This window comes from Brachyhypopomus gauderio, chromosome 10, assembly GCF_052324685.1.
Source record: "Brachyhypopomus gauderio isolate BG-103 chromosome 10, BGAUD_0.2, whole genome shotgun sequence".
NCBI classification, from domain to species: Eukaryota; Metazoa; Chordata; class Actinopteri; order Gymnotiformes; family Hypopomidae; genus Brachyhypopomus; species Brachyhypopomus gauderio.
In genome coordinates, this window is record NC_135220.1 from 17,912,590 (window position 1) to 17,984,678 (window position 72,089).

Below are 72,089 nucleotides of genomic sequence, written 5' to 3' on the forward strand. Positions count from 1 at the left end.
CAGCACACAACACGTCAATAAGAGCTGCTAAGTTTCAAAAAGCAGACATTCAAGAATCCTACAGATCATATTGTCCTTTGGCTGCTCCCATATCTGGGAAGTGAGGGAGCATGAGAATAGCCCTTCTCCCCCTCTCCCCCTCTCCCCCCCTCTCTCTCCCTCTCCCCCTCTCTCCCTCTCCCTCTCTCCCCCCCCCCCCTCTCTCTCTCTCCGGGGTTTTAAACCACAGGGTCCTGCTGGGAGTGGCAGAACCTCCAGGCAACAGTGCTGTTGTTCCAGCTGCTGGTGAATGAGTAACCACAGGCACGAGAGGACCGGTAGGTCCTGACTCAGACCGCGTGGGCGGCTGTGAGCTCCCCGGGACGTTTCTTACCCCCTGCTGAGAACCTGCGGCCAACGTCTTGATGCAGAAAAGCTGGGAGAGTCACTACAAGCACGCTGTCTTTTCATTCGTTTCACCCAACGGGCTTTGCTAGCTCAGATGCTTTAGGTGCACACACACACACACACACACACACACACACACACACACACACACACACATGCCATTGCACACACACACACACACACACACTCACCCTGAGGCTCGGTGCTGTGGTGTAACCTGTAGTATTGGGTGGTTCTACTGGTTTGGATGACTGCCATGTTTAAGGCAGGCAGTCCCAGAGCGGGAAAGAGCTGGGACACACACGAGAACGGTGAGGAAGAGGAGGAGGCGTGGTCGTCTCTCACCAAAGAGGCACCCTGCTTATGCTACTGGGCTGAGACTCACACTATGCACAAAGTACACAGAAGCCACAGGAAAAAGATAAGTTTTAAGTACCTTTTAAAATAGCTCCAAATTAGGTGTGGTTTTATTGGGTCAGGTGGAGCAGACTATATCACACTCCCTCACCCAGTTTTGCAGGTAGGCTGTAGTGTAAGACCTCGCCCAGTCTCTGAGATCAGGAGCAGCCAAACGGGAGTGTGTGTAGACGTCCTGACGGAGCAGGTGAAAAGGTGTGTGGAGAGCCGGACGTGTCTGAACACAGCGTAGGACTCTCAGAGACGTAACGGGGGCAACACCCCTCTTGTGGTGTGTCGCAGCTTTAAGCACGATAAACTTCCTGCGTATTCCATGATGACAGAAGATGACACGCCTTCCCGCAGCCTGGGCCTGGCTGCTTCCGGCGTCACTGAGCATGCTCGCGTGCAAAGGGCGGGAATCACAGCGACGCGTTTGATTGGCAGGCTGGCAGAGGCGAGGAGCCGCAGGGAGTGAAGCGTTCGCATTCACGACTCTGGAATCACGCCTGCTCACCACAGCCCAGCCCAGCTGCAGGCTGACTGCCTCTCCGACGCGCTCGGACATGCACACGCACTAATGACTGGAAGCGCTGGGCTCTTCTTTAACATGCCGTTCCGACGCGTCTCGCGAGCTGTCACCTGTCGCCTCGTGCGCGTCTCTGAGAGGTGTCAGCTGCAAACGCATGGGTGAGGCTTTCGGGAAGTTCGTACTGCTGGAATAAATGAGATTCAGTACTCAAACACTGAGTCAGTCTTCAATACTGGGCCCAGACCACTGCTGGACACCCTCCATGTTTTCAAACCTGTGACATTCATATTTACACACATGATGATGTGCTGGTCCCTTAAGGCCTCTTTGTAGATTTTAATGGAATCACCTGAGCAATCAGAGGTTCAAATGTGTGTGTGTGTGTGTGTGTGTGTGTGTGTGTGTGTGTGTGTGTGTGTGTGTGTGGACAAAATCGAACAGATGACTTTGCTCTCTTATCTCTCCTCTTCACAGCCCCACAGATGTGATTAGAGAGACAGAAGGGGAATGAAAAGCTGTAATAAGGATCAGATAAAGAAAAGGAGGAGCGGTAGAGGGAGCAAACTCACAAAAGAAGGGAGAGAAAGAAAAAGGTGTCTGTCTCTCTCGCTCTCACTCTCTCTCTCTCTTTCTCTCTCTCTCGCTCTCTCTCTCTCTCCCCCTCTCCGAGCGGTGAGGTTTGCAGTGTTCTTTGTGCTACTGATTGACATGGTTTATTCATTTAGACCACAGTTCTTCTGGTGCCTCTGGAATTACATTCCCACAACTCCACACATCTCCGCACAATTCTACACAACTCCACACAACTCCCCACAACTCCACACAACTCCCCACAACTCCACACAGCTCCACACAATTCTACACAACTCCACACATCTCCGCACAATTCTACACAACTCCACACAACTCCCCACAACTCCACACATCTCCACACAACTCCCCACATCTCCACACAATTCTACACAACTCCCCACAACTCCCCACATCTCCACACAATTCTACACAACTCCACACAACTCCCCACAACTCCACACATCTCCGCACAACTCCACACAACTCCGCACAGCTCCGCACAACTCCGCACAGCTCCGCACAATTCTACACAACTCCGCACAATTCTACACAACTCCACACAACTCCCCACAACTCCACACAGCTCCACACAATTCTACACAACTCCATACAACTCCACACAATTCTACACAGCTCCGCGCAGCTCCGCACAACTCCGCACAACTCCATCCAACTCCACACAACTCCACAGCCAAAGCCAGGCAGTGTGGAGCACAACCCCACATATCCCCACACATCCCCCTCACACATGAATGTACACATGCACACAAACACACGAAGCGTGTATGCACACATGCAGACATAAGCACACAAGCGTTTATGCACCCACGCATGGTCACACCCACACATGCAGACCTACACACATTCATAAAAGTAGTGAATTGTAGTGCATTCTGTCTCCCAGGTAATACCTCCTTTTTCATATTCTATGTTATATAAGCTTGTAGATTGGTGTAGATTGGCATAGTTTGTGCATGGTTTTGTGTGTGTGTGTGTGTGGTGTGTGTGTGTGTGTGTGTGTGCGTGCGCATGTCCGTTGATAGAACAATCTTTCAGCTCCCTTCTCACACCTGTGTCGGGGAAACTTAATCTTATCTTCTGTCATCTCATCATGAGCAAACTTCACTATAAAGAAAGAAGTCAGTGAGGTGAGCACACACACACACACACACACACACACACACACACACACACACACACACACACACACTATATATATATATATATAGACACACACATTGTTATTCACTTTTTCTCTGTTTCTCTCATTCACTTATGAACATAATACACACATATATATATACACACACACACAGACACACACACATTATTCGCATTCTCTCTCACGCACACACTTTCGCCAGTCCTCCCCCCCCACCTTGACAGGTTTGATAACGTCAGCAGGACCGGTGGAGCAAGTGTTCATGGTGAATAATAAATAGGCACCAGGGCTAACAATAGAGCAGGAGTCAACTCTGAGACCTCCTACCCAAACACACACACACACACACACACACACACACACACACACACACACACACACACACACACACACACACACACACACACACACACACACACTCGAGCTTCCACCACAGACACACAATTCCATTGCAATCTTCAAAGCATACACACACACACTGGCGTGCACACACTGACGTGCCCAGCACACACCCACACACCGAGCCAGCACGAACCAAAGGCAGGTATAGCAAGGCCTCTCAATTAGGATGGCATCCGATGTGTGTGGAGCGTGCGGACGCCACGGGCATGCCCACGTCACCGCAGACACAGCTCCCGAGACAAAGCCAGACGGGCAGACAGGCTCCTGGTGGCATATACATTAAGGCAGATCCCCCAGCAGACAGGCAGGTGCGGGCGGACCCCAGCAGGTGCGGGCGGACCCCAGCAGGTGCACTTCTTCACCTTCTCTGCCTGCAGCAAGGTCACCTCAGGCAGCCGGCAGACAGAAGCCACCTGCACTGAAGCGTGCATATTTACTTCAGGTGGGGGTGGGGGTGGGTGGGGGGGGGGGGATGGTTGTCACCTGCTGGACCAAAGGCATGGAGACACAGCCACACTGAAGGAGAGCAACAGAGCATTATTCACGAGTCGCAGAAGGGCTAACTATGAGGGATCACAAAAGGTCCAGGCCAAACACTTCTGGAAGCTTCCGTCAACATCATCTGACGTCATGTGACATCATGCAATGGGTCTTTGTGCAGGGCAAGCAGCCTTTCAAATGCAGCTGACTCCACGTTGCAGGTCTGGATAGCCAGCAGTGCAGAGGGAGAGAAGGATGGTGAGTGTGTCTGCTGAGTTAGGGCAGACCGCTCGCCCAGGATGGTGAGGACAAGCTACTTTTCCTGATCAGTGACAAGGACATGGTATCATTACGATACAGACTGTTAACAGACAAAACAAACTTTTACAAATTCAGTAAAGACATGTGGGTAGATTCCATGTTAACTACATCCATTTGTCTATATGGACAAATGCTATATGCACACCATACTGTAACCCATTTTATTTTTATGTTTTTATTTAATTAATGTAGTTACCATTTTATTTTTTCACGTTAGATAAAAGGTTATGGCCTGATCAGCTGTGTGTCTATGATCGCTGTGTGCAGACATTTGACAATATGACTTCACCAAAATGCAAATCAGAATGTAGCATATCTGAGGAATTTAATGACTAATGAATGTAAATGGAAAATTATTTAATAAGGTCAGAGCAAGGGAAGATTGCATATCTAGCAAATCTGAATTAATGTCGTTCAGACGATAATATGCATAAGATGTCGACATTCTTCTAACACTGAACAGGTGAGCTGAAGACAGTTTGACATATAACCCTCTGGGGGATTAATTCGTTTGTCTGCATCTCTCAGAACCTGATGAATTCATTATCATTATTCTGTAAGAAATAACTGAGATGCATTTACTTCTGTCCAGTAAACCTGACAAGCTGACAACAATGCTCTAAACAGTCCTATACATAGTAATGAGGATCCATTATGGTATTATAATTGATGATAGTTAGGGCCAAATGTGAAGCAGGGGGACTATGAGAAGAAAAGGTCCTTATATCTCCTGCTATTAATGAGATATTTAATACATGAGGAAAGATGGAGGTTCATGGATGAGATGAGATGCTGAGGTCTGTTGTAGCTTTGGAGAGGGAGAGGAAGAGGGAGAGAGAGAGAGAGAGAGAGAGAGAGAGAGAGAGAGAAGAGAGAGAGAGAGAGAGAGAGAGAAAACAAGGGCTATAATGTAAGGGTTCTGTCCATTGGTCTCAGGGAGTTTGTCATTAAACAGGGATCTAGCTTGTGTGCTTTAGACCTCATGTGTCTCAGTTTACACCAACGCCCTCCAAGTACTAGAAGCAAATGAAGCCCAACTGTGGAGAACAAGAGACTCTCTGAGAAGACTTTCTACACTGTACAAAAGATGTGGGGGTTGACATATCAATATGCCCAAGATGCACCATACATCACATCAATTCCCAAATTAACATGCAAATAAATTCAAAGACCTTTGAATCGATTGGCTGGTGTGTGAATGAGGCCTATTGCCTGATATCAGTCAATCTACATGTAAATGGAAGCAGATTATTACACAACATATCTGTCAGGTTAAGAAGATCCTTGCTCTACATACTGATGGCTTACAATTGACACAGAGGATTAAAGAACGTGTGGCAGATCATTCTAGAATCAGGGAATCTCAACAGCAGTTTGTGGAGGCAGCAGTTAATACTGTGATAATACTCATACACTACTCCGTCTTCCTCCGTGTGTGTGTGTGTGTGTGTACGCACACAGCCGCTGTCCCAGTTTGGAGAGCAGCAGGAAAACATGAGACGTCAGCTGGTTTTTAGGTAGAGATGGCAAGATTGCCCTTCTGAAAAGGCAACATACATGAACCGCAATATGAGCTCCTAGTTCCAGTGTGATAAGGGTCTCAACGTCGCTGATACGGGAGTGGTGAAAAAGCACCATGTCCACACTACGTCTGACACGCACACAACCACTTCCGTGAGGGCACAGGTACGCAGGGCAGATTATCGACAGCGATTGCGATATTTTGTCAACTGAATTCAGGACCAAGCAGTAAGCCACGCTGTCATATCCGAGAAATTCCAAGAACTTCCACGTTGGGTAAGTGAGGGAGATGAAGTAACATTACTCTCCTCACCAGCGTGGGAAAGAGGCGGTGAAAAAATACTGTATACCAGGAATTAAAACAACAGACAACTAAAATACATTCTTTTACAATCTCCAAAGCACTCATGGATGTACCACAGGTATGTGTATATGCAGGTGTTTCTGTGTGTGTGTGTCCAACTGTTGTTCCTCTTTTGTCTAAGTGCAAGGCGTTCCCTGTTCTGCAAGGGAACACACCTAGTATCATCACACATGACACCTTTCTAATGCTCGCACGTATGTACATTCATGCACTCTCTCTCTCTCTCTCTCTCTCTCTCTCTCTCTCTCTCTCTCTCTCTCTCTCTCTCTCTGTCTCTCACACACACATACAAGTGATAATACAAATGATTATACAAAGACACTACACTGAGTATATCATTGATGTGTCCAGCATTGGAATCACATGGGAACAAGATAAATGACTCTGGAGACCAGGAAAGATATGGTTGACTTAGGGGTGTCTGAAATTGAATGACAAATTTCTTCCAAACAAGAATATGTGTGTGTGGGGGGGGGGGGATGGTTAGGTATAGTCCCATAACACATTAAGACATCTGAACACTAGTACATTTACATTTATGGCATTTGGCGGCCCCCCATTATCCAGAGCGACTTACATTTTTATCTCATTTTTTATACAAGTGAGCAATTGAGGGTTAAGGGGCTTGCTCAAGGGAACCTCAGTCATGGCCTCAGGTCTGGGAATTGAACCCGGGACCCTCCGGTCACAAGACCAGTTCCCTAACCACCAGGCCATGACTGCCTAGTAGCAGCAGCTAAGCTACATTAGAACGTTTGTGGATGAGAGTGGGCCATGTAAAACTGTGAAACACAGCCTTTAAGGATGGTAATGAGTTTCATTTTGAACATCTAACACAGAGTACCACTCCTATGCTGAGGTAGCAATCTTCTAAAACACACTGGGTTGATGGTGCAAATGTTAGCCACCCACAGGAGATCCTGTTATAATCTAACCGAGAGCCACAGGAGCAACCAACCCAGGGCCCAGAGAACATTGTGTGTTGGTTCCGTTATCTGCAGGACGAGCGCGGCATGGCTGAACCTTGCCTGCGACCTCTTGGCTTGGGATCCGATTCCCCCAACCCAGATGGTTGGATCTGTAGCATCTGTTAGCATCGCTGGGGTTACTGTGGCCAGAGGGAGGAATGCTAGCAGGACACACAGTCCTTCACATATGGGAAGGGAAGCTACTTGCTGTGTGGGATGTGTTCTGATGAATCGCCTCAGGTCATGGGCTGATCCAAAACTGTGAGGGTCGTAGTATTACAGGCATGTTGTGTCCATGTGTGCGTGTTCACTGGCCCAGGCACAGACACACGGGGAGCCACCACGTTCACGCCGAGGTCCACACAGGAACAGAAGCTTGCCAAGAACATGCGCATGTGGAGCAGAGCGTTCGTCCTCCGCACCAGCACATGCTCAGTGTTCCTGAACACTTCAGTTCACATCAGTGTCAAGCGGACAACTCACTGCATCACGTTAATAACCCTGGCAAAAAAAATCTATTCTGAATCGTAAATCATTCCAGCAGAGGAAATCAGCATGACGTATTTCCCCCAAATCTTCTCCAACTATTCTTTTATGTCTTCCTTGCAAATCTGCAACATTCTCTCTCATATATATGTATGTATATATATAGGAACAAGGAACACTAAGGCAAAAGTGGTTCCCATAATAATCAGAGCACTAGGGGCTGTGACCCCTGAACAGGGTGAATGGCTCCAGCAGATCCCGGGAACAACATCAGAGATCTCCATCCAGAAGAATGCAGTCCTGGGAACAGCTAAGATACTGCAGGACCTTCGAGCTCCCAGATGTCTGGTAGAGGATCTGAGCTTGAAGGAAAAAGACCACATAGAGGATGGTGAGGGGAATTTCATATGTCAGTAACTCAGTATATATCTATATCAAATTTCCATTTTCATGAAATTACTTTCCAGATCATCTAGTGGCTCTGATGACATAAGAGGACAATCTCTCTTTTTCTCTCCATCTCTCTCTCTCTCTCTCTCTCTGAATGTGAATCATGTATTTTCAGGTCAAAGCTGAAATATACAACAGTCCATTACAGACACAGACACAGATACACACACACACACAGACACACACACACACACCATGGCAGTCACTCTTCTTTTCTCTCACACACAACTGGAGAGGCAACCCACACAGACACAGACAAACACATACACAGACAAAGACAGACACACAAACATACCCACACATCCACACACCCACACCCACCCCCACGCAAACAATGATTTAGTGTTCAGGAGCAGAAAGTGGGTGTGTGGCGGAGGACTGGGCTGGCAGAACACGGCTGTGAGGATTAAGACATTAGAAGGTAAAATATTCTCTCAGCCAGACTGAAGTCTCATCCTTGCAGACAGGGGGAAAGTAATCTACCCACACACACAGGAGGGTGGAGCAGAAGAAGACACACACACACACACACACACACACACACACACACACACACACACACACACACACACACACACACACACACACACACACACACACACACACACACACACACACACACACACACAAGCCCTTCACAGCCTGAAGCCTGCCACAGTTTTACTGGCCTTCTCACTAAAGTTCAGACCTTGTCTCATTCAGGATGAGCAAACAGACAATTGGTTTCAAAACATTTGGATTTCTGAAATCCCCCTCAAATCCGTTCGGAGGTGTGGCCCTGAGTGGCCGGTCCCTGTGCTAAAGAGCATCCGACACAAAACAGACCTACATTCTACAGCTATGGCAGTTTCCTAAAATACATGGTCATGGCCTCCTAATCGTTTATTAAAATTCTGTAAAGGCAGACAGTCCTAAAAATAGGCCTTACAGCACACATACAGAAGAGCAAGACTAGCTTCATCCCTGTGGAAAACCGCAAAAATCAAGGCCAGGCACAGCCACACTGTGTAGCTCAAACAGACACCCAAAATCCCAGAGCTCTTATCTGAACTCCTCTCTCTCCCCCTCACAGGCGAACACACAGGAAGACTGTGAATTATTCAGACTGAAGATATACACAAACCAAAGTCCCAAGAATGAACTAAAGCTGCTGTGTTCCTACAATCCAGATGAAGTCCACCAGATGCTTCTGTGTTTTTCTTCAAACCTAATGAGTTGGGAACTTGGAAAGAACTCTGGACCCAGGTGGGTCCCAACAACAGGGTTGAGAAACATTGTATTAAATGAACAAAAAGCAGTGCAGTAACTAACACACACACACACACACGCGCACACCTCTCTGTGCGGTCCGCTTAGTTCAGCATTTCGATGGATTGCTCAAAAAGCAGGGGGCAGACGCAAATATGTATGGTACAGCTGAGAATATACACAACTTCCAGACAGTACGCCAAAAATCAAATCTACACAATGGCAGAGAGCATGTGATATATTTACTACAGAATACTCAAAGCATTCCCTCCAAATCCATCTCTATCAAAGAGCTCTTGATAAAACAAACACACAGAACCTACACACTTAAACCACAGAGCCCTAATTCCTCCAGTCTGCTCTTCTTTGCCAACATGCCACCATTCCAATTACAAGCTCTAATCACTGCCCAGGTCTGTCGAGCCGCGAGACAGACGTGACTCCCACCAGGACGTGATAATGGAAAGCAATTACAGAAATAACTTCTGCGCCCAGCTGGAGTTCAGACATAGTCGGCCAGAGAGCCGTCGGGCCCTGCCAGAGAGCCACCCAGCACCACCTTGATAATGAATAACACACACACACACACACACACACACACACACATGCGCGACCACCCCAGCCAGGATTAAGAATGATCTTAATTTATTGCCATTGTCACACCAGAGGCAAGAGACCCGGCAATGCAACGGGGTGTGGGTCGCAGCACCCGAAACGAAAGTGCAGAAAAGTGGGAGAACGAGGGACATGAAGCGGGAGCCCCAACGGGGTGGGTGGGGGTGGGGGTGGGTGTAGAAGAAAATTGGGGGGCAGTCTTGTGTGGAAGTGGGGGGGGGGGGTGGAGCTCAAAACCCCTGACAAGACATAATGCTCCTCTCCAAAAGATGAGCTACATACTGCTACACACCAAAATGGAAGGTTTGTCAGAAAGATAGGCGTACACAAACACATCCACAGCAGATCAGCTATCAAAGGCCTGTTTTTACCTCAGTCAGATGTGTAAGACAGGGGCTGGATTTAAACTCTGGAGGGTGATAGATATACAGGAGCAGGTTTGATCTCCTCTAACCTAAACCCCTAAAACATTGTGAAGACTTTGAAAACTGCAGGAGCTCTTGATTTTTAAAAGAGGGCCCCCCTCAGACAAGGCCTTGAAACAGGGGCACTCACGTGAACCACCCAAGTTAGCTTCCATCCAAGATGGATCCGTCTGTGTCTCAGCAGGGCAGGATATGTTCCTGTTAGCTCTTCCATCTCACAGCTGGCCCTTCGTTTGGACGCTGCAGTCAAAGCAGGAGATTTAAATAACTGCTTTTCAAATCTGCGGCTTTGAGGGCCACTGGTCTGTCAGTCTCACAGGATATGAATGGAGAAGCATTACTGAGAGACGCACTGTGAATGAGACAGGCTCGCTGACAGCTCCACACAAGCACACTCTCAACCCATTATCTGAAAGGGCTTCCTTCAAAATTCCACTTCCTGTTGAACTATGGAAGGAATGCCCTGCAATGTCAAAGTCTCATAGTCACACACATTTGGCAAGTGCACTTGGAATCTCTGTGGCGGTTTACAGCTGGGCCGGGGGGTACGGTGGCTCTCTCTAAACTAAAGAGGGCATGTTCTGTGGAGATCCTCTTGGCAGAAGGACTCCCTGTCACAGTGCAGAACACACTGACCACAAACAGATTTGAGTTTCCCTTTCTTTGTTTTTAGCCTTTATTCAACCAGTTTCCATCAAATAGCTCTGACTCATACTGCAACAGCTAAACTTTTAAGTCTTTTATAACTTTATGTTTACTACTTAGGACAGTGAGCTGGAATGTTTGGAGATCTTATTTCTACAAATGTAACTAAGAGCTATTGATTATCATGGCTGGTTCACTGAGTGATTGGTGGGCAGAGGTCAGATTGCACTAAGGTTCAGTTCCTGTCTGGATGCCAGCCAAATCTCTTTAGGATCAAAGGTCAAATTCTGTAGTTACCGAGGTGAACCACTGACCCTAAGAGGAGTTCAGTAGTTTAATAAGAAACTACAAATTGGTCTCTTTTGATGTCATGCTAAAATTAATAAACTTTAAAAAATTCAAATAAATATAAAAATTTTATTTTAGGTGAAAATTAACAGACATCTACATTATTGCACAATGCTTATACGTATTTAAAATAAACACTAGTCAGGTCCCATCTGGACTTTTTTGTCTTCCTTTAATGTACAGACCACCATAATCTATTTAAAAAAGCAGATAGCACCAGACATCACCACTTTCATCTTCAGTAAACATGACTAAGACAAACTCATACATTAAATATGAGAGATGAACCTCTGATACATGACAAGCTCACCACTCAGTGGTATTATCAATAAATGTCAAACTTCTTAGACAGAGTCGGTACTCAGCCTAGGCCCATCCGTGTCATTCTCTTCCACATAAACACTGGACAGAGAGACAGAGAGAGGAGTGGAAGGAAGGAGGGAGTGGGGGAGGAGTTTGAGGTCTGTGTAAATGCACAGCCTTCCTCCCAGTATGTGAGCCCCGTGTGCTATAAACAGGCAGCTGAGAGAGGACTCCTCAGGCAGTAAAGGTTTCATGCCAACTCAGGCCAGACCGAACTCACTCCATTAATTCGGAGCTCCCCGGCTAGACTATGCACATGCCGAGGGTGAAAGGTCGGGTCAGGAGGAGCCAGTGGTTTGTAGGAAGGCACTGACCAATCCCTGTCTGACCAATCCCTGTTGTGGCCATGCATGGCATCTAACCCTGTGACCCAGACATCTAACATTGGTCCAAAAATATCTCCAGACTACAAAAAGAGGGTTTTGTGAAATGAGGACTGGAAATGCCACACCTTCTAATGCAACGCAGGGACAGGAATTCTAACCCAGACAAACTATTACGGCATATTTGACCCGCTCAAGTCAGATTCCTGCCTCTGCTCCTCTCCTCACTGTGTAGCATCTAGATCAGGAACAGATTAGCTAACTTTGCTATTTCAGACCACCTCTGTGGTTTCTTTGAGACACTGGGTTAAACACAGTCCTTGACAATTGATATGACCCGATGTAATCAACTTTTTTTGAAGCGCAGTGGAGCGTTAAGCTCCGCCTTGAACCTCCCACCTCCCTCCAAACCCCCTGCATTGCTCCAGAAGAGCAGGCTGGGCTGACAAAAAAAAAAAACATACAAACCTCTTCTGACTGACTAGAGGGGATTTCTATGAAATATGGGCGATTCTTTTGTTCTAAATCAGGACGCCCCACTAGAGGGCGCTCTCTGTGCTCGTAAGGGTTAGGCAGCTTTACGCTCAGCTTTTTGTGCTCAGGCAGCTAGTTAGAACAAAGAAATAGACAAGCAGTGGGAGATCCGCACACGTTTTACACCTGAAGCATTTAACCTTCGTTTTGATATCAGTATTTGATCAGAAGGAACAGTTATGTTCATATACTATAGTCAGTACTGACTGTACCCTTCGTTTTGATATCAGTATTTGCATGGTCAGGAGTAAGTTAGGTCCATATACTGTTTTCAGTACTGACTGTACCCTCAACACTGACTCAGCGTCACCTCCATCAGTATTTACTGTGAAAGCTGTGGTGAAGCGATGGAACGATTTAGCCACAAGTGCAAAGAAGCTTGTGTATAAAACACTGGAGAGATGAGAACTCTGATGTGCAAACCTCTGAGATGCAGCTCCCCTCTGCTCAGTGGCTAAGACAGGTGTGCGCACGCAGCAGACGGAAAGAACAGTTCAAGGCTGCATGGACTGCTTAACAAGCTGGTCCTGGGTTCAGGTAACCAGGTAACCCAGTTTGCACTGTGTTCAGCTACTAAAAATTCTTTAAAAACTTGGATGAAGTTCTGCGTTTCATGAGGATGTAGTCAACTGTGGCTTGTGGCATCCATTGAATATTTCCTATATTATTTATGGCCAGACTTTCTGAGGTTATTTATATGAGCTTTTTGAATCATCATGCTTCACTGACTGCACATACCTCTGGAAGTTCATTCCTGCAACTCTAAGTAAAAACATTATATAACTAACCTCTATGTCTATATAAATCTGAAGATTCCAGGGACGTGGATAATAACTTGTTACATCTTTAATTACACCTCTTTTCTGGACCTCAAACATCAAGGGACCCATCAAGTTCTTCATTTAAAGTATTGTATGGATTGGATGACAATCAAGTGTTGCAGGTTGCTGTCTCTGTGGACTTATGGATACACCCCCCCCCCCCCCAAAAAAAAAAAAAACCATGATTTCTTCACATGGTAACCTACCCAATTACAAAGGAGGGGTCCTGGAGAAGGCAGCACTAGGGAACGGTCCTGGAGTATTTCAGAAGGCACAGCAGACACGGAAGTTTAATAACACGATCACGTTTAAAGTCAGACGCCAAAAACATAGCTGCCCACTTAGTCATATTCATAGGCAGAAGGAAATGCTGATGCCAAAGGCTAGCTATTCCTTAATGCAAGGCGATTACGCCATGAAAAGTAAACAAGAATGATAAAAAAAATAAAACGGCACAAGGTACAGACCATATGTAGCTTAGCTTCAGGGAAAATAAATGGGTGACAAGCGAGATTATTCCTCCTTACAAGTCTGAAGCACGCAGGCATTCGAAGTGCCTACAATAAACTTCCCATAAGAGATATGGACCTGAAATTAGTTATCCTTTTCAATTTAACTTTATTACTTTTTCCATATAAAAATGTTGACTTATTTTTATAGCAACTTGAAATTGTCTTGTTTATGAAAATGTGCTACATGAATACACTTCGCCTTTCAAAGACCTAACGAAAGCTTACCAAACCTAGGTAACAAATTTAAGTGCGAGATCACCACCTAGTGGTGTGACCAGGTAATTACAAAACTCCCACAAATCGGCGTCCTACACATCCCCTGCTCCCCTTAATGACATTCAGCTCAAAAGCAATTACTTGTCATCAGAAAGTAAAGCCAGCTTTTAACAGTAACTATTAACAAAAGGCATTGTTTACTGAAAGCGTATCCAAATCAAACATTCCAACCAAACGGTAATCAGCAAACGTTTATTGCAAAACTGGTGACATTCAAGAGTAACCATGCTTTAAGTCTGCTGCTACGGACTTCCAAATTTACCATGAAAGAAAATGAACCAATTTACAGATATAATATTTGCAAAAACAGACTTACACAACTGTGGCAAGTACGTTACTTATTCTATAAGTAGGTAAAAAACGTATAAGTGCTAGCTGAGGCACCTGCACTGATCACTCCACCAGGTGGCTCCAGTGCAGGCAAGTGAGTGGCATGGTGGTCATGCCCATTGCGGCCACGCCCCCTTGAATCCACGCCCACTTCACTCGGTGATGCCTATAACACCACACGCCAGACGCCCCCCTGCGTTGCCCGTTTTCAGACTTTCTTCATTGCCACCTTTTCCCAAGTCGTCTTGCTTCTCATGAACCTAAAATCACACACACACACACACACTGAATAGAGTGGCAAGGAGCCACACACAGCTGACAGTGTGTGGAGACGAGTCTGCGCAGGTTCCTACACACTGCACGTCCAGGTTTCCCTCTCGCTCACGCAGGCCTTCGTTATGTTATGATCATTATCAAGGCAGTTGGGAAAACACGTGCAATGCAGCACATTAATAACCGAGTAAACACCAGGGTCATGCATGCTGGCCAGTGCGGCCCGGCGGATCAACACTGGTATGGCTGCCTCACCACCACGGTCCTCCCAATGATCGAGTTGGACCCCGTCAGTGACACCAGTTTGTCCTCAATGTCGACTTTGGCAACTCCATCAGGACCAGCGGTGACGTTTCCCAGATCACCCACATGCCTGTAAGAGAACAGCACTAATAAGAGGCCTGGTGCTCGTCAGAAACAGCACATACAAACACAGGCCCGGATAACAAAAGCAGAATTATGTCCAATGGTTCCGGGTTCAGTTCAATTCCCTTTTTTTTGGTTGTGTTTGAGAATGGGTTTTTTTTTAATAAGGTCATCACTAACCCATGAAATTCAGTCATAATCAAGATTCCAGCAGTTTGTTAAATAGATCACATGACACTGAGCAAGTGCACAGGAAGTGCGTGGATAAGCAGGATTTACTGCCACCCGGGTCAGACAGAAAGAGTCATGCATGTGCAAATCCCTGCCAGTTCCTTTAAGTACAAGTAGTCTCAAATCAGTAAAAAAAAAAAAAAAAAAAAAAAGAATTTTTTAAAAGTTATGTAGTTACGTGATTGCAAGCAACAATTTCTTTTTTTATGAGAAACTGAATTCAGCACCAAATATGCATACCTGACATCATCATTAGGTCCACCGTGGTTCTTCTTATAGGGGTTGAAATGTGGCCCTGCACTGATGCAGCCTAACAGCAAAACAGCATGAGAACAATGCTTCATTCACGAAGCAGCATAAATCGAAGCACATTTCAGAAACAAAACGGTCATATGTTTATTCATTTAAAGCTTTGTGGTACATTTTGGTCATTAGGATTAACATGACAAAACATCTGAAGACAAAATAATGAATAAAACAAATACATCACCATTCGTGTTGTCTCCAAAAGCATGCACGTGAAAGCCATGCAGGCCAGGGGTCAGACCACTGAGCTCTCCTGAAATCTTCACAGGCGCATCTCCTCCCTGCAAGACGTTTGAATCACTCAAGTCGTCCGACTGGGAACTCATTCACCGCTCTTTGAGTTATTCTAAACCCAAGACTATTCCCCTACAAGATGAGTGCAGTCTGGTCTACACGGTATCACCATGTTCTTGGTGACATCAATTGTAAATTTTACGCAACGTCATTACGCAACGTTGTGCATGACTCAGCAAAAATCAATCGCCTGGTCACCAAGTTCATTTCATGTCTGACAATTATTCATTAACATAGCTAGCGAGCTTGGATATCTATCTGTATAGCTGTTGTTTTGCAATATTAATCGATACGCTAAATTAATGGTTATTGCTATATCTAACTATTGCCAAATTATAAATTATCAAGCATTTATAAGGTTAAGAATGACTGCAGGGGTGTATCAGAGATAAATGTGATATCCAGCGTGTTTGCCAGTTATCTTGGTAACTTTAAGTAATCAGTTAGTTACATACGTAACTAAGCGTAGCTAGCAAAGCTAGCTAGCTACCCTACACGAATGTTCCTCAGCTAACCAGAGGAGTGTAGCTGCACAGATACTAGATGAAGGTACAGTAGAGGGTGAGATAGCTAACTAAGGTTAGCTCCACTCTTACCGCAAGTTAGCCAACTAAGTAGCAACTAACAGTGATTAGTTGTTACCAAGTGATTTCAAAAAGCTCTTCGCCTACCTGCTGCTCAAAGTAAACTGTACCCGTCACTTCTCCAGTCCCTTTGAGAACACAAACGGCTTTCGATGCCATGTCGTTTAACTGCGCAGACTGTGAACGAGGTGATCTGAGGTGATCTAGCGGCAGTGTTCGACAGCTCCAGTCTCCCACTTACGATCATGAAAGGACGCAGCTGATTGGTGCAGAGGTCAGGCGTAGCGCGACTACGTCATAACCGCCGCGGACGGTCTGTGGTCACCGATCAGGTCTCACCGGAAACTGTCACGGCAAACAGCTTCAGCTTTCCTGTTCAAGTTGCCATAACAATACTATACGGACTCGGAAGATGAGCTTCCTTACATTAGCCTCAAAACACCCTAAGGACATTCATGCTCCATAATGTGCATAAACATCTCAGCATATGTTGCTCCGTCCTTCAACAGCCTTAATTAAATCATGAAATGGGTCAAATATACTCATTTTCAAACTAATTAAGCTAATTATTCGAATTAAACTAATTATTGTTTGGCGTTAAAAACCTCAGGTTCGCGCTAAAATCTGGAGCCCAGCCCATAATTAACCACTAGAAAAGAAAAAAAGTTAGTATTTGTTCACATTCATTTTTTTCATATGTTGTTTAGTTTAAGCACGTTGTAGAAAACAGCATTTTCTTAATTCCATATTCTACAACACAAAAAGGGTTATTCGTTTTTGCATTTTAGGATTAATGGGAACCCAATTAACGGTAGATAGACGGACAAATCCTGAGAAGGACTCCGGGTCTACTGAGAGCTGACAGTATGTGTGAAGTCGGTTCTTTCATTTTGGTATGAAAATAGTTTATTAAAACCAAATCCCCATTGCTGAAATATTAAATGAGTTCACATCTCCACAAACTTAAAAAGTATAGAAACATCTCATTTCTGGTACAATGTAAACATTGTAAGTTAAAAACATTACAGCAAAAAGGGTCTTTATCTTGTTTTAGTCAAGGTTTCTATCTTTGACACTCAAGGGAAATACTTCAAAAACACCTTTCTCTCCAAATCTACAAATATCATTTGAATGGTGTACGCATATTTACAGCAGTTATTTACTATATCTTGTCTTTTTTTTAAGTCAGTTTTTCCCAATCCTACTTTGGAATACCTCTGCACTGCTGCTTACCAATTTTACACAATTAGGGCAGGGAAACCACCAATATGTGCAGTGCAGGGTCATAAAACACTGGTTCAGACAGACACTGAAGCTCGAGGGGTTTTGTGATTCACAGGGCTATGCCCCACGGTAGCTAGAAACCTGATAAAGTCAATTACAGTATATAATGAAATAAAAACAAGGGGAACCAAGCATAGAATCAGACCGTAGTCCATTTCTATGGAACCAAAAAACTGTGCATCTGGCAAAAGCATGTAGTTTCTGGGTCATACGCTGCGTGTTAAGACAGTGGTGTCCTCAAGAAGGGCATGTAGACAGACAAGGAGCAAGCTGATCCAAGATCAGATCATTTTTTGTTTGTCCGTATTCATTACTCAAGTATCTGATCCTTCCCTTCAGGTCTAAACCCTTTTGCAAAATAATATTTTCATTAACGGTCAAGCCAATATTCATTTGTACATCAGCAAGTGATCACACAAACACACCATCAGGTAAAAAAAAAAAAAGAAAAGGGACAAACGTCTTCTGAGTGTCTTCCTGCTCCACAGCTAACCAACGCCTACGACTCTGTCGACTCGCTTTGCTCTGCCGCTTGGCTCTGGACTTCCTGTGTCTCCGAGCTTGTTTCAGCAGGATGGGATGGGGCGTCTGCCGTGCTTTGGGGCAGTTCTTTGGCAGAGTCCGCCAAACGCTCAGAGCTGCTCGAGTCTCTGAGCATCTCGTGTCCATTGGGTGCCCCGCCCATATTGGCCAACCTGTCCAGTCTGTCGTCCTTGTCCCAGCGGGTGCTCCTCTCCCTGTCCCTGCTGCGTTTGACGCGCTCCTCGCCCTCCCGTTCCCTGTCTCGCTCTCGCTCCCTGTCTGGTTCGGGGCTCCGCCTCCAGTCTCTCCGATCCCGCCCCCTATCCCGTCCCGCCCTCTGCTCCGCCTCCTCGTGCCAGCTCCCGAAGCGGTCGCGCCCTTCTGGCCTCTCGGCACTGCGCCCCTCACCAAACGGCCGCCTTCCGCTGTACCAGTCCTGGTCCCGCTCACGGCCAGGTGCAGCCCGGTCGCTCCGGAAGTGCCGGCCCTCGTGGTCCTCCGGAGGCCCTTCTGGCCCTCTCGGCCTCATGAACGGAGGGCCCGGTGGAGGAAAGGGGCCCCTCATGGGGTGTGGAGGGGGAGGCATTCCAAAGCCCCCAGGTGGAGGTTCACAATGCACCATCTGAGGTGGGCCCCTGGGTGGCACCATCTGCGGAGGCATTGGTGGCATGCCCGGCCGAGGAGGTGGCATGGCGAAACGCTGTAGATGTGGAGGAGGCATCCCCGGGGGGCGCTGTAGAGGCATCACACCTGGTCTTGAGCCTAAAAGCCCTGGTGGATTTTGCATGCTCATTCCTGGCAGACCACCTGGTGGAACCTGGTTGCCTATGGAGATCGAAACAGGAACTGATTCATATAATACACAAATGGGTGAAAATAGATACCAAGCATAGTTCAGAATCTGCATTTACAAAACATGGATTTATTTTTGTGGGGAAACTCAAAATGAAGCATGTGAACTGGAACAAAGCCCATTCCTCGCTGGTGTAAAATGGCTGCCAGTAACCATCACCCACCTGGAACAGGGCTGAATGCATCAGCTGCGTCCCTACTGACCCTGGAGCCCATACCTGCTGGATCACCTGGCACGTCCTCCACTGAGCCACTAACTATGGTAGTGAAACACAACCACAGTTATACCACTGTCAGTTAGCTTCACACTAGAAGCAAAGGCCTAAATGAGCTTTGTGAGGCTTAGAAGGACAAGAGCGAGTAGGTGCTGGTCTGACCTGGTGGCAGGCCAATGGCCGACGTGGGTGGCGGGGGTCCAGCCGAGCCGATAGGAGGCATGGCACCAGGAGGAAGGAATCCTGAATGTGGGCGGAGACAAATAACAGATAAATACTACTGTAATTACATTCCTGAAATGTTATACATACACACACAGAAAAAGTGTGTGTGTGTATATATATATATATATATATACATGCTTATATACACGCTTTTTTGTGGGGCCCTCCTGCCATAGCGTTTTATTTCATTTAAATGTCAATGGTCGATGGATAGTTTGTGCTGAAGCTGATGCACGCTGAGCCTGCAGGACAGCTTGAGTTTCTTCGGAGCTCAATTGGTGCTGCTTGATTGGGGGTGCTTATCCACCATTCAGACTACCCTGTGCTGCAACCTTTCATCAATTTTTCTCTTCCGTACACATCCATGGAGATTAGCTACAGTGCCGTGGGTTGTAAACTTCTTGATGATGTTGTGCACAGTACACAAAGGAGCATCAGGCTCTCTGGAGAGGCACTTGTAACCATGAGATTGCTGATACAGCGTTGCTTCTGAGGTCCTCAAGACAATACTCTTCTCCTCTTTCTGGTCCCCATGCTTAGTGCAGCACACACACACACAATGCAAAGACTGAGGCAGCTTCTCTCCTCTTTATCTGGTTTCAGGTGTGATTGTTTTTATCGACCACAGTTGCAACAGGTTTAAACGAGCACCATATGCTTGATACAGTTATTAACCCACAATTTTGAAAAGGTGAGTTTAAACGAGCACCATATGCTTGATACAGTTATTAACCCACAATTTTGAAAAGGTGCAAAAAATTTTGTCCTGCCCTTTTTTTGGAGTTTTGTGTGAAATTATGTCAAATTTGCATTTTTTCTCTGTTTTTTTCTGTTTTTCCAATACACACTCAGGAAATAAACATGTGTACAACAAAACATTTGTAATTGCAGTAATTCTCTGCGAGAAATGCTTTCAGGGGTAGGTGAACACCATAGGAGTTAGGAGTTACGCCCTCCGAGGGCGTGCTGAGCATGTTTTCTCTGACACATGACTACAACCAGAAAACATATTTACGCTGCATCACTCAGGAATCAACTAATGGTTATTAATGCACATGCAAGAAGTTTTAAGTGACACCACATCTATGGTACCTGGTGGCATCTGCATTGGGTTAAATCCAGGTCTCATGAAGGGTCCAGGAGGAGGAGGAACCCCGGGTGGGAATGAGGGCGGTGGGATGGTCATGGGACCAGGGAACCCCGGAGGCGGAACCCCCACTGTTCCCGCAGCCCCTGTTGGCTGGACAGGAACCTGGGTGAAAACATAAACAAGGTAAAAAACAAAAACAACAATCTAGAAAAAAACAACCATTACATAATGTTTTCACTAATATTACATAATTTTTTTATGTAACATTTTATTTCACGCTGCATCACAAATGAGCACTACAAATGCATTTTACACGCAACACACTGGCACAATATTTCACAACTCCAGTACTAGTGTTACAAGAAACACCACAATCTGTTTCTCTGCCACTGACCCTGGTCCCTGTAGGTCTTCTGCAGCACTGGGAACACACTTCTGTTATTAATTACGAGGAAAGTGATGAGAAGCCAAAACAATCAACCTCTCTTGAAAAGCACACTTCTCTTGCAAAGTTGCTTTTCGTGATGTGCAATGTAATGCAATCAAACCGAGGCAGGACTGCACTGTGAAACCTGAAACAAACATGTTTACCGGCATCCACAAAGCCTGCCAGCGGTCTGCAGCATACGTGCTGTACCCACTAAAAAGACTGAATTGTTACAATGAGACGTGATGGTTTAGATATCCAGAAAAATAAATGCTCCCTCTAAATGAGCAAAAATAAGTGGTTTGAACATTAATAATCTAATATCAACAAAAAAGGAGGTTGGAACAACAGGAACAAATTCCTGTGTCCACGTGTGTCAGGGTCATATTCACTCACAGTACACTAAAGATACTGCACGTGTGTGTTTATCCCATGGTGAGTGGGTTTATCTCATATATATTGGCTGGTTTAGCAGTTTAAGTGTAGCATTATACCGCCAAACCTGCCAATATATATTCACAGCAAGCAAAATCCCAAGACATGTAACAGCATAACAGACGTTATGCAAATGCTCAAATTTCAAAGTCTATTACAATCCTCAAGCTTGTAAGTTATGACAAATACCATCACTTAAGATATTATGCAATACTTTTGTTACAAAGACTTATTATTACACAATCCAGCTGTTCAGAGCTCTCTGAACTAACAGACTGTTACCATAGGCAACCCTTCCTTGAAATGAAGTTCAGTATATTTTTCTCAGTGAATGCTCGCAACTGCATACTAAAATAAACTGAAACCTGTATTTAGCATCCGGCTACTGAGTCCTTCACTAAGCAGCATTGGTAACAAGCACTATAAAACACAGGCGGCCAGTGATGACTACAGACGGGCTGGTGAGCACTACCTGTGCAGGAGGCATAGCTGGGTCGTCAGTCTGGCCCACGTCGGCCCTGCCATTCTGGGACGTCTCGTCTGGCATCTGCAGCACCGGCTGGAGCCCTCGCCACTCTGGACAGATGACATCAAGCAAACCATGAGGGGCGTTGAGACCCAGATCGGCCTGCTCGAACGTTACTGCGCTGGGGAACCTTTATGGAGTGGAAGTCTAAAAGGAGGTGCTATGGAGAAAAATTAACCCATGGACAGGAAGGTGCATCTCGCTGTCTGCTGAGAGAGGAAATGATGGAACTTAACGAAAGAAAGACTCTGACAACACTGTAGTGGGGAAGGTCACCACCGTCACCTACGCACGCTGCACCATGTCAACGCAGTCACAGACGATTACTGTGCCTGTCGATAAATCGCCGTGTGCCCTCGCAGCGACTGCTCAGGTAGCGTGCACAGTCCTGCAGTCCCATTACAAGCACTCCCACAAGCTTGTAAGTGCCGCAAGCACTCGCACGCTTGTGAGTGGATGGTGTACACTTTTGTAAGTCGCTCTGGATAAGAGCGTCTGCTAAATGCCATAAATGTAAATGTAAATGTGTAAAATCTTAGTGTGACCAGCACGAGCGGCGATCAGCTAACGAGAACGACTAGTGTCACTGCTACGGTCAAATACAACTATCCTGACGACCTGCGTCTGAGACTTGTGTGTGAAATAGGAAAGGGCTACAAGGAACTGCCTAATGGCAAAAACGGACTCTCTGCGTGTGCGTTTCATTGTTTGAGCGCTTCCAGTTAACACAAAATACATCCCGATACTGTTAGCACACTTCTCCGTCAGAACACAGATATTCTGAGCTTTTAACATTCATGCAGTGTCCATTAGGTTTAATGAACCAAGCGTAATTTCTGCTTGGTGTCTTTTGAGGTGCACTGGCTTGCAGCTAAAAAGCGTGAGTGCCAGTAGGCTAAAGCCAAGGACGTTACCTGGGGAAAGTGTATCTGTGTCCAGCATGCCACCCTCTCTGAAAACCTCTAGGTCCTCAGTCTTCAGCTTGGACCAGGGGATGTAGGTGACCCCCAGATCTACAACCCAGTACTGCTTAAACTCGGACTTGATACCTTTGTTTAGAGCCCAGGCGATCTGGGAAAACAGGAGAAGGGGATTGGACGACACTGGCATAGTATAGTGCACGTAGTAGTGTCACGATACTAAGAATTACAACTTCGATACGATACTTTAAAAAGTATCTTACTTTTTACTCTAGTATCGGTATACCGTGCAACACTAAGTGCACGTGAAGAGAATGCGCGTGAAGTGATGGCACGTCTCCAGTACCTTAATGGCTTTTTGGTTGACTTTGTACGTTCCTCTGCTAAGTTTCTGCAGAGCTCGAAATGCATCTTGTCGATGGACCATGACAATGTAGGCACAGCCACGAGGAGGAATCATCTAGGGAGGAAACGCAACGCAGAACAATGCACACAACACCCACGCAGACATCAATTATCCTGCATAATAGCAGTAGATGCTACAATCTGTAGTCAGGATGCCTAATCACTAGGAAGGAAGTGATGTAACGTCTTACGTTGATGGATTCTATCTGGCCGAACTCCTCCAGGAGACAGGCCACGTCCTGCTGCTGCGTCCTCTTGTCCAGCTGTCCCACCCACAGAGTAGTGCTGCACACTGAGACAGGGGGAAGGAGGGAGGGAGAGAGAGAAGAGGTGAGGGGTGGTGGGGGAGAGAGAGAGACAGAGAGATAATCAGCTTCTGCATGAAACAGCACAAGGAACTGAGGGTTTTGGGAAGTATGCCTGCTGAATTTTGAGAACAACATTATACTGTTATTACATTGCAGTTACAACACGATATATTGTGAACGTCACACAGCATAATGCTTGGAAGCTCTTAATGTGATACAGTTGTATACTGACCTACACACACACACACACACACACACACACACACATATATTTAGACCAAACCGTTTGTCAGCTCATGTGAATTCACCTCTCACAGAACACTCCTCTGGACCGCCTGAGACTCAACAGGGTGCTCATAGCCCACACACACCCCCACCTACCAGAGCCCATTTGCGCACTGCAACCTTAGCAGTGGGCCAAATGCAAATACCACGACAGCGGTTAATAAACACTACAATGGCCAAACCTTACGAGATAAACAACCCTGCCCTTTCTGTGCACCTTAGACGCTAAAACGCTCCCTTTGCTGGCCAGAAGGGGGCGGCAGCTCACCGCTTAGCGTGTCGGGCTTGATGGGCGGCAGGCCGGCCTGCCTGCGCTCCCTCTCACGTTCCCGACGCTCCTGGGAGCGCGAGCGAGGCGAGTGGCGTCGGCGTTCCCTGGAGCGAGACCGGGAATGGCGGTGTCGTGCGCGGCGGGACCGGGAGTCTGAGCGCGAGCGTCTCCGCTTCGGCGATCTGAGGAAGCGGGAGCAGGAATTACCATCACTGTGGTGACCACCAGACCGATATCACGACTGAAGCGTGTGACGTATGTGTTGACTGCAGTGTCCTGCAATGATCATGTTTTAGCGTGCTAGTCTCATAACTTCCCACCTTGATCCTGAGCGGGACCGAGACCGTCTGCTGTCTGGCTGATGTCTTGTAGACGTGTCTAAATCCACAGAGGCCTCCTGCATTCAGCACACCAGAAAGGATCAAATGTGGAAAATACTTGCATTTATCATAGCAGTGTATTCATCAAACATGCAAAATCATCAATCAAAACTATGAGTTAAAACCTAATTAAAGCTCCGTATAAAGTGCCGGGCGATCTCTGGATTTCTCCGTCACCAGGGATGAAGGTGTTCACCATTCACGCTCCTCACCTGACGACGCTGACCAGCCAGCAGCTGAGAGAAGACGTCGTTCTGAGGAGGGAAGGACCCGGGGAAGCCGGCGGGCCCCGCACTCGGGGGCTGCCCCATCGGGGGCAAGAGGCCGGGGTAGGGCTGAACGGGCATCCGGCCGAAACCCTGGACCTGCCCGTTCGGAGGTAGAACCTGGAGAGGTACATGGCATCAAGTGAGGGTCAAACAGAGGCCTGGTGTGTGGGGTCAAACAGAGGCCTGGTGCGTGGGGTCAAACAAGAGGCCTGGTGCGTGGGGTCAAACAGAGGCCTGGTGCGTGGGGTCAAACAGAGGCCTGGTGCGTGGGGTCAAACAGAGGCCTGGTGCGTGGGGTCAAACAGAGGCCTGGTGCGTGGGGTCAAACAGAGGCCTGGTGCGTGGGGTCAAACAGAGGCCTGGTGTGTGGGGTCAAACAGAGGCCTGGTGTGTGGGGTCAAACAGAGGCCTAGTGTGTGGGGTCAAACATAGGCCTAGTGTGTGGGGTCAAACATAGGCCTAGTGCGTGGGGTCAAACAGAGGCCTGGTGCGTGGGGTCAAACAGAGGCCTGGTGCGTGGGGTCAAACAGAGGCCTGGTGCGTGGGGTCAAACAGAGGCCTGGTGCGTGGGGTCAAACAGAGGCCTGGTGCATGGGGTCAAACAGAGGCCTGGTGCGTGGGGTCAAACAGAGGCCTGGTGTGTGGGGTCAAACAGAGGCCTGGTGTGTGGGGTCAAACAGAGGCCTGGTGTGTGGGGTCAAACAGAGGCCTGGTGTGTGGGGTCAAGCAGGTTCTGCGGATGCAGTCATACGGGTCTAAAGGTAAATCTCTGTGTAAATTTTACATCATAGGCGGGGCTTAAGGAGCCAAGCATACCTGTTGGTCCTGAGTCATGCTCATCAGGTGCTGCTGGAAATGCTGCATCTGATTGGTTGGCTGAGGGAAGGCTGCTGAAGCCTGCTGGGGTTGTTGTGCTCCTTCAGGAAAGCCACTGTGAACACACAGAGCGGCCGTTTACAACCATACAGCTCACACCGCATCACTGCCGTTTCAGGTAGAGAACAACGTCTCGTCGGAGGCTTTGGGAGACTATAAAGCACAAAGGGACTCAAGACATCTGAGCCATGACTTACAAAACAGACTGGACGGAAGGCGTCTCATCCTTCTTGCTCTCATCTCCACCGTCTGGCTCGTCGTCATAATCAAAGCGATCGAGAATTTTCTAAAATACACAACAGGGCATGTGAAGCAAATTTGACCTTGAAAAAAAAGACCAAAAAAAAAAAAAACCAAAACAGTAGCCCAGTGACTCAAAACTCAGACTTTCAAGATTCAAGATTCAATACTTTATTGCCATGCAACTTGTGCTAGTTGCTGGGGATTTGTTTCAGTGTGCTCATTGACAAGATACATAAAAACACAGTAAAATACTTTTTTAGTCTAGCAAGGTCTGAAGGAAGTGTGTTGGCGTTGAAGGCCTCTTGAAGGCGTGTTGAAGTGCACGGACCTTGTCGAAGGTGGCTTTCCTCTCCACGGGCTGCGAGGCGTGCGGGATGCACGGGGCCAGCCCAGGGGACGGCTGCACGGACACCGGCGGGACCTGGATGGGCGCCGTGGCGATGTTCTCCACCACTGGAGACTGGGGCTTGCTGGGCTGCTGGAACGTCTGCAGCATCTGCTGGAGCTGCTGGGAGAAGGTATACGAGAACGTGCAGGAAGTGAAACCATGTGGCAAGAATAGGGGAGGGGGGGGGGGGGGGGGGGGGGGAACTATCCAGGGACTAAGAGAGACCAAGCAACTCCATGAAGGAGGAGTTTGGGTCAGAGCAGCGCGTCAGATGGGGCGTGGTACCTGCTGCCCTTGTGAGGACTGGAAGAGCTGTGCGACAGCGGCTAAGGCGTCAGAGTTCTGCAGCGAGGGCACGGACACCGGCAGGGAGTTCACCGACACGGCGGGGTGGTTCTCCACCTCCCGTGCTGGAGAGGGGGGAGACGCACCTGCAGGGGGATCAGCCACGAGCGTTAGTGGATTTACTTCACTTCAGTCCTGACTCAAATCTGCATGTCTGAAGGGCTCAAAATAAATATGCATACACACACACACACACCATATAGACATGTTCATGTCTTTAAACTGACTGTAGCATGAACCAAGAAGGCCATTTGTGAGGCTGTTGGCCAGGATGCTGACTGAACATACATGCTAAAGGGCTAAATGGCTTTTCGCAAAAGCCACGAAAAATCACTAGTGTGTGTGTGTGTGTGTGTTCTAAATGCACACATGGGTAAAAAGCGGAGAACAAATTTCGATTGCAGTGACAAATCACAATTGACAAATATAGCACATTACATTTATATGCAACAGATGCTCAGAGTGCTTACAGTAGCACTAAACCAACCTAAAACAGAAAAGGTTTGCTGTTTGACTAATTAATTGCAAGATGACATTGCTGCATTAACATGCTCTCAGAAGCCTGACTGTTAATGGATAGTGCGTACTGAATCAGAACAAGACTGCAGCAAAAGGCATTCAGGAGGTCATTGGCTAGCTGACTAACTCACCCCCATCTGGGCCGTTGTCCATTGGTGGGAGCCCAGCTGAACTGCCAGATCCAGCAGCCATGTCCAGGAGGGGCTGGATCACTTCGATCTTAAACACACCGTTCTTCTGCCACAGGTTCAACACCCGCACAATCTTACTCTGCAAGCACAGAGAGGGGTTGGGCAAATGGGTCAGAAGAGAGAGCAAAGACAGACAGACAGACAGACAGAAAGATGCTTTTGCTGTGTGTCTTTGTAATTTATCAGTTTCAAAACCACACCATAAAATATAAAAAAACAACCACAATTTTGTAGCTTACTTCAATTTTGTAGCAATAAAGGTATAAATTGTTCATTGTGTCACTCAGTCACTTACACTGGAAAGACAGACAGAAAGAGGTAGAGAGACAGAGAGAGAGTCTTACCCTGTCCTCTGTGGGACACAAGCAGAGGTTTTCAAAAGTCCCAGTGATATTCTTGGTGAACCTTGGACCAAACACATCTTTGTCCGCACCAAACTGATGGCGGGACTGTCGTACGATGGAGTCCACCACGTAGAGGCCTGGGACTTTGTATTCAGGCTTGCACTGTTGAGAAAAAGTGAACCTTTTCAATGCCATCTAACAGAGACAGGAGGGAATAGAGGCCATACAGAACATTAAGAAGAACAAAAACCTTTACCTTCTTGATAAATTTCTCAACAATTTGGACCACATGCTTGTATAACTGGAAAAGAGAAATAAACAGTAACAATTTCTGTCAAACATTTTTGTTTTCCATGCCTTCTATGTCATCATTACTCAATCATTACAAATCATACTCATTCATAATTATAGGAAAGTCACTAAACTTACTTTAATGGCCTTTATGGCAGACTTCGTAATGGAGATCATCTTCGCCCTTGAGATGGGAGGTTTGGACTCCATCAGGGAGAACAGCTGTAACATAAGCCCATGGCAGCAGGTGTTTGAGTCAGTGGAGCTGAAGGCACACTGAAGCACTAACACCGTAAGGTTCTTACCGCAGGGTAAGAAACCGTCTCCAAACAGGACCGGCATCACAGTTATGTGCAGAACAATCAGAAGCTTTTGACATTTTCACTCAAAATGGATCTAACAGCAGAATTAAGTTGACAACAGCCACTCAATCTACACTTCCTGGTTTCCACATATTCTCCTATTTCCTACCACAAAACATTTAGTGAGCTACCAGCCCTGCAGAATGACAGAAACAAAGAGTGGAACCAGCAGGGGGTGTGAAAGCGAAAGTGCAAGATACTCCAAAGGCAAAAAGAAAAAAATCACTAAGGTTGCGAGTTACATGAAAGTGGTCTGGATATCTGAAGCACTGAAGATAAGATTTTAGGAACGGAATGTCGTTAGCAGCATAAATCTTTTCCATCATATGAACAGGTTTCATCCCAGTTTCTACACCATCATTATGAAAATTGGGGCCCATGTTAGTCGATCCAAAATGTTTTTAAATATTATAAAATTTATAAAACTGCATTTCATATTATAGTTACATGTAAGTGGGCCAGGGCCTTTGCCACTTGTTTACATTTTTTGCCTTGGTTTAAGCACTGCAAACACTTGAGATGTGTGCTGCCCTGCTGAAAGTATCTGTGATAGTCACAGGTTTTCAGTTCATTGACCTTATTTTAGCAGCGTACAAGGCATGCTGTAATGTTAGTTAAGGCAAACAAAACGCACACCTGCACAGTTAAAAATTCTTATTTCATTATTCTGGGTTAGCATTATAAAGGTAACTGGACACTCTGGTCTTCAAAGAGTAAACATAATGAAACAATATACTGTAAAAATGATCAATATAGATAAACTGTGATCATATTTTGACCATATCGACAACACCTAGCTGCAACAATAGCAGAACTCTATTGATAAGCTAGATTAGTGAAATGTTAAATGCTTCACTTATAAAGTGACTACATCTAATAATAAATAATTATTTTAGTGCCTTTTTCAAATTCTAAATTCCCACATAAAATTCTGAATGAGAGGAAATATAGTGCATTTTATACTAAAGTTTTCCATGAAGATCATACAAACTATACTGCATGCAACAGAAGTACAAGTGATCCAGGACTTCGATGAACATATGAACGAATTATCTGCGTTATCACTTCCAAAATCACCAAAGAACATGTGCAAGAACGCAAGGGACACACGACACTGGGTTCTTTACAGTAGTGTTACAACTGCTCACTGTGAAAGATTCTGCTGGGTCAGACTGGACCCAAGACTGGAATTGCAATGTAGATGCAAAAGAAGCAACATCAGCACCATGGCTGAGTTTGTCTGAAGGCTCCAATATGAGCATCAGCACTGTGTTATGAACACGAATGACCAGTTCACACACACACTGCAGTAAGCATGCTTTCTGACAGCTGAAGCCGAAAGACACAACCATAACCGCCAGGAACCAGAACTGTCACAGTGTCATCCTATGGGTTACATGTTGACCTACACTTAAAACACATCTTACTGGCGAAGCGCCAGCAGCTATCTCTCTGCTGCCGAGGGACAACACATCAACGCAGGGAAGCTAGACCACACAACAGATTCTACAAGCATAACTAGCCAGCAATCTGCTTAGTATTTACTGTCAACCTGAGTGTCAGACGTATACAACACCCCTTCCCAACTGTGAAAATGGTAAACATGATCCCAGATCAATGAAAGGCGGATAAGTGGTGGGAGTTAAGACAGCTAGCATAGCTTCCTCATTACATTCACTGCCATCAATAACATCTGAGCCACCGAGCTAGCGAAGCTAACAACACGGACAGTAGATACAGTACATACAGTAGATACAGTCTCCTACGTACGTCCACAGACTCCTCAACCCCGTCTGGTCTCCTCACACGCAGACCGGCACACAAAGCCAAGCCGGACCCCAAAGTTGCAGGTCAGCCCAGAAGCTGGCTAAGCTAGCTGAGCTAGCCTCCGTGCTATCGCGCGAGCTGGCTAGCTAGCCACCCACCTCGCTACTCTCGAGTCTCTGAGGAACTCCGCGTTACAAAGTGTCCACGGCGGTTATAATAACCGAGGTGGTGTCGCGTACCTCGCTAGTCCACACCGAGTGCGGGTTTAACTGCGTTTAGAAACACCGAGGCCCGCTGAGAGTGGCAGCTGCCCTCGGGACTGCTAGCGGTACACATCTAGCTAATAATAGTTAGCAAGCTGGCTAACCGTCTGTATCCGTTTTAATATACGGAGGACAAACTAACCTCGTGATTAAAAGCATTGACAGCATCCATTGTGTGTTCCACCTGTGGAGCGACCCTTTTCTTTTCCGTTAAATCCCCCAAATAAATTCAGTATTGTTTATCAACAGGCCACATCAACATGTCCGCCGCTGTTAGCCCTGAGCAGAATACAGGACAGGAGTCGGTGTGGTGCGCGCAGGGAACCCTGGGATTGATTGGCTCGTTTTCCGATTCAGGCCACTAGGTGGCGGTGTGGGTGTTCACAGTTCAAGCAGTGCCGCATAGGTAGAGACATCGGAGGAAACCTTTTAACCTGCCCTGTGCGTTCGTGATGTGAATTTCGATCAGCTGTTAGCCAAACCAGTGTTTCTCAGATTTAGTTTGTAAGGTAGATTTTTCAGAGTATTCTGAAATTAGGTTTAAATGTTTTTCGGAGCATGCGGAGCAACTTGGCCGCAGTACTTAACCCTCTCAAGGCTACGGGCCTTTTTTCAGTTTAACACAATGGAAGTTTGTCTTTTAAAATATTCTATAATAATAATAATAATAATAATAATAATAATAATAATAATAATAATAATTATTAATAATAATAATAATAATAATAATAATAATAATAATAATAATAATAATAATAAGTAGCCTCCTCATTGAGTGGTTAAAATTAGCTAGCTATTTTGCGGTTCGTGGAAGTGAACGGAGTAGGATACACTATAGGATAAACAACAAAACAATTGGTTATGGGTTACGATATTTTCCTTAACTTCCTTAAATTTTACAGGCAGTGTGTTGCCTTTTAAACAAATTTGTTTCAAACAGTGAAGGTGGAATTGGACAGCGTGGACTAAAATGAAATAATCAAAATAAGCCCAAAGGGATGTAAGGACCAATCCCATTTCGTCCCCTGCCCCTACATCCTTAGGGTTCACGCCTGTAGTGTGTCCTGATTCTTGATAGTGACATGTACTTGACCCCTCAAACGGCGTTATGATTCATCTGAAGTGGATACGTAAGCTACCTATGAAACAAATGGAAATTTTCTGTATTAACAAATATATAAAACATTTCAATAGCCATCTTAGTTGCTTTTAGTTTAATATCGTTTCAGTGCAACGCTATTATGGTCATTGTCTTCGTAACAAACATAAAAATCGCTAGTAGTATGCCAATGCCTCATAAGTAGATAACGGTATATCTTAATAGCTCATTTGTGCATGACAGTCTGGTATTTTCACATACTTTCATGTCGCCCACATATGTCGCTCAGAATGTAACTACAGGCCTGCAGCGACGTTGATGAACTTGACTGCTTCTCTGACATCAGAGCACTAGCGCAGAGCAGCAGGAGTGCCTGCTGAGCACCACAAGTAGCCTCCTAATAAAACAGTGTTCTTTGTATTTGGTGGCCTGTTGATGCGTGAAATTGAAGTTGTGAACGACAGCAGACAACCGGAAAAAGAGCCCTGTAGCCCATGGCAGGGAGATCGACACAGCTGAGGACGGCATATTGGAAATGTGAGTCTGTGGTTACGTGAATCCATTAGGACTGCTGGTGACGTATTAGGTTCTTGAAGCGTTGGCCCATTTTCCTGGGGGAACATTTCAACCACTGCCCCTTGTAGCGTGGTTCTAACGTGATAGCACACGTGGTATAGGAAAAATAAATGGGTAGGGCACTAAAAACGAGGCAGCCCCAGGACAGATAAAATCAGATCAATTTATTCCAAACGTATTTTTCTTATGATCTTCAGATGGTGATATTGTTCTTAGGGCCACAGGAATCCAAAATAATCTCCTTGAGGTATTTCTTAACAGCAAATAAAGCAACTTGGATGGCCAGAACATGATAGATTATTCTGGTCTCTCCATTATTCTGAGCCAGGCCAGGGCTTCGTCCAACATTTCTACTAGCCACCCTGCCCTTCGAGGTTTTTTCAGTGTAAGCTAGTTTATTTTTGCTTGGAAGAAACCTTTGAGTTGAATTGTCCTCCGTTCTGCATCATTTGCCAGCCTTGCACTGGGTCCATGTTCACTGTGAAGAAAGTACTAGAACCATGAGGAAAATTAAAGTGCCTGAGGTTGCAGGCGTGCTTGCAATTAATGTGTTACATTATTTACATAACATGGCACAAACTCTTATCAGAGTCATTACACATTTATCAGGATGGGATATGAATACATGAATCCAGTCTGTGTCACCCCACACCTTTACCCACGGGTACAGTCTGTATCACCCCACACCTTTACCCACGGGTACAGTCTGTCACCCCACACCTTTACCCATGGGTACAGTCTGTGTCACCCCACACCTTTACCCATGGGTACAGTCTGTCACCCCACACCTTTACCCACGGGTACAGTCTGTCACCCCACACCTTTACCCACGGGTACAGTCTGTGTGACCCCACACCTTTACCCACGGGTACAGTCTGTATCACCCCACACCTTTACCCACGGGTACAGTCTGTCACCCCACACCTTTACCCCCGGGTACAGTCTGTGATACCCCCTCACCTTTACCCACGGGTACAGTCTGTCACCCCACACCTTTACCCACGGGTACAGTCTGTGTCACCCCCCACCTTTACCCACGGGTACAGTCTGTCACCCCACACCTTTACCCACGGGTACAGTCTGTCATCCCACACCTTTACCCATGGGTACAGTCTGTGTCACCCCCACACCTTTACCCACAGGTACAGTCTGTCACCCCACACCTTTACCCCCGGGTACAGTCTGTGATACCCCCTCACCTTTACCCACGGGTACAGTCTGTCACCCCACACCTTTACCCATGGGTACAGTCTGTGTCACCCCCACACCTTTACCCATGGGTACAGTCTGTCACCCCACACCTTTACCCACGGGTACAGTCTGTATCACCCCACACCTTTACCCACGGGTACAGTCTGTCACCCCACACCTCAGGGCCGGCGCCAGAACATATACAGTGAGGGGGCGTCAGAAAATTTCGGGGTGGCGAACGTAAGTTGTTGCGTGTAACGATTGTCGAGCGGCCGAGGGGGCACCATGTGGCGATTGTTGTAAAATAAATGGGTCTTATTTTTTACATTGAGGGGGCGGGACACCTCGCCTGAGGGGGCGACGCCCCCATTCGTCCCCCCGTGGCGCCGGCCCTGCCACACCTTTACCCACGGGTACAGTCTGTGTCACCCCACACCTTTACCCATGGGTACAGTCTGTCACCCCACACCTTTACCCCCGGCAACAGTCTGTATCACCCCACACCTTTACCCACGGGTACAGTTTGTATCACCCCACACCTTTAACCCTGGGTACAGTCTGTATCACCCCACACCTTTACCCACGGGTACAGTCTGTCACCCCACACCTTTACCCATGGGTACAGTCTGTGTCACCCCACACCTTTACCCACGGGTACAGTCTGTCACCCCACACCTTTACCCACGGGTACAGTCTGTCACCCCACACCTTTACCCACAGGTACAGTCTGTGTCACCCCACACCTTTACCCACGGGTACAGTCTGTATCACCCCACACCTTTACCCACGGGTACAGTCTGTCACCCCACACCTTTACCCCCGGGTACAGTCTGTGTCACCCCACACCTTTACCCCTGGGTACAGTCTGTATCACCCCACACCTTTACCCCCGGGTGCAGTCTGTGATACCCCCACATAAAGAGCTTGAGGAATCCTGGATCATTGCATGCAGCTGCATGCTCACTGTGGCAGGTTGAGCGTCTACACTGTCTCATTAACACTGATTAGTATAAACTTTTGTGACAGTTATGCACATGCAAACAGACACATCATTTCTGAAAAACCATTTGTTTATGGCTCTAGTCATAAACAGGTCTAACAATGTCAAAGCCATTTTCAGGTTTACCTCATGGTTTTAATAAAAAAAATGCATTGTATGCCCTGGAGGTTTGTATTTGTGCGCACACACACACATACACACACACAAATCACTCAGCCCACTCCTAGCACTGTAGCACTGCTGCAGTGTCAGTCAGATGCTTTCATTCAATTGAGACCTTTTAACTTCCATGCTGCACTTTATTATTCCAAATCCAGGAAAGCGTCTGGCTATCACCTCCCTCAATAAGTTTTCATAATTTTTTTTTTCTGAACAAGTGGGTCTGGTTAAAATGTGGACAAGTTCCATGTAAAATATGAAACAGACATTCTTTAACTTTGTTCTTGAGCTGGAAGAGCTTTGATTCACATCAGATTTTACAAGTATCAAAGATTTAAATGAGTTATGCTAACCCTTAATGGCAGTTACTAAAGGGCAAAAAAAGCATTACTGTCTTTAAGGGCCCCAGGGCCCTCATGTTAAAAAAAGCATGTTTGTAGTGGTCAGCTAGTCTACCTCAGGTAATTACACTGTATGAATTCTGGTAGCAAAATGGCTCTTACAGAAGGTCTTGGTACTGTACCCAGGGATAACACTAGGCAGCTTTGATATCATACATAAATGCTTATTTCAGTGTATAGACTTAGATCTAGGGCGGCATGGTGGTGTGGTAGTTAGCACTGTCGCATCACAGCAAGGCAGTCTGGGGTTGATTCCCGGTCTGGGCTGCTCTATGTGGAGTTTGCATGTTCTCCCTGTGCCTGTGTGGGTTTTCTCCTGGTAATCCGATTTCCTCTCACAGTCCAAAGACATGTGTGGTAGGTTGATTGATCACTCTTAATTGCCCGTAGGTGTGAGTGTGAGCATGTGTGTTGGCCATGTGGTAGACTGGCGACCTGCCTATGGTGTACCCTGCCTTTGCCCCGGAGATGCTGGGATTGGCTCCAGCCCCCCTGTGACCCTGACTAGCGGAATTAAGTGGTTTGGGTAATGGATGGATGGACTTAGATCTAACTTGTCACAGTGCTTGTGATTTCAGAGCCAGAATTACTTATTGAGTCTGTATTAATTATAACTTTGGCTGTGAATGTTAATCGTTGATGTGTTAAAAAAGCAGAGAGACATTTCTGGGAGTTACAGTGATAACCTTTTCGTTTTAATGCTTTTCACTTCAATTCTCTGTGATTATGCAGTTCTGCTTATTGGAAATGATAAAGGAAGTGTCCCTGATTTTTTAAAAGTATTGGTAAGTATTGGAGAAACGTACAGACCTAAACACATGCTTTAAACATGACAGCACGTTAACATGGTAATCTTGCAAGCATGGGTTTCATATCCCCATCCTACAGAGGGTGATATTGTTCCACAAATGATGGATTTTACTGTTAATGCACTATAATTATCATCGCTCTCTTTAGCATTGTTGTTGTTATTGAGGATTCTTTGATGGTGGTAGTATAGTTATTTAATCTTTAAAAAACAGAATTAAACAGAATTTTCCATGCATAATGATAAAGATAATTATCATAATGTGTTGGCGAAACACCTTAAAGACTTTGTCATGGTTACAGTGGGGGGACAGTGTGGAGGCAAAGCGTATGTTGATATCCCTGATATCCCCTATGTTGACCACTGTGTTCCTGTCTGCAGGCTGGCAATTCCTGTATTACAGAAGATATAATGCCTATGATGCTGTCAGAGATGGAGGTGAATGCAAAATTAAAAATGAGTCAAAAACTTATTGAAAGGAATTAAAAATAATCTGGATATTCGTGTGTTTAACACACACAGTTCTGCCAAGCATTTCAGTCAAGGAAGGCACGTCAACGTGATGACCTTTGGTGCCATGAGTTTAAACGCCATGAGGTTAAAGTTAATTCAGAACAGTGGAGGCCAGGATTGGGTTCATGATTCTAGCCATGAAGTTGATGGCTCTCAGTGTTGAACCCCAGCCTCAACAAACACAACCCCCGGCAGCTTGGACTGGTCTTTTTGAGAAATTGCTTCTCTGGTTACATGTTTGGCCTTATCTGTGACATGGCGTTGACTGACATGTGGATTATCACGCTAATGTTATGCAATAATGGATATCATAGTGTATCTATAGCATAGTGCAATACCACATAAAGCACAGGGTAAAGTCCAGTGTATGACACAGGGTTTCAACGTTTTTGACTATTTGAACTGACAGGCGAGAGTAAAGTTGTCCTCAAGGACCTTATGTTAATGTGAAATACAGTCCAGAAAAGTAAAACCTTACAACATAGCATCTCATGAGTCACACGTCATTTCTGAAATAAATTGTCATGGGTATTAAAAGACTCAGCAATTGTTGACCCATCTCCAGTCACTTTTATAGTCTGTACTGAGACATTTGAGCAATGCTCTTGTTTTGTAACACACTGTAGATCAATACTTTGCAGTAATAATACCGTATTGTTTTGGATGTTTAGGGAAATTTTGGCTAGTTTTCTGACCTGCAGGATGGTCTTTGACGAAATACAAAGGAGGTTCAAGTTTGATGTCTCCGTATACCTTATAAACATTCAGTTTTGGCATTGTTGTAATAATATGAGAAATCCTATTACTTCTTGTAGAACAGAAGAAATTACTAATACTAATTATTATCACTAATTACTTCTATTACTATTCCTTAAATGATAAGATATTTCAAAGTTCTGTTTGCAATAAAATGGTCCCAATTATTTGCACATTTTCATATTTACTATGCACCAGTCCCCAGGTTTATTACTGGGAACAGTATAAGTTTCAGTGTTTGAGATGTAAAGGCATATAGTATATTACCAAGAGAGCATAGCTTACAAAGCACTGGAGGGTACATCTGATATTAACTGAGGATCATGCCTCATTTGGAGAAAAACTTGCACTTCCGCAAATGAAAGTGCATATCTCATTGCTCCTGGGTGTTTCTGCCTACAGCGAGCTGGATTTAAAGAGTGTGAGATAAAGAGGTGGCAGCCAGTCTTGGCCTTGTTTCTGTCTTTCTGTCACTCCCCTTTGTCATCTCTCTTCACTGTGACGCGTAGGACTCAGATCCAGATACTGCTAACTTTCCAGCCATCTCCGCTGAACGTAATCCATACTGAGGGAATCAGTCTTGGCAATAAACATGGAAAAGAATGGATAAAAAACCCTTCATATGAAACACATTTACAATACAAGCCTGAATTCTGTCAACAAACATTTGAAATATGTAATTATTGCACGAATTCAAAACAGCAATAGCTGCTAATAATCAATATCTTAAGATGACACAATGACAAAGGAGTTCTTCTGTAGCTTTAGCCTTCTTTTAAATACAAGAGCAAAACAGTTTAAAGCAATTCTAGTTGCTTAAGTGTTCAGAAAGGTTTTTTTTGTATTCATGCAGTATATCTGTGTTGTATTCTGTTTTTTTTTTTTTTTTTACCGAAAACTCCATCTGCTCCATTATATTGATAATGCATTACCACACATTTGACCCTCTGTGAAAGTAGTCCCCTTCTCTGAAAGATTGAATTACACAGATGTACATTTTACAAAAATATGTTTCACATCAATGTTTATTGACTACCCGAGCAACTCTTCCTTTGCCCCAAGACTTCCACTACCAGTGTGTGCTTTTTAGTTTTAAAAGTACAGTGAAATGTTATGGTCTGTCGTATCCACACATTAACTGCAGAGGGGTTGATACATTTTTGGATGGCATGTTGTAATATTTCTTTAATTGCATGACAGTTTCATGACAGCATGTAATTATTTCAAACTTTTAAATATGTGTGAAATTTATGATACTTGGTTGCTGGCAGTACTTTTACTGTTTGGCATGGAAGGGCTTTTATATATTCTTCTCTTTCTAATCCCTCAGTTTCAAAATTTTTTGACAGTATTGTGCTACAGATGTGTTCATTTCATATGTATATACAGTACATGGTGTAAATGTGGAGTATCCAGTCACACACCCTTTTACTGCGATGTCCTTGAAATAATCATACTTCAACACTACACATAGGTCAATATGTATGGAGCTAAAACGCTGCCATAAGTATTTGAATCAGAATTTTGTATATTTGAATTATATTTACATGACATTTAATAAACTTGAAATATTTAATTATGTATTTTATAAATTAGAATTTTAACCATGTTTTTTTATGTTTTTAACTTGTGAGATGGTGAAATTTGCTGTAGGAAAAAAATACATTTCCAGATTACAACTTGCATTTGTTGCGTGTGCAACAACTGGTCTTGTTCCTTAGGTGTTGTAGGAGGTAAAAGATGAATGGCATTACTTTAGCTGGTTTGCAGAGGACAGGTGTAGCAGCAGAAAATCGTTTTTCCCCCGTCCTTTGGTAAAAAACCCAGGGAAGGACCTGTGAGGAAATTACAATTACTGTATGAAAAGGTAAATTTGTTATAGAGTACATATTTGCTTAACAGAACATAATCAAAATAGGTAGTAAAACCTGGCCATCTCAGAGACAGCTACTCTGTCACCCTGAACTGAACTGCAGCCTAAAGGACATAAAACCATTAAAAAGCATCGATATTCACAAAATCGACCACAACATATTATTTATATTGAAGTAGATAGTACTCTTGTATAACTGTTAAGACAAAATATTTAGCTCACTACATTAAAATATATAATTGACCTGACATTATCTTGACTAGGGCCCAGCTGCACTTCCTGCGCGAAGTCAACAAGGACAGCAGGTGCTTTGCGGACCTGATAACGTCTGCATTTCCCTACAAGCACAAGGAAAATATGACTATTATTTGTACCCTTTCTTGCATCCTACGTATTCCCACCATGCTGCCAATCGTAGAAAGAAAATAAAGCGTTTAACAAGAATGAATAAACATGTATAAAAATGGCGGCATGAACAACTTCTGGAACACTCTGCTATGCCTTTCTTTTTTATGTATTTAAAATATTAACTGCCAATAGCATAACATTTACTATGATACTTTGAAACGTATTGCCCATTTTACAGCCTGTAGTTCTGATAACTAGAACCAGCAAGATCCTGATAGTCCTAGACCAGGGGTTCCCAACCTTTTGCAACCCAAGGCCCACTTAACCCACCCCAAAACTTTCCACGGCCCCCTGAGAATAATTTTTATTGCCGTTTTAAACCAAATACAGTGCAACCATTCATGTGACCTGTGAAACTGACTGCATAATCATACAACAAAAGAAACTTTACAGCACTTTTTGTCAGTCACCTAATGAGATGGCTGATGTTGTTTGCTAGCTACCAAGTGGTGGATGTCAGGTTGAAGTGCAGAAAGTTGCAAACGGAGGTCTGGCTCAACATTAAGCCTATTCCTGTATTTGGTCTTCAGTACCACCAACATAGAAAATCCAGTATCGCAAAGATACGTTGTGGGAAACGGCATCAGGAATCTCACTGCCTTGTCTGAAAGATCATGGTACTCTGACCCAACATGAAGCCAAAAATTTACCAAGGACTTTTGTGAAAAAATTAATTTTAAAGCACTGTCACAAGAGAGATCAATAAGGCTGTCCTGCTCAGACGCACTCAGACTTGCGATGGCTCCTTGGCATATGTCGACAAAGGGATTTTCTATCCAGCTGAAATGAATGTCTAGAGCTGGAAAGTAATCGTGTAGCTGCATTTTCAAACTTTGCAGGTGCTCTTTTGTCAGAAAATCTGACAGATTGTCAAATGACTCATAGTTTGACTGCTCCACACGCTTGGTCCACATGTCCAACTTCTTTACTGTAGCTTCGATTTTGTTTTGGATGTGATATGCTGTCACTGATTTGCCTTGAAGGCTAAGGTTGAGTCCATTCAAGTGGGTAAAAATGTCTGAGAGGTAACTCAATTTAGCAAGCCATTTAAAATCAGTGAAGCGGTCTGAAAGTTCAAAGTTTGAGTCCAATAAAAAAATTCTTACTTCATCCCTCAATTCAAAAAGTCGCGCCAGCACCTTGCCGCGTGAAAGCCACCTTATCTCTGTATGTAAAAGAAGCTGAACGTGACTGCTGCCCATTTCCTCACATACTTGAAAATAATTTTTTTCCAACAGCAAATTTCACCATCTCGCAATTCCAAATCATAAAAAAGCATTGTTAAAATTTTAATTTATGAATTATGCCATTAAATATTTCAAGTTTATTAAATGTAATGTAAACATATCAAATATACAAAATTCAGATTCATATACTTATGGCAGCGCTTTAGCTCCATACTGGAAGCTTTGGAATATATTGGAATTTGAACTCACAAAATGAACAGATTAACACTCGAGAATTTCATACACGCATAAATGACTTTTTTCCTCTCCAAGGAGCCACAATCACATAAGGTAAGTATTTTGGCTTCTAAAAATGTATTTTCTTGTAGTTTTTCATATATGAATACTTTTTTCTGCTCTGAATATTACACATGAGCCGGAACAGTAAATAAATGGGTCTGGAGTAGACTACGAAACAATCATTGATACTGCCGACCAACTTCTGATTAAAGCGATGACACAGATCTATGCAAATCATAGAGTACTATATTATTTTCAAAGCACAATGCTATATATTGCCTTTCACAAATATAAACTTGATTTTTCAACATTTAACATTTTGAGGTATGAAGGATTCAGTCGTTCAGAAGAGGAGTCCCAGCATTACTGGATTACTTCTCGCTCTGTCTGTCTTCATCTGGGGCAGTGAGAGTGGAAAGGTTCTTGTTTTTCCTGTGGACGGCAGTCACTGGATTAACATGAAGGTACTGCTGGAGAAACTGCATTCCGAGGGCCATGACATCACCGTGATCCGACCCAGTTCAAGTTTTTACATCACAGAAAACCCAGACATCTACACGTCTATTATAATTGAGGTTAACACCGACAATATGGTCGACTTTTTTGATGAATATTTAAATAAAACAATGGAAGTGCAGAGAGGTAAGGCTACTGTGCTGACCTTCTTAAAGAACCAGATGAGTTTTTTCTCAATGATCTCGGATGCACATCTGCTGACATGCAATGTTGTGAGACAAATCATTGAAGATAAAGAGCTGATTAAGAGGCTGCAAAATGAACAATACGATCTTATGCTAACGGATCCTGCCATGACTGGAGGTGTTGTCTTGGCCCATTATCTGAAACTACCCCTGGTTCTGAATGTGCGTTGGATCACCAGTGGTGAAGGTCATCTTGCCATCGCCCCTTCACCACTGTCCTACATACCTATACCAGGCACTGGCTTCTCAGACAAAATGACATTCCTCCAAAGAGTTCAGAACAGCCTTTTTTATTTAATTATTCTGTTCCAGGACAGGTTTGTGGTGGGGCCACATTACCAAGCACTATGCGATAAGTACTTTGACCAAGACTGTAACATTGTGGACCTCTTGCAGCAGGCCGATATTTGGCTCATGAGGCTTGATTTCGTGTTCGAGTTTCCTAGGCCCACCATGCCAAACATTATCTACATAGGAGGGTTTCAGTGCAAGCCCTCGAAGCCTCTATCTGAGGACTTGGAGTCTTTTGTCCAGAGTTCAGGGGAACATGGCTTCATCATCATGTCATTGGGAACTCTGGTGAACAGTCTTCCCAAAGACACAGCAGATGAAATCGCTGCAGTGTTTGCAAAACTACCGCAGAAGGTGATATGGAGGCATCTAGGACCTAGTCCGTCCACACTGGGCAACAACACTATGCTGGTGAGCTGGATGCCACAGAATGACCTCCTGGCACACTCAAAGGTCAAAGCTTTTGTTGCTCATGGAGGTACCAACGGAGTCCAGGAAGCCATCTACCATGGAGTGCCTGTCCTTGGAATTCCCTTGTTCTTTGATCAGTTTGACAACCTCATGCGAATCCAAGCCAAAGGCGCAGCGATAATTCTCGAGCTTTCTCAGCTGAATGGCCACATGTTCAAACAGACATTAACGAAGATTCTCACTGACGACTCCTACAAGACAAACATGCAGCGACTCTCCAGTCTACACAGGGACCAGCCTATGAAGCCTCTGGACTCGGCCGTCTTCTGGATTGAATATGTTATGAGGAATAAGGGAGCTGCTCACCTGCGTACCCATGCCTACAGGATGCCTTGGTACGCATACCATTCTGTTGATGTACTTCTGTTCCTGCTTAGTATAGCAGCTGTGCTGATGTTCACTACGGTGGCTTTTGTCAGATATGTCTGCTGTAGAGCTTGTGGTAAAAGAAAAAAGAAAAATGAATGAATTTCCTTATTCACCCCTATTCCCTATTGACCACTATGCCCTTTTTAGCAGTGTTCCAGTGTTGTAGGTGGTCTTTCAAATAAACACGATGTTGGAGAAATATTGTTCCACCAATGAAAGCACTTTTTGGTTAACAGAAGATTGTTTTCACTATATAATGTATAACTGCAAAAAAGGGTGTGCAATTTGACATCCTTCCCTTAAAGTGTGTGCAATTTGATATACTTTACTGGTATTTGACTTTTAATACATTTTTATTTGACATCTATTTGTCCTTAGGTTTTTCTTTTATTGATATGATGTTACTCTGTGGAGTTATTACTCTTTGTGGGCATTGAAATTAAAATAAGCTCAGCGCTTATCATTATAATTTTCCTTGTTGTCATAAATATCAGTGTAGAGCTGTGGCTCCAGTGGAAACGACACACCCCTGTTAAGGGTCTGTTCAGGATCTCTGTTCAGGGTCTCTGTTCAGCGTCTCTGTTCAGGGTTTGTTCAGGGTCTCTGTTCAGGGTCTCTGTTCAGGGTCTCTCCCACCCGTCCTCTCATGAACACCACACAGCCAGGCTAAATTTAGAATGAAATGTTTTAGATCAACAGCCTTGTACTATATGACATGGTTGTTATGGATGTTATAGAGTTTATGTAAATTTTTTTCAGTTAAAACTGAAGGACATATATTGTATGTTAATAATATTACTGAAATCACAATGAAATTAACCAAGCGATGTGTCACAGTGTGAAGACAGCTATTGTGACTGTAGTTATTCAACCTCCAGACTTGAGGACTGGTTGATTGATTGAGTGTATAGAATGTAGACGCCATGGAAAAAAACATGGAGATGGTTTAATAGTTAGGAGCCTTTCTGTCATTAAAGTTCTGTATTGGTTTAGCTGTTTTGTGGAGACCATGGGTAAGAAAAGATCACAATAGCTTAGACTTTCCAATTTTTCACTTAAGCATCTGGACATTTACAGCATATATAGAGGACCTGAGCTTGAAGAAAAAGTACCACCCAGAGGGAAGTGAATGGAGAACATACAGTATGTATGACTTACCTGCTAAATGAATATTAAATAATGAATCTAGCAACCTTCAAGACTCTAGATTTTAGATGTTTGTTTTCACAAATTCAGTGTTAATCCTTCCATTTGATGACTGTGAACTTTATATTTTTAAACTTCTTTTTGTCAACTGAAAAAGAGTAACCCTGAAGCCACTCAGTCCAAAAGCAAAGGGAGGTCATGTGAGCACATATATATTGTACATATAGGGAAGTCATGTGAGCACACATATAAATACACACACACACACACACACACACACACACACACACACACACACACACACACACACACACACACACACACACACACACACACACACACACACACACACACACACACACACACACAGATACAAGCTACTGGGTAATGGTGTTACATACACTCTGCCTGCCAGCATCTGGTCTCAGGGGCATCTTTGCACAGCCTGCATCTGTGGTTCTGTCTGGTGTGGTAGATCAAGATCAAGTCTCTATTGATCTCATACGTAGAGGTCGCACCTGTGTTGCCATGGTTAGTGCCTCTGATGTTTTTCAATTCCACATTTTTTAACCATTGGAAGGATTTTTCTGTATCTTCCTGGTGTATCTGGAACTCCTGGTCACCCTGGATAGTGGCTCTGATGCCCAGTAGTCCTTCCACCTGTACAGGTATACATACAGGAGTACATACAGGTATGTATACATACTACATACAGGTATACATACAAGTGTACATACAGTTATGTATACATACAGGTCTACATACAGGTGTACATACAGGGATATATGCATACAGGTTTACATACAGGGATATATGCATACAGGTTTACATGCAGGTGTACAGGCATGTATACATACAGGTGTACATGCAGGTATACAGGTATGGCAGCAATGAATTGCTCAGAAACCATACAGATTTCAGATCACATTTTTTCTTAGACATGTTTTCTAGACTCCTGTAGTAGTAGTTTGTCATCTGGCATCACACAGGTTATTTAACTTTCGAAATTAGGTGGCTAAGTGATGTTTTCTTAGCAGTGTTGTGTCAGTGGCTGACGAGAACAGATCTAATCTCAACTTGGAAAGGAAAAGATGAGAAGAAAAGAGAGAAGCAGTAGGAAACCTTTCTAAGCAGAGTGATCTGGGACAGGCAGCTGTGACAATGCAAGACGCCAACAGTACACTGTACAACGGCCCACCCTACTGACACAGAGTGATTGAGCAAGACCACAGCGTACTCATCCACCCTTTTAGTGGGATGCTTAATTATTCATTACTGCAGAAATTCCTAGAGTTTATTCCATGGAACTACTCAATTTTGTTCTATATATCAACATGTAACAAACAGCAGATGATGTAGGCATAGATCCCTGAACAGCACTTTCAGGAGAAAAACAATATACACACACTTATTTCCAGAGGCAAGTAAATGCCCCCTTGACTCCCCCTTGGGGAAGAAAATGGCTTAATCATTTTTAGTGTGAATGGGATTGGGGGGCAGACGTAAGCATATTGTACTTGTGTTTAATATGAGGAGGTGCATGTATAGTGATGTTTCTGGAGTGGTGTACTCTAGGAAATGAAGAGATGCATGCAAACATGTTTCAACCAGCAGAGGTTATGCCAGTGTAAATGTGAATCAGTGGGAAAACCTCATGCAGCCTGCTAATTCAAAACAGAAGTGTTCTTTGGATCCTGGAAGAGGCCATTTTCAAATTAAGAGCACATGTACTTCAAAAGTGCATTTTGATTTTTTCAATTTTTCCTTAGAATCAATAGAGATAAAATCAATAGCACATGCTCTGAATGCATATCCGACTTTTATAAAGGAATGCATATGGACTTATGCGTGGGTGGGTAGGGGCATGGAGGGGAATCCCAGGATGCACCTCTCTGCTTCCTTTAATTTGGTTAAATGTAAAACTCAAAGTCGTGTGTTGAGTTGTGTGTATGTTCAGTTTTGGTTCATAGCTGCGTTTGGTAGTTATTGGTGTGTTATTAGTCATTATAGTCATTGTGTTGTGTGTATGTGTTTGGTAGTTATTGGTGTGTTATTAGCTATTGTTGTGCTTGTTTGTGGAAGATGGTGTCTGTCAGGGCCTGTCTGGGGGAGGTCGTGTGCTGCCCATTAGCCATCAACAAGAACTCCAGGCAAATTATCTCTGTCTATATAAAAGCTTCACCAAAGACCAGGAGCTGCAAAGTCTCGCTCTCAGCAACACACCGTTGCTAAGCTTGCTGCTAAATGTTATCAAAGTGGGAAATCCTTTTTCCCTACCATGTCAGTCTTCCATCGGTTTGTTGTCATGGTTACCTCTGGAGGCTTCCGTCTCTCTGTCTTTATCATGGTGGGGAGGCCTCTCATTACCACTGCCCCTCTTCCATTGTGGTGTAGTGATTGAAGCATGGTGCTATAAAGCTCATGTGCTCTTTGATCTCTGTCATTTGAACAAGAGCCCCCATTCCTGTTAGTCTGTTCTGTCTGGTTGGGTGTAGCGCCCTCTTGTGGCCAGTCCCATTCTGTCTTTCTCCGTCAGGTTGGGTGTGGTGCTCTCCCTGGATATCCATTCTGATCCTTTTCAGTCTGATTCGTGCTTCTTTCACAGCACTGATGTGCCTTGGTGGAGATCACCAGTAATCACCAGTGATCACCAGTGATCACCAGTGATCTCTGTACTGCTATTTCAACTCAACTATTGTTTTCCCTCCATGGGATCATTGAATATTTTTTACAACAGACAACAGTACCTGTTCTTTAAACATAATTGGTGTTTCCTTTCCCAACTCACCCAAGTGTCCCACATTGGTAATTTCTTGTCCATCTTCTGTTTGGTATCTACCTACTTATCTTGACTGTACCATTAGACATCACAATATCTATTTTTTCTGTTATACTGATGATAATATATCTGCAATAACCTTTTTGTAACCAAACCTCTTGCTACCTCTGCTTCTGTCTAATGACTAAATTACTCACAACTGTCTCAAACACAACAGAAATAAACAAATTGTCAAAATCACTAACCCTAATATTGTCATATATATAACCTAACAGTTCCCCTCTCCTCCAATGTAAGAAGTCTTGGTATAATATTAGATCCTGCACTTTTATTTGAGTTTCATATCAATTCCATCTGTGCAACATCTCCAGACTCGAGCGTCACTCTTCTTAACCTGTTGCTCTGTTCCCGTCCTGTCCTGCTTTGACTGCTGCAGTGTCTTGACTAGTGCAGTCTCCTCTGGAATTGCCTCCAAATGCTCTGCTGATCTACTGTTATGGCCCACTCGCCGCCCCATGGCCATATCGCCCCCGTTCTCCGAACTCCTCACTGGTGATCCATAAAGGTTCATACAGACTATAAGATCCCCTCTTTCACCTATACAGCAATCCATGGACTCGCCCTCTCCTACATTTCTGACTCATCTCCTACATCCCTCCCTCCACCCGATCCCTCCATTATCCACTCTTCCGCTGGTCTTATCATTACTTCCCTTTCACATTTGTCCACTGTTGGACTTTAGCCATATGGCACCTCACTTGAGTAATTCCCTCCCCCATCTCTTAATTCACTAGAACTGTTCACCTCTGGTCCACTAACCTTTGACCTCTGTTGTCGAACTGATGTCATGGCTGCAGAGACTGGCAGATAGCACTCAGTGTTCCTGTTTGGCCCCAGCGGCTCCAGCTGCCTTTCTCAGGCCTACTGGACACATCGCAGTCCTCCTCCCACACTCCGGTCCCAGAGCTTGGCTAGACAATTCCAGATTAAGTCATGGATAAAGGTACTGGGGTGTCTGAATTATACGTATTTAACCCCTTCACACTTACTCTGGCCTGTGCTGTGCAGTTCACTTTACACTCTCATGGGCCTTTTCTTCACATGCATATAAAGTATGTGAAGGATATTTTCGCCAGGCAAATTAATGGTGATATAACTGGTTAATAGAGATTTGTTGTTGCTGCAAACTAAATAGCCCTTGATGGACAATATATCTAATCTAATCTAATCTAAACTAGTGCCATCTCATGTAATAATAATAATAATAATAATAACATTTTATTTAAGAAGCGCCTTTCAGGAAACCCAAGGACACTGTACAGGTAATAAAAGCATAGAAAAGTAAAAAGTAGATCAAAATACAGTATTACAGAACTAAAATGACCAATAAAATAACCAATAAAACAAATTAAAACAAATATTGCTTAGCTGTAGGCTATCTGGAAGAGGTGAGTTTTCAAATGAGCTTTGAATGCTGAGAGGGATGAACAAGAGCGCAGGTCGAGTGGCAGACTGTTCCAGAGCTTTGGACCAACCACACTGAAGGCTCGATCACCAACAGTGCACAACTTGGTGCTGGGCACCTGAAGTAGATGCCGCTCGGATGAGCGCAAGGTGCGCACTGGAGTGTAGGACTGAAGCAGACCACCTAGATAAGATGGTGCACAGCCATGCAGTGATTTGAACACCAGTACAATCACCTTGAACTGTATGCGGTACTGAACCGGGAGCCAGTGTAGATGTTTCAGCACAGGTGTAATGTGCTCCCAGGATTTGGTGCAAGTTAAAATCCTTGCAGCTGCGTTTTGCACATGTTGCAGCCTGTTAAGCAGCCGAGCCGGAAGTCCATGCAGAACAGCATTGCAATAGTCAATTCGTGAAGTAACGAATGCGTGGACGAGAGCCTCAGCGGCATTTTGGGAGAGAAATGGCCGGATTCTGGCGATGTTCCTGAGATGAAAGAAAGCTGTCTTACAGGTATTCTTGATGTGCTGATCAAAAGAGAGTGTTGAATCTAGAGTGACTCCCAGGTTTCTAATAAGGGGTGATGAATTTACAATAAAACCAGGAAATGAGACAGTAACATTGCTAATCTTCTTCACATTAGCTGGAGAAGCAATTATTACAGCCTCTGACTTATCACTATTTAGGCTAAGAAAATTCTCAACCATCCATGACCTCACATCAATTAGGCACTTTAGCAGAGCAGGAGGCGGTAGGCTGAAAGAAGGTTTGGAATAAATGTAAATCTGGACATCATCAGCAAAGCAATGAAACTGCAACCCATGCCCACGGATAATGTCGCCAAGTGGGAGCAAGTAAAGTATGAAGAGGAGTGGGCCAAGGACCGAACCCTGCGGGACACCATGCGACAGAATGCACGAGTCAGATCTAAAACCTCCCATTGAAACAAACTGATGCCTGTCAGTGAGGTAGGACTGGATCCAAGCAAGTACAGTTCCAGATATTCCAATCTGATTACAAAGGCGCGTAAGTAAGATGTTATGGCAGACTGTGTCAAATGCAGCTGTGAGGTCCAACAATACAAGTAGATTTACAAATCCCTGATCGGCTGCCCTAAGCAGATCGTTTGTCACCCTCACTAGTGCAGTTTCAGTGCTGTGATTTTTCCTAAAGCCGGACTGAAACACCTCAAATAGATCATTTGATTCAATGTGCTCAATCAACTGAGCAGCTACAGTTCGTTCCAGAATTTTAGAGAGGTATGGAAGATTTGAGATAGGTCTGTAGTTCGCCAGAACATCAGGATCTAGGCCATTTTTCTTGAGAATAGGAGTAATGGACGCTAGCTTCATGGAAGCTGGGACTGTGCCTGAGATCAATGAAGCGTTAATACACTGGGTAATAAGGGGGCAGACTGAGGTAAGACACGCTTTCACCCAGGATGTTGGGGCCGGGTCGAGTTGGCATGTAGTGGCTCTTGAAGAAGTAATTAATTGAGAGATGTAACTTTCCTGCACAGTCTCAAAAGAGGACAGACAACTGCCAGTGTAAAGTGTAGAAGAGGAATCATAACCAGCAAATGGTGGAATGGATGGAAATTGTGAATAAATTGATGCTATTTTATGATTAAAGAATACCATGAACCGAGAACATAGTTCTATTGATGGAATTGTGTTTAAGCATTTTGCAGGCTGGAGTAGCTTATGTATTGTTGAGAACAAAACTCTGGGATTGACTTGGGTACTATGAATGACATTTGTGTAGTAGAGTTTTGGCTTTCTTTAGTTCCTCCTTGTAATTGGCGACATAGTCCTTGTAAGCATGAGCATGCACAGTTAAGCCAGTTCTCTTCGAGAGACGCTCAATTTGTCGTCCAGCAGCTTTCATTTTGCGCAGCTCTGGTGTAAACCAAGGAGCAGAATGAGAAAATGTAACTGTGCGAGTTCTAAGCGGAGCCAGCTGATTTAAGATGGAGGAAAATGTCTCATCATAGTGAGCCATGAGAACATCAGGATCCATTGAGTCAGGTGTCACAGCATGAGTCAACAAGTCTGTGATGGCATTAGGACTAACATTATTAATGTTCCTAAAAGTGAGCTGACGTGGTTTGCGCAGCCCCTGCATTTGACATGGCAAAGTAAAATCAAAGAAGACAGCCAAGTGGTCAGATATAGCTAGGTCGACCCCATGCACATTAGTAGGAGATATGCCTGTAGTGCAAACAATGTCCAGAATATGACCCTTGTTATGTGTGGAAAAGTCCACGTTCTGAGTAAAATCAAAGCATTGAAGTACATTTAAAAATTCATTAGCGAATGAACAGTTTCCAGAATCGACATGGATATTAAAATCACCCAGAAGCAAAAAGTCTGGGTAAAGTGGACAGAATGTTGCCAGTAGCTCAGAGAGCTCAGAGATAAAAACTGGAGATATTTTAGGTGGACGGTAAATAAGTACAATAAGGAGAGGTCGAGCAGCATGTATTAGTACTGCTAGGGACTCGAATGATGTAAGACAGGGGACTGGAACAGTCCTGACTTTAAACTCTGATTTAAAAACAATGGCCAGTCCTCCGCCACGACCAGATGAGCGTGGTTTATCCACATATAGATAGTTTGTTGGTAAAGCTTGGTTCAAAGCAAAATAGTCATTTGTTTGTTGCCAGGTTTCAGTCAAGCAGAAAATATCAATGTTATGTTCCAGAATAACATCAGCAATGAGTGTGGCTTTATTGCTTAAAGAGCGAGTATTGAAGAGAGCACTTTTGATGATTAACTCAGTACTCGGTTTTGGCAGCTTTACAGTAGGTATGTGAAATAAAGTCCGACTGCGATTCTGGTTGGCTGAACGCTGTGAAGCACCACGACGATGCTCCGTCCATATTGACGGGATATTATTAGCGTGCTGGTTGTGCATCAGTGACCGACCCAAACTCCGGTGTAGATATTTAGGTCTCCGTAGAATATTAAGGTGACGATGCATGAGTAATTGTTCAGGAGTTTTGCAGTGAGCCTTTTGAAGAGCGTAGAGTTGATTAAATGAGTACCTGATCATCATGATGAACCCAAGTGTGACTTTGAGAGTGTACTGTACAGCAGCCGGAGTGAGCACCAGATGACCCACAAAGTAGCCCAGTAGAGCAGGTGATCCAGCAACAAAAGTTAATCCGTCGTTTGCCCAGAGAATGCAAGTGTGCACCAAATCCCAGAGGCCATTAGCCTTTAGCTTAGCGCCGCTCGTAAGAAACTGCCGCCGAGATAAACAGTACCTGTGCCAGATAAGATCAATAAGTACCGCTTGTCCACGGAATAATATTTAGGTAACGCTTTAGTCCATCAATCCATCGGTAGTCGTAGTCGAGAACCCACAGATACAGTAATTATACCGTTAGAGATTTTACCGGTGGAGAAGCGGCAGACAAACACGCCAGCGTATCTCTCAATCTAATGTAATCTAATGTAATCAAATCTAGATCAATTTCTTTATTTTCTGATTTTGAATATTCTGAATTTATTTATATAATGTGAATTACAGCCATTGAAGAAATTTAAAATGTTGTGAGTTAGCCAGGATTTGGCTAAACCTGGAGCTGTTGATTTTACACTGAAAACTTTGAAATGGTTGATATGAATTGCAAACATAAAAGAGCATGTAGGATTACACTCTGTGTAACTTAAGCATAACTGTAGCTTCCATGTCCTTCATCTCTCATTCATATTTATAGGTGTGAAGCAGAATTCATGGAACAGAGGAGCAGCAATTCAGTATAAGAGTCATGAAAGAGCCAGGGAAGAATCATGGAAGAATCATGAAAGTGTCATGAAAGAACCATGGAAGAGTCATGAAAGACATGAAAGAACCATGAAAGAGACATGAAAGAGACATGAAAGAACCATGAAAGAGTGATAAAAGAGACATGGAACAGTCATGAAAGAGACATGAAAGAGACATGAAAGAACCATGAAAGAGTGATAAAAGAGACATGGAACAGTCATGAAAGAGACATGAAAGAACCATGAAAGAGTCATGAAAGACACGTGAAAGAGACATGGAAGAGTCATAGAAGAGTCATGAAAGAGCCTTGAAACAGACATGAAAGAGCCATGGAAGAGTCATGAAAGAGCCATGAAAAAGTCATAAAAGATTCATGAAAGAGACATGAAAGAGACATGAAAGAGTCATGAAAGAGCCATGAAAGAGACATTAAAGAGGCTGTTCTCCTTAGTTCTGTCCCCTCTAGGTAAAAAGACCAGATCACCTCGGTGAAGCTCTTGCTTATCTCTCACTAGTAAATGCCATTTGTCAAACACTTATTATTTCACTTATATTCAGAACAGGGTATTCCAGTGCTAATTGTACTGTGTAAATCATGTATTGGCTTTTTTTGTAAATTGTGGTGTTAGAAACTAGAAGAGTTCTGTGGAAACTAGAAGAGTTTTTACTCTAGAAACCATACAAAATAAGGTCAAAGTTTGTGGAAGGTTTCTTCTCCATGGAGGCACAGCACTGAACAAGGCTTTTTACGTGGGTGCTACAATCAAGCCATGTAAAAGTTAGAAATGTAATAGGTTTCCATTAGAGACTTTCCTTACCTTTTACTGGGCTGTTAGGACATTTCCCATAGTTGAAGTAACCTTTTATGTTTATCTGTCATACTAAAGTCAACAGTACAAATACGTTCCCTTGGAGAGGAGTGTGAGGACTAAGTCAACCTCACAGATGTCTCAGAAAAAGACCCAAAAACCTCAAGATTGAAGAAGTCATTCATTAACATGGAAATCAAAATTTGTGAATTTTTGTCACTGTGAATTCTTCAATCTATCTCTCATATACGAAAGCTTGGCATAAGTCATATAATATGTTTCTTGTTAACTTCAAAAGGAAGAACCCACGAGGGAATTCTGATATATTCAGTGTGAATTGAACCTTTGATAATTTTAGCTGTGGAACTTGGGATTGATACATAATATCTAGTATCCCAACCCATGGTGGCCTTACTTTTAAATGGAATGTGAACAATTTTACAAAGTTTACCATTTTATGATCTCTAAAGTTCTCCAACGGTTCATGTGTTTTCTCTTCTCACATCATGCATGCTTGAGATATAACTGAGATAAATCCATCTTCAAAATATTCAACACAAATCACACTTTTTTCCCTTTTCCACCAATCACTGAGGAAGATCACAAATATATGTAGAGGGCACATAGTCAGTTAGCATTTTTCCACTCCTCATTCTGTCACGCATTCCTGCTGATCCAGCAGTCTGCAGCTCCGTGCTATGGATCAGTTGCTGTATGGTCATTGAGTCATTGCGGTGGAATGTTTCTTTTCAAACATAACCGAGCTCTTAAAACACGAGAATTGCTCTGCTTCCTCCTCTGACAGGTTTTCACCTTTATCTTTTCCTAAGTAAGCCTAATAAAAGATTCTGAACAATGTCATCACCACTTCGGTCTGAACAACATGCCAGTGAAAACACTGACAAAAGAATGGCACTCTTAAGCACATATACCATAAATTAAGCCAAGCCTAGACATGTAGCCCACAAAAGAAAGACCTTTGAGAGGTCGTATTTTACTCCGCAACCTCAGGGCCCATCAGAACAAGTCCTAACTTTGAAGACACAGGTACAGATGATTTTCATTGTGATAACATAATGCAGGTTCCACCAATAAACCTTTGAGATATTTTGCCTTTGGTAGATCCAGCTTTACACTTTTTTTGCACAAAATCATAAATGTGATTTTACACCAGGATTAAGATACAGTTTAATTGGGGATCTATCATTGATCACTGTAGCTGAGGATTGTTTTGAAGAACATTCTTAGAATGAGCTAGGAATAACAGGGGAAACACTAATGAACACATTCTCTAGCTTACACTCATTTAGCAATTCTAAAATACACTAAATACGGTTAGAGAAAACACACTCTTCATTCAAAGCTGAAAACACTGTGTTTCATTTGGAAGATGCTGCCATGCAAGAGCCATATCCATCCACCGAAGCACCAAACCCCATCCTCACCAGGGACAATACTGGTGAACCTCTGGAAAACCTTTACACATCTTCAGGAATCAGAGGCTGAGCCCTTGAAAGAGGCCACACGTTACATTTCATGTTTTGTACAACAATGGAGGTCATTACACAGAGGATGAGGAAGAGGATGAGGAAGAATGTGAGCATCCATCACAGATGATGTCTAGGCCACTTTGGTGGGCCATGTGGACAATCATGGGATGCGACGTGGTGGCTACATCAATACCTTCCTTGACACACTGCATCCTCACTCCCCATCACCGAGGAGACGGACCAGACGAGACCAGGTATGTTGTCACGTGAGACGATGTAAGTTTCCACCAGGCTGTTCACACAATTGCTTCATTGAACACCCACAATTTCTTGTGCTTCGCCTCCTACTGAGGAGATCTTTTTAGCATGGGGGTGGATGGACTACAACTTCCAGGCCCACCAACACATACCCCTTTCTCCAGGAAGCTTGTGCTTGAGCTTCCAGGAACATTCATAAGGGAGCATGCCAGGGGTGAGTACGTCACTCCAGACGGTCCTTCCCACACTGTCTGGCCAGACAGGACATCGCCTGTGGTGTCAGTGAGATCTTGTGACCAGACCCAAGTGAGATACAAGATGCACCATAAATTTTATTTAATCTTTTTTTGTTATTGTTATCTTACAGCATATAAAGTATCTATGTTACAGTGTTGTTTAAGCAACAAAAAAAAAACCTTGTTTTACTTTATGGTGTGTATGTACTAAATATGCATAAATAAACTCTATATTTGTGTAAATACATTTTTGACATTTTTACAGCCGATTGCTATGCAGTCCACAGAAAACTTCAGTTCAGGTTCAGTTGGCATAGTTCTACCCTTCTACTGGAATTGGTACAAATTTCTTTTATGGAAACTGTAACAACTGTAACAACAAACTGCAACAATACTTCAAGAAATGTAGGAAAGGCATGTAGTATTGTATTAAAACATTTCCTGAATAAATATTTCTATCTTCAAGAACCTGAAAACAAATTCATATATGATTTATCCTTATTTTCAACAAGTGCTGGCACTAATATCTTCCTATCTCCCAGCTGGTTGCATATTATGATTTAAAAGTGGATTATCAGTTAATGTAACTTCTGAAATTCTGCAATCTAAAATTAAATAATCTACAATTAAATAAAACCTGCAATAAAATTGCAGTACATTTGAATCAACTGTAAACTGATGGTAAATTCCTTCAAAATGCTTCTTAAACTGACCCATGTAAGTCTGCTGAATAGTTGCTTTTCTGATCACACACACTGACTGTTATAAAACAGTCAGAGGCCATGTTCTCTTTTGCTGACTCCATAAATTTGATGTAGATTATAGACTGTAACTGCCAGAGTCAGTCCCATTACTAAAATAATGTACTAAATGATTTATTCACATCTCAGACCAATCAGTCATTGTTGTAACGTCAGTCTAGCCATGGGAACAGTAAGTGTCTAACAGATCCACAGTGCATATTTTCTGTAGACTTGTTAATAGCTCCTACAGGTTGAGTTGCAGCAGACAGTCCCTAAGCCGGAGACAAGAGCTGCAGACGGTGACATAAGGTCACTGGAGCATTGAGCCAGGACACAGACCGTGACACAACGGCCCAGAAATCTCTGTCAAAATACAGTGTGGCTCTAAAAGTTTGAAATATTTTCAGGCTAAAAACCAGACTTTTCCTGGATTTTTTTCTTGTACTATGATTTATGTAATTACTGCAATAAAACAAATTTTCTACAGTTTTCCAACACCCCTCAGCATTCTAACGAGGACAGGAGACAGATTCAGGAAACAAATTCAAACATGGCAAAAACAATCGACATGCGAAATGCCAGACTATGTGTACGACTAACGTTTCATGTAACCACAGTGTTCTCCAGGTTTGGAATATAAATAATACTCGTACATATTTTGAATATGATAATAGATCATATACATTTTCTTCATAACTTCAGAAGCTTTTAAACGTCTTTCATGTGTCTGAGGCCTTGTTTTGTTTTTGTTGTTTCTTATCTGTATGTGTATCATAATGAAAAAAGACCACACAATGATTTATTCATTTACAGACAGACAAAGGAATATATATATATAAGTACGTTTGTCGGAGAAAACAACACTGGGTGAAAATGCCACCCAGATTCAGGTCAGTCCTATCTCCTCATGAGAACTTGGACTTTGAACAAGAAGTGAGTATTTTGTGCAGGGGCTGTGGATACAGTCACTACTTGGACAGTCCTGGAGCCACTGAGCATGAGCGCCTGTGTTGGCGGGAGTGGACAGCATGGCTGGCCAGGTGCACGGCCGCGTCCGGGCCTCCCTGCTGCTGCGCACATGGTTTGGCCGCCGGTCGCTGCATGTCAGTGTCATTGTGCATTATGAACACACTTTTTCATTTAGGTAAAAAACCACACAGTTTATTATGACAGCTGTGTAAGGCAAATATACTAACACCCCATGAATGTTCTCCACTTTCTTAGTAAGAAACATTTGCATTTGGTAACTGGTGTTCTGATAAAACTTCATTGTTGCACAGAGGAAATGAGAAACAAGACCCTTCACCCAGTTTTTAACAGGCTAGACAAAATAGGCATCTTTAAACACACACACACACACACACACACACACACACACACACACACACACACACACACACACACACACACACACACACACACACACACACACACACACAGCTGTGCAGCAGTTAAACTGAAACTAGAATTCCAAAGAATGCATTTATTCGCTCATTCGCCCTTCTACCTTAATCTAACGTTTGTGAGGAAGAGGTTGTCTTGTTCTGTTGCCTTATTGTTGCAACAGCACTGAATCTAAGAATCCATGAGTGATTTAGATTCCCATGACAACCTTTGGTTGTAGAACATAATGATTATATTGCAATGTGGCAGTAGGATTGCATGACTGAGTTGCACATGAAACAATAATAAAATAATGCACAGGAATCTGATGTCACTTACTGATAAATGCAACATTTTGCAACTACTTCCTGGAAGCATGTCTGAGTCAATTCCTTCAAATTAAGGGTAAACCTTTTTGGAGAAGTGTTGATGTTCACTAATTTGAGAGTATCTAGAAAAACCAATGGAAGACCCCCCCCCCCCCCCCCTCCACTTTCCCCCAGTATTTATTCATTGTATGTTTCTGGTGAAAGTCAAGCGACAGCTAATGTCGCTGGTATGCAATCATGTTGTAATGTTCTTCAGGTTCTTTAAAGCATACATTTTGCATCTGAAACCAATCAGTATTTTTTTCAAAGTGTTTTTTTATTTCTGTCACGCCTTGTCTGCGCGTTAGCCAGGCACACGCAAAAGCACACATGCACCCTCAAATACCCATCAATCAACATGCTTAACCTTTCCCTCTGCTCACAATTTCCCACTTTTCATTCTGTTCACCAGTTTCCATTTAACATGTTCCTGTTTGTATCCCCAGGTGTCACATGCCGCTTTGAGTTGCTTACAGTGAAGTTGTTGCTTAACAATGTTCCCGACTCTTATGCAGTTTAGGCTTTTTCCTTTGTTTATCTTGGTAAAACTCTTGTTTTGCCTTGTTTTTCCCCACTCGCGTCTCCCTCGTGAGTTAAAATATCACAATTTCAAGATATATTTTTAGACACTCTGGCAGATATTTTGCCATTTTGGGCCCCGACATCCCTGCTGAAACAGAGACAAGAATCACAGTTGAACCTCAGTCAGAACAAGTTCTAATGATCCTGACCATGACTGTGATGCTTCGGATGGGGGAAGTAATTCTTTCTGGCCACCCTGCAGGATGATTCAGAATAAATTCGGAATAAATGGAAGTCATGCCACTTTGAAAATGTGTACAGAGACAATGTAAATCAATGCATTAACAAATGATTTATCACTTTCAAAATGACCAAAGCAGGAAAGAATTTGGACACAGAAAACAAGTAAAGATGCCAAAAAGTGAGTTCAGGAAAGATCTATACTTTCTGCCTACATATCAAAGTTCCTCTGATCTATATCTTTCAATCAATCTTAAGTCACTTTCAGACATCACACTAGACATGCAAAATCTTTATCCTAATCAAAAAAGATGTGTTAAGATACGAAATTGCGGTGGCTGATATAAGACTGGGCAATAACCATCACCATGGCGACTTGGTGCTTAGCAAGTCTCCCTCTCATTGCTCAGGTGTGAGGGTTGAGTTCCTCTCTGGGTGGCGTCTCCATCTTCCTGTGTGGGTTTCTGCTGGGATCTACAGTTTTATTCCACAGTCTTAAAAATGATGGTTTTTAAAAAACTATACACAGGCAAATGTGCATAAAAATTAGCCTTTTAAATACAATACAGTTCACCAAACAAACTTATTAATATTTCATAAGCCATACTCTGTTTGCACTGACTATTGTGATTTAAAGCCTATTTGCCCAGTGAGGTATTCAAATCTATTTTTATTCAAAAAAAGTAAACAAAAATAAAAAGTTTTAAAACTCTAGTTGTACAAGAACAGTGTACATGTTTAACTAGGTCACTTGCAGTATATAAAATCACTGGGAAACATACAGTTCCTGTAAATCTGGATGGGTGAAGAATCAGGTTGGAACAAATTTCTTCAATAAATAACACCTACTAGCAGCACAATATACATTTCATCCATGTGTGTACAGCCACAGATGGGGATATGCTTTATCTGGAAATGGCACCAACCCACTGGTACATTTGCCATATATTACTGCAGAACTATTCATATATTAAACAATAAATATTTGTCTTCTTTAATACATGTATGTAAATTGATATATAGTAATACATATAATATATAAATATGTAAGTGATATAAGTTAAGATTTTGAAAAGCTTTGTAGATTTCTCTATGAGAAGAACACATTACTCAAGTTGAACATATTAGGCAGTGCAAGGCTTGGCAGGCTTTCATTTGGCACAGTAGGTCAGTATTTTAATCCTAGACTTGGGTGAGAGGGAAACACAAGAGATCGGAGGCAGGGGAGATCAAAGGCAGGGGAGATCAGAGGCAGGGGAGATCAGAGGCAAGAGAGATTAGAGGCAAGAGAGATTAGATGCAGAGCCATGCTCCCATTGAGGCATGTCTGGCTGAATAGACAAGCAGCAGTGTTTTTGATTACTGATCATTTTATGGCCCTTAGTAATGACATGCTGAAACAGAGACAACCTTAAAGGATTCATTAATTTCCATAAAAACAAACCTTGCAGCCAAACACTGGTGTCACAGAGCGCCCTGCACCCAGCCAGAGGTACACGCCCACTGATTCACACACATGCACCCCGCCTATCTTCATCATAAGCACCTGTTTATTAATTAGCAACACCTGCACCTTGTTCATGTTTCTTCCCATTTAAAGCCCACAGGTATGTTCCTCCAGCGCTGAGTCTAGTCTTCACTCCTCCATGCTTCTTTTGTTTTATGCTCAACTCTGAGCTGATTAGTTTCTTATTATGGATAATAAAGTCACTCTTACAACTCTGCTCCATTCCTGCCTCAGCCTTCACAAATGATACACATGCCATACTGTAATATAGCCATTGTACAAGTATTATTGAGATGTAAGGGTTTTAGTTTTGATATTTACCCTACCTGCTTGCCTACAAGCAACGACGGAAATAGGTTCAAAAGAAGGATTAACATTCATAACTTAATAAAGTATCTGACTCCAAAATATAGTAAGAATTAAAAAACTCACTTCTCAAATAGCTCAGTGCAGGTTGCAGTATATACCTAACTTTATGAAGTTCCTTGCTATAAGCAATAGCCTGCTTTGTCAGAGGTTCATCATAAAGCTACACAGCAGATGGGATACTTTATAGGTAATTGGTGTTAGCATACATTTACCTTATGAGTCATCTATAGGTCACTATAGCTATAACCAAGGGAGACCATGGTAACACAATTAACCAGATTTATTTAATATCTAACAAACATATATAACAAAAGTGAAACTGTTCTAAACTAACACAAGATAATACCGACTGGAAACAGAAGTACTGACCAGTGCAGGCTGGCTCACGGTGCGAGGAAGAAGAAGGAGCCGAGGCAGAGGAAAAATAAGAAGAAGCCCCTAAACCCACAATCCTCTCACTTTAGGACCCCCCAGCATATCAAAGAGACAGCAGTTACAGGTTAACCAATGCCAATCAGGTTGATGGTATAGACAATAGAGTACATTTGCATACAGAGTGCAATTCCACACAGGACTGGCACCTTTGGGGTGAAGTCTACACACTTTCCCAGTGAGTGATGTAACTCTTACCCTGTAGCACAGGGATGTCAAAGTCAAATACACCGAGGGCCAAAAAACCTAATTTGCTACAAGCCGAGGGCCGGACTGGTTCAATGTTTATTAAAACATATTGAAATGATTGCACATAGCCTATTGAACCAAGACCAACACAGTGTATATTATTTAATGCTTAAATGAATAAAGCAATATTTTCTTATGGATCTGTCAGTAATTTCAAGTGAAAACATTTTTCAACAAGCAAACAGATAAAAACAAACTTCCTTCAAAGAAAACATGTCCTGTACATTAAATGAATAAAGTAATAAAGGTTTGAAAAGTGCTGGAATTTAGGCTAAAGTACTTGAAAATGCTTGAAATTGTAACGACTTCGTTTCACAACAAATAGCTGTCTGACTGAACAGTTCTCTTGTATTACGTTAACAAATAGCCTACGAGCCTCTTGTAATTCAAGGACGAAACATGAGAGAACGTGAAGACGTTAAGATTGGGCGTTTTGAAAATGAACAACCATTAAATAATGTGAATAAAAAAGCGAATTATTTCGAATCATTTCGACTATATGTATAAATATTTAACTTAATTAAGTTTAACTGGTGCGCGCAGTTACAAAATTCGAGAGGTGCACGACCTTGCGAATCGACAGCGCGCGAGGCCCTTGCGCACGGGCGGAGCCACTGCGATTACGTCATTTTCGCCGCGCTGACCCTCGCCGCTTGTGTGTGCTGCAGTGACTTCGCGGGCTACCGTTGCATTGTGGGGAATGTAGTGTTTGTGCGTGCAAAACACCATCGGGCGGCTGTGGCCTGCGAGCCGGTTCTAATAGTAATTAAATATCATCCAGGGGGCCATAGATGATCAATTTGCAGGCCTGATCTGGCCCGCGGGCCTTGACTTTGACACATGTGATGTAGCATAACCTTTCCCAGTACACAACATGCTGTAAATGAGACTAAACATGCTACACAAACACACTGATATAACCAAAATACAAATGGTCAGTTTTATCCCAATGCTATGGGAACTTTTTGAGTCAAACCAACATTTGTTGTGGTGGGTCTCTCTGTAAGGATCGGTTATGAGCAATTTTCCAGTACAGCGGAAACACCAGATCCTGCATTCGCCACAGAGATATGAATGTATTCTTAAACAGATCATTTTATTAAACTTTTGAAAACCTTTTTGTGTTAACAATATTCTTCACAATGAAAAAATCTTATTTGGCTTTGGGACATTTACTAATTTGGGACATTAGATTATTCAAATTCTAATGGGTATAATTTGCAATCTAATTATGTACTGAAATTATGCAAATGTAATGCATTAAATTAGAGCAGGGGTGGCCAACCCGCATGCGGCTCTTTGCCTGGTTTCATGCGACTCCCTAGCCGGTCCGCGGGCTCACCTGCACAAACGGGGCGACACACTGCTACATTTTCGTGGTACGCGGTTAGTTTACAAGCCTAGCGAGCCGCTAATACTTTTAAAACCGGCGTAGTGGAAAACACGCATGTGACTGTCTTCACAGCTAATAATTTACACTCGCCACCCCCCCCCCCCCCCCCTCCCGCTCAACAGATTACACTCCCCCCCCCCCCCCCCCCCCCCCCAAGAAAAGTGGCTCTTGATCTATGACGGGTTGGCCACCCCTGAATTAGAGCATTATATTTGGTGGTTGGAATGTCTTATGTTAGTGCTGGGTTTAGCGTTGTCACGTAGGGCAACGCCCCCTCTCGTAGCTGTCACTCTGGGTTCCCTCATGTCCGTGTTCCCTGCCTGTTTGTTCCGCCCTGCTCGTTGGTTTTGATGGATTCCTTGTTTGTTACCACGCCCCTGTGTCATTGTCATCACCTGTCCCTAGTTTAGTCCTGTGTATATTAGTCCCTGTGTCCCCCAGGTCTAGTTGTCTGTCTTTTTGTTTATGCCTGTGATTTGTCTGATCTTGTTCATCGTGAGTACTGCCGTGTTTGCGCCTTGTGTTACCCGTCACCCGTGTATTTTGCCTGTCCTTCCGTAGTCAGTCTGCCTTGTTGTTTTCTTTGTCCGTGTTCATGCCTGTGTACATTTCATGTCAGGATTGCCAACCCGTTATGACCCATGCCCGTGACTACAACTCTGCCTTTGGAATTTCCTGTAATAAATCTCGCTCTCCTCAGCGTTTGTGTCCGTCTACCTGTTCTGCCCTGCGCAGATCGTTACATAAAGACCGACCTTACAAGGACACAGCGAGGGAGCGAGACTCTGGTGAGTTTAATCGCTGTGATGAGATGTTGGCTGGTTCGGTCCAGTTCAACTCTCCGATATCACAGCGTGGACGAACCAGAGACAGAAATTCCCCTGGCGCTGTGGGAACACGGAAGTCTCGACGCGCACCAACGAAAGCCCAGTCACTTTCGGTTTCGACTGGCTTTCGCGTCGAGACTCCTGTTGAGCGCTACGTGTCTGCCCGGCTTGATCACTATAGGGAGGAGAAACCTGTAGTACAAGTCGCGGGCAGACGGATTGAGTGCACAGACTGGCGTTTGCTTAACCCTCGGTTGGCTCTCGATGGCTTCTGCGAGCTCCCGACGCCTCAGAGGAGGCGGAGCCGTCGCAGAGAGAGCCACCGAGGGGCTTCTGTGTCTGTGTATTCTTCCAGGCTCACCCAGGACCCTGAGGAGGAGGACCCACCGCCGCTGATCCCGCCAGCTACACATCACGACACCCCCAAGTATTTTTTGGGGGGGAGTACAAGCCACGTCGGCTTGGCGGACACGGCCCCCGATGACGTCAGTATGGTGGCTCCGCCCCCCGAGGACGTCGGCTTGGCGGACATGCCCCCCGATGACGTCAGTATAGTGGCTCCGCCCCCCGAGGACGTCGGCTTAGTGGCTCCGCCCCCCGAGGACGTCAGTATGGCGGTTCCGCCCCCCAAGGACGTCGGCTTGGCGGACACGCCTCCCGATGACGTCAGTATGGTGGCTCCGCCCCCCGAGGACGTCGGCTTGGTGGCTCCGCCCCCCGAGGACGTTGGCTTGGTGGCTCCGCCCCCCGAGGACGTCGGCTTGGTGGCTCCGCCCCCCGAGGACGTCGGCTTGGTGGCTCCGCCGCCCGAGGACGTCGGCTTGGTGGCTCCGCCGCCCGAGGACGTCGGCTTGGCGTACACGCCCCCCGAGGACGTCGGCTTGGCGTACACGCCCCCCGAGGACGTCGGCTTGGCGTACACGCCCCCCGAGCGCATCTCCTCACCCCAGGTTCCTGTCCCCGCTGCCCGTAGGCAGTCCGTGCCGGTTCCTGTCCCCGCTACCCGTAGGCAGTCCATGCCTGTTCCTGTCCCCGCTGCCCATCAGCAGTCCACGCCGGTTCCTGTCCCTGCGACCCAGGAGAGGTCGTCTACGCCGGCTCCTGTTCCCGCTGCCCGCCAGCGGACCCTGCCTGTTCCCGCTGCCCGCCAGCGGACCCTGCCTGTTCCCGCTGCCCGCCAGCGGACCCTGCCTGTTCCCGCTGCCCGCCAGCGGACCCTGCCTGTTCCCGCTGCCCGCCAGCGGACCCTGCCTGTTCCCGCTGCCTGTCTGCCGGCTCCTGTTCCCGCTGCCCGCCAGCGGACCCTGCCTGTTCCCGCTGCCCGCCAGCGGACCCTGCCTGTTCCCGCTGCCCGCCAGCGGACCTTGCCTGTTCCCGCTGCCCGCCGCCCGGCCGCGCCTGTGTCCCCAGAGACTGTGCTGCCCTCTATTGGGCCTGGACTCTTTGTGCCCCCTGCTCTGCCATGTGCCCCTGTCTCTTTGCCCATGTTCCCCTTGCTCCCATGTTCTGTCCCTGGTTTTGTGTTGGTCCCAGTCCCTGTGTGTGTGCCTGTTCGCGTCCTTGTGCCTGTCCCTGTGTCTGGCTCTAGTGGTGTCCTCTCTGTCCCTGTTCCCATCTCTGTTCCCCAAGTCATCACCCACTTTGTTCCTGTCCCGGTCTCAGTTGTCCAAGCCGTGTTTGCCTCAGTGTGTGCCTCTGCCCTGTCCCCTGGCCCCACTCCCGTGTCTGTCCCCGGTCCTGTCCTGTCTGGCCCTGCTCCTGTGCCTCGCCCTGGCCCTGTCCAGCCTCCCCGTGTCCCGTGTCGTACCACGTCCCTGTCCAGCTCTTGGCCAGTCTCCATGTCCCCTGTCTTTGTCCCTGCCATGCCCCAGGTCCCATGTCCTGTTCTGCCCGGTCCTGCCCCTCTGGTCTGTCCTGTGTCTGCTGTTCCTGTCCCTCGCCGTGTGCCGTAGTTCCCTGTCCTGTCATAGTCGGTGTCCCTGTCCTGTCTGCCCTTGCGTGCCCCGGAGTGGCACGCTTTGAGGGGGGGTTCTGTCACGTAGGGCAACGCCCCCTCTCGTAGCTGTCACTCTGGGTTCCCTCATGTCCGTGTTCCCTGCCTGTTTGTTCCGCCCTGCTCGTTGGTTTTGATGGATTCCTTGTTTGTTACCACGCCCCTGTGTCATTGTCATCACCTGTCCCTAGTTTAGTCCTGTGTATATTAGTCCCTGTGTCCCCCAGGTCTAGTTGTCGGTCTTTTTGTTTATGCCTGTGATTTGTCTGATCTTGTTCATCGTGAGTACTGCCGTGTTTGCGCCTTGTGTTACCCGTCACCCGTGTATTTTGCCTGTCCTTCCGTAGTCAGTCTGCCTTGTTGTTTTCTTTGTCCGTGTTCATGCCTGTGTACATTTCATGTCAGGATTGCCAACCCGTTATGACCCATGCCCGTGACTACAACTCTGCCTTTGGAATTTCCTGTAATAAATCTCGCTCTCCTCAGCGTTTGTGCCCGTCTACCTGTTCTGCCCTGCGCAGATCGTTACAAGCGTGCTGTCTAATTACATGACAGTGACAGTATGAAGCAGCTTCGTGTCTCACTCACTGCTATAAACTGGCACCAAGTTGTGTTCATTTACCCTTTATCTCACCAAATTGACTCATAATTCATCTTGCACATGACTTACAGTGACTTAAAGCTTCATTATTCTTTCTTTATCCTTTTATTCATTTATTTTTCTGTGTCCCTTTAAGCATAATTGGAGTGAGCACACATAAACCGATGGATAACCAAGTCCTTATACCAATTGCACATATATTAAATACTGCGCAGACATAGACTATTTTGCCAAAAGTATTTGCTCACAGTATTTCTTGACTCACATATGAACATAAGTGACATCCCATTCCTAATCCATAGGGTTCAATATGACATTGGTTCACCCATTGCAGCTAGAACAGCTTCACCTCTTCTGGGAATGTTTCCACAAGCTTTAGGAGTGTGTTTATGGTGATTTTTGACCATTCTTCCAGAAGTGTATTTGTGAAGTCACATATTGATGTTGGACGAGAAGGCCTGGCTTTCAGTCTCTACTCTAATTAATCCCAAAGGTGTTCTATTGGGTTGAGGTCAGGATTCTGTGCAGGCCAGTCAAGTTCATCTACACCCGACTCTGCCATCCATGTCTTTATGGACCTTGCTTTGTACACAGTCATGTTGGAAGAGGAAGAAGCCAGCTTTAAGCTGTTTCCACGATGTTGGGAGCATGGAATTGTCCAAAATGTCTTAGTATGCTGAACAGTTCAGAGTCCCTTTCATTGGAACTAAGGGGCCAAGCCCAGCTCCTGAAAAACAACCCCACACCATAATCCCCCCCTACCCCAAACTTTACCATTGGCACAATGCAGTCAGACAAGTACTGTTCACCTGCAACCACCAAACCCAGACTTGTTAATTAGATTACCAGATGGAGAAGTGTGATTTGTCACTCCAGAGAATGAGTCTCCACTTCTCTAGAGTTCAGTGGCGGCGTGCTTTACACCACTGCATTCGGTGCTTTGCATTGCACTTGGTGATGTATGGCTTGGACGCTGCTGCTCAACCCATTCCATGAAGCTCTCTATGCACTGCTCTAGCGCTAATCTGAAGGCCACATGAAGTTTGGATGTCTGTAGTGATTGACTCTGCAGAAAGTTGCCAACCTCTTCAGCATCTGCTGACCCCACTCCGTCAGTTTGCGTGGCCTACCACTTAATGGCTGAGTTGCTGTCATTCCCAAACACTTTCATTTTCTTATAATACAGTAAACAGTTGGAAATTTCCAACAGAGTGTGGAAATTTCACGACTGGATTTGTTGCACAGGTGACATCTTATCGCAGTTCCACGCTGGGAATCACTGAGCTCCTGAGAGCAACCCATTCTTTCACAAATGTTTGTAAAAACAGTCTGTATGCCTAGGTGCTTAATTTTATACACCTGTGGCCATGGAAGTGATTAGAACACCTGATTCCAATAATTTGGATGGGTGAGTGAATACTTTTGGCAATATAGTGTATATCATTCTGGCTTCTTTTCCACACACATTAAAGCCTAATGTAAAAATCGTAATGTCAAGGTATCAGTAACAACAGTGCATTATGATCCAATTTGTCATTTCGGGCTGCAACACAATTCTAACAAACTGTTTAAAAAACTGTAATGTGTGCTGGCCACCCAAATCAAGGCACTGTGGGGGTCTTCAGAATAATTTTCCAGACTCTAAAACTTGGCTGGTGTGTATTTGTCACGCTATGTAACCTGGAGCAGCTAACACACCAAGCACCCAATGGTGTGTGTCTAGTTGCCACAAATCATGGATCAGAGCGGTTCTTTCTAAAGGAGGAACCGTTTCATGAGACCTTTCTGTAAGAGAGGAGGTCGTTGTATCAGCCTCTCCCTACAACACGTATCAAGCATGGCCATTCTCAGTGATGGACAGTAACAAGTAAATGTAATTTGTTATTGTACTCAAGTAATTTTTTTGTGTGTTTCTTTACTCAATTATTTTCATTTTTGTAACTTTTTACTTTAACTCCATTACATTTCAAAGTCAAATATTTGACTTTTTATCGTTCCTTCAGGCTTCATGAATAATAAAAAAAAAATGTCAAAACAAAAGAAGCGCGAAGCATGCACACCAATCAGGGTTCAGTTCAACATCACTGCCAGCACACCAATCAGGGTTCAGTTCAACATCACTGCAACAGCATAACGTACAACAGCATATGAAGTGACGTTCATAAAGGTTTATTTAATTTAATTTAATTTGATTTACTGGAGTAATGCTTTACCTTGGGTATCTGTACTTTTACTCAAGTAGAGCAAAACAAAAGAAGCGCGAAACATGCACACCAATCAGGGTTCAGTTCAACATCACTGCCAGCACACCAATCAGGGTTCAGTTCAACATCACTGCCAGCACACCAATCAGGGTTCAGTTCAACATCACTGCCAGCACACCAATCAGGGTTCAGTTCAACAACACTGCCAGCACACCAATCAGGGTTCAGTTCAACATCACTGCAACAGCATAACGTACAACAGCATATGAAGTGACGTTCATAAAGGTTTATTTAATTTAATTTAATTTGATTTACTGGAGTTGTCATGGGCTGGATTCCAATCAGTTTAAAAACTCTCAAAAAAACTCCAGGACACGGATAATTCTTTCCATGAAGTTTAGTGAGAATCTTGTGAAACTGTAACAATTACAACGAGACGTTTCAATCAGCATACACGTCAACATAGCATATGGATGAGCAGCATAGCATGACTACGTAACTAGTTATGCATAAAGATGCTAGCGAACACAGGGTATAACTAGTCTGCATACAAGCAATATATAGGTTGTACTCACAGACAATGCCTTAGCAAGGAGGGAGAGAAAGTTTGAGCTATGGCTGCAGGCAGGATGAACACACAACTGACCATGACAGGTGCATAACAAACGCTACTTCTTACTACCCAGAATACGTCTCTGCTTTATCGTCATAGTAACGAAACAACTTAGTTACAAAATCAAACAACTTATCGCTGGGGCATAACACTCCCCGCCTGGGCACTCTAAGGCCCACACTAATGAGAAGATTCAGTCTGTGGGGAAAGAAGCAGAACTACTTCTGTAATAGGGCGTAAGAAAGTTCTCTTAGTTCCATCCTTGATCACTTCCACGTCGATTTTCCGAACCAGCTTGTCCTCTCCTGGAAAGGTTCTCCTGACAATACCCATAGGCCACTGGTTTCTCTTCGCTTCAGCATCCTTCAAAAGCACTACATCCCCTTCTTGGAGACTCGGCCGTTTCTTTTGCCACTTATGTCTGAGCTGCAGCGTCTTAAGGTATTCCCGCCTCCACCTATACCAAAAGGAGTCTGCTAAACCTTGAACTCGCTTCCACTCCTCCCGAAAGAGAGCTGCGTCCTCCATGCTGGCCAGTGGTGGAGGGGGTGAAGTGCCTGTCTTGAGGGTTAGAAGCATCGCTGGGGTGAGAATGAGTGGCGACTCCGGATCTGATGACACTGGGACGAGAGGTCTCGCATTCATGATCGCTGCTACCTCTGCCATGAGGGTAGCCAAGACCTCGTGCGTCAAGGGAAACCTCTTCTGTTCGAGCAGCATGCAGTCCAGTATGCGACGGGCGATGCCAATCATTCGTTCCCAAGCCCCACCCATATGGGACGCGTGGGGTGGGTTGAAAACCCAGGTGCAATTTTGAGTCTCCAAGAATTTCTCCATGCTGTGGAAGTCTGGACTCTGTCTGTCCATGCTCAACTCTCGAGAAGCGCCAACAAAGTTGGTTCCGCAGTCTGAGCGTATCTGCCTTGCAGGCCCCCTGATTGCAAAGAACCTCCTCAAAGCATTGATGAAGCTGCTGGAACTCATTGCTTCGATCAGTTCAATGTGAACTGCTCTTGAGCACATGCACGAGAACATCACGGCCCAGCGTTTGGAGTTGGCGGTTCCTCCTCTCGTGCGGCGTGCAACGATGTCCCACGGTCCAAAGACGTTCACACCTACGTAGGTGAAAGGGGGTGCAACTTGTAGGCGTTCCGCTGGCAGAGTTGCCATCTGCTGGCATTCGGTCTTTTCTCTCAACTTCCTACAAGTGACGCATTTGTAGAGCATACTGCTGATGCGGCGTTTAGCGCCTACCAGCCAGAACCCTGCCGCTCGGATGGCACCTTCGGTCATATGCCTCCCTTGGTGTTTCACCGCTTCATGATAATGCAACACAAGCAGGGTTGCAAGATGATGCTGGCCAGGTATGATAATAGGATGACACTCGCTCATGCCCAGTCTCGCTTGCTCGATCCGGCCTCCTACCCTGAGAAGTTGGTCTTGATCCAATGTGGGGTGCAGCTTCCACAGACTGCTGGAAGGTTGGATATTGGTTCCTGAACCAATGCAGGTCAGTTCTTCCGCATAGTACTCACTTTGGACACTCTTCACGATACACGCCTTGGCTCTCAGCAGCTCTTCTTCTGAAGGACGACAAATGTGCCACCCTCGGCATCCATCCTGGGCTGAACGAGCAAAGGAACGTGCCACATGAACGAGACGTGCTATGGCCATAAGAAGAGCTCCGAAGTCGGAAAAGCGTTCAAACCGCTGTGGGCGTATCACATTTCTAACGACGTGTGTGAAGCTTGTGAGCACTTGGGGTCGCACTTCTGAGTCAAGGTCAGGCTCAACCATCTCGTATGTCTCCTGAGAATCAGACAAGCATGAAGCTGCGCTATGAAGAAAGATTGGTCCCTTGAGCCAAGCTGTGCTGCTCAGTAAGGCCGGCGTTGTCGTTCTTGACCCGATGTCAGCTGGGTTGAGGTGCGTTGGGACGTACCTCCACTGACCAAAACAAGGAGATTGGCGGATACGCTGGACTCTGTTGTGCACGTAGACATAGAATCTCCTAGATTGGTTGTAAATGTAGCCTAGCACGACTTTGCTATCTGTGTAGTAGATGATGCTGTCGAACGTGATATCCATCTCCGCGACTATCATCTCAACAATCTCGACCGCAAGCACAGCGGCACAGAGCTCGAGTCTTGGAATGGTCGCTCCAGCTGGAGGAGCTAACTTCGCCTTCCCCAAGACGAATCCGATTCCACTCTGTCCTTGGTGACTCGTTATCCTGATGTAGGCCACAGCTGCTACTGCAGACCTTCTAAGTCCCGAAGCGACTGTTTCCATTCAGTCCACTCTACCTCTTTGTCTCTGGGGAGCGGTGCATCCCAGTCTCCTCCTTGCATGGTGAGTTCTCTAAGCATCAACCTCCCGTTGACTGTGATAGGTGCAAGGAACCCCAGAGGGTCATAAAGACTATTCACAGTCGAAAGCACTCCCCTGCGAGTGAACGGCTTCTGATCGTCCTCAATTCGGAACATAAAGGTGTCTGCGAGCATGTTCCAAAGCAATCCGAGACTGCGTTGGATGGGTGTGTCATCTGCAAAGAGACTGAGACTGTCTACTTCCTTAGAGCAATCTTCATGCGGAAATGCTTTGATGACTGCTGGTCTGTTCGATGCGATCTTGTGCAGCCTGAGGTTGGATGCTGCGAGCATCTTCTGAGCCCGTCGAAGAACACTGATCGCTTCTTCTTCTCTGGCAAAAGATTTTAAGGCGTCGTCCACATAGAATTCACGTTCGACAAACCTTCTTGCGTCACTTCCATAATCGGCTTCCGCTTCCCTAGCTGCCCTCCTCAACCCGTACACTGCAACGGCAGGCGAGGGGCTATTGCCAAAGAGGTGAACTCGCATCCTGTAGTCCACGATGTCAGCGTTAGGGTTGTTATCCTTAAACCACAGGAAACGAAGAAAGTCTCGGTGGTCTTCCCGGACAATGAAGCAATGGAACATGTGTTCAATGTCAGCAGTGACCGCTACCTGTTCCTTCCTGAACCTCATGAGAACGCCCAGCAGGCTATTGTTGAGGTCGGGCCCTGTGAGCAGGACATTGTTGAGCGACACTCCTTCACTTGACGCGCTGCTGTCGAAGACCACACGGATCTTATCCGGCTTCCGCGGATGGTACACGCCAAACAAAGGCAGGTACCAGCACTCTTGTCCCGGCCTCAGTGGTGGAGCAACTTCTGCGTGTGCTTTCTTGAGCATCTTTTCCATAAACTTCAAGAAATCCACTTTCATTTGCGGCTGCTTCTCCAGTGAGCGCTGAAGTGAGATGAGGCGGTCAAGAGCCTGCTGTCTATTGTTAGGCAGCTGCCGTCTCGGAGTCCGGAAAGGTAGAGGCGCAACCCAACTATTTGAGCTGTCCTGATAGCATTCGGTCTCCATCAGCTCAAGGAACTCTAAATCCTCTCTGGACGGAGCAAGTCTATGATCGTCAGATGTTTGAGCAAAGACGGTCTGCCCCAGGCGGTCTCCAACTGATGAGCTTAAGCTACGCGCAAAGGTAGCCATTGAGTCACGCTGCTGAGAATGTCCCAGATGAAACTTCTCTTTCACACTGACCTTGTTACCGCATGGCTGAAGGTAACTTGTACGTCCATTCTCCAGGATAGCTGTCTTCCAACTCCTTACCTCCATCGATCTGTGCGCACCTCTAAGGCACACGTCACCGACAACAACCCAACCTAGGTCAAGCCTCTGGGCGAATGGTGCATCCCCTGGGCCACTTATCTGCTCGCGGACCTTATGCACCCGCAAGATGTCTCTGCCCAGCAACAAGAGTATCTTGGCCTCTGGGTCCAAAGGTGGTATCTTCTTGGCGATACGTTTAAGATGAGGATGATGATAGGCGGCGTCTGGCGTAGGAATTTCTGTACGGACATTGGGAATTTGGTTGCACTCGAGGAGCGTAGGCAGTGGAATACTCACTCCCTCACTCACTGATTCTACAGTGAAGCCTCGAGCTCTTCTCCCTTCCATCTCAGTCAGGCCTGCACACGTCGTGAGCGTGTACGAGAAAGAGCATGCAGATATCTGGAAGGTGTCAAAGAACTCTGAC

The 72,089-nt window shown here is 44.8% G+C and overlaps 3 protein-coding genes and 1 long non-coding RNA gene across 5 annotated transcripts; 2 read left to right on the forward strand and 2 right to left on the reverse strand.

Moving 5' to 3' along the window:
* Positions 1-1,256: 1,256 nt before the first annotated feature.
* On the forward strand, positions 1,257-4,643 carry LOC143524925 (uncharacterized). Its single transcript, XR_013133523.1, has 4 exons — positions 1,257-1,473; positions 1,790-1,908; positions 2,945-3,036; positions 4,114-4,643. It is a non-coding gene; the product is annotated as an uncharacterized LOC143524925 (long non-coding RNA).
* Positions 4,644-14,330: 9,687 nt separating this feature from the next.
* Positions 14,331-16,793, reverse strand: sod1 (superoxide dismutase 1, soluble). The gene is made up of 5 exons (XM_077020123.1): positions 16,624-16,793; positions 15,843-15,939; positions 15,593-15,662; positions 15,011-15,128; positions 14,331-14,742 (listed from the first exon to the last, which is right to left on the reverse strand). Exons 1-5 carry the CDS (start codon positions 16,693-16,695, stop codon positions 14,635-14,637), a joined length of 465 nt encoding a protein of 154 aa, XP_076876238.1. The 5' UTR covers positions 16,696-16,793; the 3' UTR covers positions 14,331-14,634.
* A 626-nt stretch (positions 16,794-17,419) lies between these two features.
* scaf4a (SR-related CTD-associated factor 4a) lies at positions 17,420-30,845 on the reverse strand. Of its 2 annotated transcripts, none has more exons than XM_077020125.1 (20): positions 30,682-30,726; positions 28,286-28,369; positions 28,113-28,157; positions 27,857-28,018; positions 27,453-27,591; positions 26,743-26,888; positions 26,398-26,574; positions 26,024-26,112; positions 25,767-25,881; positions 24,894-25,067; positions 24,622-24,698; positions 24,299-24,483; positions 23,629-23,729; positions 23,379-23,492; positions 23,027-23,183; positions 22,059-22,162; positions 20,727-20,886; positions 19,572-19,652; positions 19,359-19,451; positions 17,420-19,167 (listed from the first exon to the last, which is right to left on the reverse strand). In XM_077020125.1, the coding sequence occupies exons 1-20, from the start codon at positions 30,709-30,711 to the stop codon at positions 18,320-18,322; spliced, it is 3,081 nt and encodes a 1,026-aa protein (XP_076876240.1). In that variant the 5' UTR covers positions 30,712-30,726; the 3' UTR covers positions 17,420-18,319. The 2 variants fall into 2 exon arrangements, with proteins under 2 accessions (XP_076876240.1, XP_076876239.1); XM_077020124.1 differs by having other exon boundaries at positions 17,421-19,167; positions 26,398-26,577; positions 30,682-30,845.
* Positions 30,846-40,730: 9,885 nt separating this feature from the next.
* ugt5d1 (UDP glucuronosyltransferase 5 family, polypeptide D1) lies at positions 40,731-42,924 on the forward strand. The gene is made up of 2 exons (XM_077020126.1): positions 40,731-40,840; positions 41,114-42,924. The coding sequence occupies exon 2, from the start codon at positions 41,116-41,118 to the stop codon at positions 42,718-42,720; it is 1,605 nt and encodes a 534-aa protein (XP_076876241.1). The 5' UTR covers positions 40,731-40,840; positions 41,114-41,115; the 3' UTR covers positions 42,721-42,924.
* Positions 42,925-72,089: the final 29,165 nt, after the last annotated feature.

What these genes read in the sequence shown, in the direction of transcription:
- sod1 (XM_077020123.1), bottom strand. Translation starts at nt 16,695, where the DNA reads ATGGCATCGAAAGCCGTTTGTGTTCTCAAAGGGACTGGAGAAGTGACG. An exon ending in CAGTTTACTTTGAGCAGCAG is followed by an intron (nt 15,940 to 16,623) that starts GTAGGCGAAGAG and finishes AACGTCTTGCAG; the next exon opens with GGAGGAGATGCGCCTGTGAA. An exon ending in TCATTGGGAGGACCGTGGTG is followed by an intron (nt 14,743 to 15,010) that starts GTGAGGCAGCCA and finishes GTGTGATTTTAG; the next exon opens with GTTCATGAGAAGCAAGACGA.
- scaf4a (XM_077020124.1), bottom strand. Translation starts at nt 30,711, where the DNA reads ATGGATGCTGTCAATGCTTTTAATCACGAG. An exon ending in CTGCCATAAAGGCCATTAAA is followed by an intron (nt 28,158 to 28,285) that starts GTAAGTTTAGTG and finishes TCTCTTTTCCAG; the next exon opens with TTATACAAGCATGTGGTCCA. An exon ending in TTGAGAAATTTATCAAGAAG is followed by an intron (nt 28,019 to 28,112) that starts GTAAAGGTTTTT and finishes TTTTCTCAACAG; the next exon opens with TGCAAGCCTGAATACAAAGT.
- ugt5d1 (XM_077020126.1), top strand. Translation starts at nt 41,116, where the DNA reads ATGAAGGATTCAGTCGTTCAGAAGAGGAGTCCCAGCATTACTGGATTA.